The 64499-nt window shown below is 46.0% G+C and overlaps 4 protein-coding genes across 4 annotated transcripts; 1 reads left to right on the plus strand and 3 right to left on the minus strand.

The window, feature by feature from the left end:
- Nucleotides 1-9815: 9815 nt before the first annotated feature.
- On the plus strand, nucleotides 9816-15320 carry LOC134408351 (alpha-tectorin-like). Its single transcript, XM_063140604.1, has 6 exons — nucleotides 9816-9833; nucleotides 9928-10024; nucleotides 11359-11489; nucleotides 13038-13325; nucleotides 14651-14788; nucleotides 15156-15320. Exons 1-6 carry the CDS (start codon nucleotides 9816-9818, stop codon nucleotides 15318-15320), a joined length of 837 nt encoding a protein of 278 aa, XP_062996674.1.
- Nucleotides 15321-21971: 6651 nt separating this feature from the next.
- Nucleotides 21972-24194, minus strand: LOC134407726 (IgGFc-binding protein-like). Its single transcript, XM_063139647.1, has 3 exons — nucleotides 24001-24194; nucleotides 23488-23868; nucleotides 21972-22261 (listed from the first exon to the last, which is right to left on the minus strand). The coding sequence occupies exons 1-3, from the start codon at nucleotides 24067-24069 to the stop codon at nucleotides 21986-21988; spliced, it is 726 nt and encodes a 241-aa protein (XP_062995717.1). The 5' UTR covers nucleotides 24070-24194; the 3' UTR covers nucleotides 21972-21985.
- A 315-nt stretch (nucleotides 24195-24509) lies between these two features.
- On the minus strand, nucleotides 24510-41064 carry LOC134408352 (IgGFc-binding protein-like). Its single transcript, XM_063140605.1, has 4 exons — nucleotides 40441-41064; nucleotides 26422-26986; nucleotides 24624-24727; nucleotides 24510-24515 (listed from the first exon to the last, which is right to left on the minus strand). Exons 1-4 carry the CDS (start codon nucleotides 40954-40956, stop codon nucleotides 24510-24512), a joined length of 1191 nt encoding a protein of 396 aa, XP_062996675.1. The 5' UTR covers nucleotides 40957-41064.
- A 1767-nt stretch (nucleotides 41065-42831) lies between these two features.
- On the minus strand, nucleotides 42832-48749 carry LOC134408353 (IgGFc-binding protein-like). Its single transcript, XM_063140606.1, has 3 exons — nucleotides 48517-48749; nucleotides 44546-44599; nucleotides 42832-43337 (listed from the first exon to the last, which is right to left on the minus strand). Exons 1-3 carry the CDS (start codon nucleotides 48566-48568, stop codon nucleotides 42832-42834), a joined length of 612 nt encoding a protein of 203 aa, XP_062996676.1. The 5' UTR covers nucleotides 48569-48749.
- Between the last annotated feature and the right edge of the window lie 15750 nt (nucleotides 48750-64499).

Raw genomic sequence — 64499 nt, forward strand, 5'->3', positions numbered from 1 at the left:
GAATGCCTCTTCATAGCCTTTCCCTCATAACCTTGTTTGCATGGCACACAGCAGGAGCAGCTGAGAAGTGTTGCAAGGCACCCTTGACCCCAGAAGATCTGCCTTGGATTCCCAAAGGAGAATGAGAAGGAAAAGGCAGCCTGGTCACCCTTTCTCTTTCCAACTCCTTCTTCCCCTTTGGAGGAGAAAAAGGTCAAAGCCTTATTTACAATGAACTTCCATGGAATCTCTCAGTCGCAAAGAACAGGGTATATTGGCAGGGCAAATGCAAGACATATTGAGCCTGTCTCTCACAAGTTATCAGTCCCTAGAGAAATATGACTGCCTGTTTTGCATTGACCACAAAGTTTGGTGTTGACGGCTGTGAGCGGATTTGAGTTCTGGCCCTGCCTGGCCATCAGCCAAGTTTTTTTTAATATATATATTGTTGTTTCCCAAATTTATTTCACTGCCAAAATTGGCAGAAGAAAACACAATCAGCATGGCACCAAAGAGGCAGGTCTCTAACCATTATCACTGGATTATTAGAATCGATCTAGCTATGTTAGAGACAACCAGAAGGCACTAAGACTTCATTCATTACCTATTGCACTGCAATAGGCCTCTGTCTCATTCTCTAACCCTTTCTTTTTGCCTCTCCTTCCCTTCCTTGTTGCCCAAAATATTGGAAAATGTAGTTTTCCCAGGAGCACTTCACATTGACACCTGACAATAAGTTATCAGATACATATTAAAATAAGTTGTTAAAATGTAGTTTTCTTTCAAAGCGTCAGTATATTGCCAAGCTTGCAAAGTGATGCATGGAACAAAGACACACACACACACACACACAGAGTTCAACAGCAAGTGTACATATGGAAAATGTGCATGAAAAAAATGGTTACTTTTTTGGTGGGGGGAATCACACAAATATGCTTTGATCAATGGGAGAAGAATGGGTACATTTAAAAAGTGCACACAATCAATGTGTACATTTGGAGAAATGCAAACAAAAATACACATCAGGTTTTTTGCGGGGGGAGGGGAATGCTCACAATTGATATGGACTTAAGTCAGAACAAGAATTTGGAGAATTTCAGCAAGCTCAGGTTTTGCTGCTCCAATCAGGTATAAAGGGGGACGTTGCTATTTTTTTGAAGCTGATGTGGTGCACAGGTGAGAGCAAATGAACTCCTACCTCTTCATACTTTCTCCCACCTCCCAAATGATTTTCAGCCAGCCGGCCATATTTCTGGCCTGAGCCCCAAACTGACATTGGGACAGAGGCTGCAGAACCAAGGCAGTAAGTTGAGTTGAGCACAGTTGCAGAGCTGTTTTGCTCTAAAATAAATTGCCATGGCTTAGGGCAGTTGCAATGAAATCAGCTTTCACCGGTGGCTATTTCTGTCTTTGTAGACTTCTTGGAGAGTGTCTCTGAGCATGCATGGAGCATTTTCCCTTATCAAAGTGTTACTTTAGACAAACATCTGTGCCAAGTCAGATGGGCCAGGTCCTGGCTTGGGAAATGCTGGCAACCCTCATTCTAATTCTTCTCCATGTCAGGAAGTACATCAAGCAAAACAGTTTGAAGGACTTTTCCCCCAAAACCTTCTGTTCTGCAAATGTGACATCTATGCAATATTGACACTGAAGAAGTTAGTAACATAGGAAATTGCCTTATACTGCATCAGACCCTGGGTCCTTCTAGCCCAGTATTGTCAGCACTGATTGGCAGCAGCTCTCCTGAGTTTTGGGGTAGGATTCCTTCCTAGTTGTACCAGGAGATGCCAAGAATTGAATTTGGGGCTTTCTGCATACGCTCTTATCACTGAGCTGCTATCCCTCCCTACCATAAGCAGCAAGCTGTCTCCGTGAGTGCAGTTAACCAACAGAGATTTCTAAGGGATGGACAGAAAGAGGCCAAAGGATTCTTGGCTTCATTTGTCATCTGGAAGAGAAATGGACATGCTTTGGATCCACTTCACTTACAGGCATATTTATTAGCAAGTTCCGAAGAATTACGCTGTTGGAATTGTTCCTTTTTTAAAAAAGTGTGATTGGTCTCAGATTTCTCCTGCCATTGGCCTGAGATCTCCCTAAGGGATGTCCAACTCCAAGGCCATGAAAGCACCCAGTAGGCGGTGGAGGCTGGTGGCTCCAATGTCAGTGGGGCTGTGAATCCGCTCTGGGGTTCAGCCAGAACCAGTCAGAACTCTATAGGAGCTATCCAAGGTGCTGAACCTATTTTGAGGCTTGGTTCAGCACCCTGGATAGCTTCTTTCGAGTTCTAACTGGTTCTGGCTGAACCCCAGAGTGGATTTACATCCCGGCTGACATCGTATTTTGGAATTTTTTTTAAAAAATAAATCTGCAGCTTCGCTTAGCACAGGGAGCAATCAACCCTATCCAGGGCTGCTCCCCACCCAAACTTTTATAACCGAAGTCAGCAATTTCTCCTGGAATAGAGAAGATGGACCCTCATAGCTTTTGATGAGTTGACTTCATCTATTTTGGTATTTGGCTTTTGCATCTGCCCAGCCAATAATCCAAGTACTTTGGGGCTGTGAGAACTTCCTTGGAAGTCGATTGGGAAAGAGGCTTTCATTCTTATCATTTTCTCTATAAAAGGAGAAGCTGCAGCTGAGAAATGTGGACAGTGGGCAGAGCTGTTCTTCTTCTCTGTCAAGCCAAGGAGGTCCACTGAAGGGGTGAAGGTAAGAGATTGTTTTGTAAAGTGCCTTGTGACACTGATCATCTGCTTTTTTCTGAAGCCAGTTGATTGAAAGCAGGCCATAGCTGAGCCAAACGAGGCTTCATCTAGAGACCAGCTTTCCCCAGTCTGGTGCCTTCCAGATGCTTTGGACTGCAACTCCCAGGATTCCTGACCATTGGGCATGCTGGCTGGGAGTGATGGGAGTTGAAGTCCAAAACATCTAGAGCAGTGTTTCTCAATCTGTGGGTTGGAACCCACCAGTGGGTCTCAGCCAACCTACAGGTGGTCTCAGTACTGTAAACTGGACAGTGCCTCCTTGCTCCTATGTCCAGTGGAATGGCAGTACCATACACACTTCATAGAGAGCTATGGCAGCAAGCATTAGTTAGAGAACAAGGATGATGATGATGATGATGATGATGATGATGATGATGATAATGATGATGGTGATAATTACAATAATAATAATTTTAAAACTGGGAATAAAAAGGAAGAGGATAAGAGAGGGGAGCTGTTATAGGAGAAAGTGAATCTAAATGCAGAAGGAGAGGCCAGGATGAAAGAAACTGGCAGTTAGGGTACAAGTTAAGAATTAAAGAAGAAGGGGAGAAGAAATTGCAGGAGATGGGTAAGAAAACTTCGAGAGGCATGTTGGAAGAGTAGAAACAATATAAAATTAAGTTTTCTCTGCTAAGATCTGGGGTCCCGAACCCTTTCTTGGGTCTGTGGACAAATTTGGGGTTCTGAGAGTGTCTTGGGTACTCCTCCAGGATCCCTGTCCAGAAGTCACTCCTTCTGAAAGATAATAAACATGTGCACCAGAGGGAATGATAACTCCTCAATACCATCTCCAAAAAAAAGTGTTATGCCCTCTTTGTATTCATTTCATTTATTACATTTTTCAGAACCCTATATTTGAAGCTCTCTGGGCAGTTTCCAAAAAACAAATCCATTAAAAACACATCTACAAAAACAAACACACAAAGAAAGGTATTTACATAAAACCACAGACAACATATATCTGAAAAGACAACCATCTGCCAAGACAACCCAAGATCTAATTTAGGCTCATTGTAAGCTGTGAAATGCCTGAGAGAAGAGGACAGTTTAAACCTGGTGCTGAAGAGATAACAACGTTGGTGCGAGGTGAGCCTCACCAGGGAGTTCATTTAATAACTGATGGGCCACCAAAAAGAAGGCCCTTAGGTTCTCAGCTTTAGGTCAGGTAAAAGTTTTTGGGTACAAGCTGTTCTTATGCATGCAAAGAAAAGAGGATCCATTTACTTATTCATTCATTCCTTGTTTTATAGCCATGGCAATGAGATGGATCCTGTTTCTTATGGCCAGTGTGATGCTATTAAGTGGTGAGTAAGCTGGGCTTGATGACACTCCAGCTGACCCTCCCTTTTCATTTTCAGGACTTCATTCATTAAATATGTGACTTCTTGGAGCACTGGCAGTGAGAAGAAATTATTACATTATCCTACTGCACAAAGGGGAGTAAAAATGGGATCCTGGTGTTAATCAATCAAAGAAACATCCTCAAAATACATTTTATTTTGAAATGAGATTGATAGGTAACCTTAATTAGCATTGATTTCCCTAGTCCAACTTTCCCTTTCCAATCCAAGAGAACGGGTGAAGCAATTCCAGGGGGAGGGGCTGGGGTTAAGAATTCTAGCATGTGGGATGGGGTGGTGGGTGGCTACCATCCTTCTTGGATGGCAACCAAAGCTCTACTATTGCTGCCAGTGCCATGTGGCCAGCAAAAGTTAATGGCTTAAAAAAAAACTGCAGACAAAGGAAAAAGAAAGGGATGAAAGGGAGGAAGCAAGTGAGGGGACCGCTAGTGTGGTATAGTGGCTAAAGTGTCAAACTGGGAGTTGGGAGATCCGGGTTCTAGTCCTCACTTGGCCATGGAACCCCACTGGGTGACTTTGGGCCAGTCACAAACTCTCAGCCCAACCCACCTCACAGGGTTGTTGTTTTGAGGATAAAAATGGAGAGGAGGAGGATTATGTACACCGCCTTGGGTTCCCTGGAGGAAGACAGGTGGGATATAAATGCAAAAATAAGTAAATAAATATAAGTATCCCCCTCCACATCAGAATGCTTAACCCTTTACCATTTGGGGGCTCTAGCTGCAACCCCTCAAATGTAACTGAGACAACTGCCCCTAATTCATCACCTCTAAGTGGGATGACGAATTGGAGACACACAGCATGAACAGCATTTCCCATGAGGTAGGGAGACCAATGCCATTGCAAGCCATTGTCACATCTTATGGTTGCAATTTCTGCAGTTGCATGCATGTTTGCACAGAAGTAAATTCCACTGTGTTCAGTGGAACGTATTTCCAGATATGCGTGCACAAGATTGCAGCCGAAGAGTAAAATCCTATGCATGTCTAGATGGGTGATTCTACTGATCAATTTGATGAACTAGCCTCCCCTACTTGCAATCTTGAGATGTACTAACCAGAATAGTACACAGTATTCCAAATGCGGCCACATCATGAAAGCATATAGTTTAATTATGATGCATGATGTGTAATTCTCAGGCTCTTTCAAAATAATTCACATTGAGTTTTTTATGCTTCCTTTTAGACTCTTGCGTAGCAAGATCTCGTGGGAAGGAATTTGTCACTGCGTTTTTGTTCAACATCAGGCAAAGCCAGCCCAATCCTAAGTTTGAGCTGCTTATTACTGGATATCATCCCGCCACCAGGGTCACAGTGACTGTGAACAAACCTAACTTCCAGAAAACCATTCATGTCAATGAAGGGCAAACGGTGTCGGTTGAGCTTCCAACCTCCCTTGAGATGGTGGGGACTGGCAAGTTTGATGGCACTGTGCTGGTCCAAGCTGACAAAGACATCTCTGTCTTCTCCCGCAACCACAAGGACTACTCAACTGGTGCCACAGTCGTGTACCCGGTCCAGCAGCTAGGCAAATTGTATTATGTGGTAACACCTCCCGGTGATCGAGAAAACACTTTCAAGGAATTTGCAGTCGTGGCCTATAAAACTCCTACGAGAGTTGACATTCACCTGAATGGGGCTGTGACATTCAAAGGTCATCTTTACGATGCAGGGAACAGGCTGGTTGCTGACCTCGAGGCCTTCCAGGCAATCCAGCTGCAAAGCGTCGATGATTTATCCGGCACTAAGGTTGAATCAAGAGCACCCGTGGCTGTCCTGAGTGGGCACAGCTGCGCTCAGCAGCGCACAGCCTGTGACCATGTGGTTGAACAGCTCTTGCCTGTTTCTCACTGGGGAACCACCTTTATTGTCCCCCCTCTGTCCTTCCAGACCATATTTGACATTGCTTATGTCATTGCTTCCAAAAACACGGTGATCAAATACCAATCTGGGGCCAAAGAACGTTCTCGTAAGGTGGTGACTGGTGAAGTTTTCCAGGTTCCCGTGAAGAACTCTCAGCCACTTTTCATCTCTGCCAACGCTGGAATTCAAGTCCTTTTCTTCTTCACTGGGGCCACGAATGGAAACAGAACCTACGACCAACTGGTGCCCTTTTCTGCTGATGCCCCTAAAGAAGGAAGAATCTACGACCCATTCCTCATCAATATTCCGGCCTTAGCAAGCTATTGCAGGCTGTACCACATTGACGGGATGGGACAGAGTGATAATTATGCTATCGTCATAGCTAATACTTCCGAATCCAGCCAGATCAAAACATCAAAGAGGACCATTGGAAACATCCAATGGAGACCAATTCCCGGCACAGAATATTCTTGGGCTGAACACCTCTTCGGCACAGAAGCTAGAGCTCTCTCTGTAGAACATCCCACCAGTTCTTTTGGCCTCTTAACCTTTGGAGGTTCATACCGTGATGGTTCTGGTTCCACGGCCCTTTGCTCCTGCAGTAAGTGGTCTCATTTTCTTGCAATGAAGCAATAGTTTGACAAAAAAGCAGTTGAGAGTTCTCTGGGATTTTCTGGGAAATTATTTTTAAATGCACTGGTCTACATCTGTTTTAAATTATCCCATCACTGCCCTTCCTCCTTGAGCACTGGCTGCCATTTCATAATATTACTACAGAAGACAGTGAAATGCAAGGCTTATTTGTATTTAATCATATCTAGAATGGAAATTGATTGCTTATTTCAACATTCATCAAGGTATATCATGGTCCTCCCCATGCTGGGAATAGCTGTATCTCTTGCATTTGGCTGGTGCACATGGGTGAGAAGTTCATTTCAGTTCATCCTAGATAAGAAGTTACCCATTTATTAGTCCACATCTAGATAAACACTGATTCAAGTTTGATTTTTGCAAGCCTGATTTCATATTGATTGGCAGTTGTGGTGGAAGCTGAATACACACTGTGCTTTGGGGTGCCTGGAATTGCCCTCATCTGAAACCTTCTTTCATCAAAATGATCAGGTGAATATGAGCCTTTGTACATGAGGCATTTATTGTGTGCTCGTGATTCCCTACTCATGGCTATTTACAGGTTCTTTAGATGATTTCATGATTCTCCAGTTTAGCTTCTCTTTTTTAAGAGCCACTTTCCAGTTTTTGTTTGTTTGTTTTGTAATTGTTGTTTGGACTATTGGCATTTTCATAACTGCAATAGCACAGAGTTATGTAGTGGAAAAGCTGGAAAGGAAAATCCCTTTCTGTAGAGCATGGATCTCAATTCTCTGACGATACTAAAAGGAGATACAGCAATTAACAACCTCGTGGAGAAAAGCTCTAAATGGGTAAATGTGTTACAAGTCTAATGGTCTCTCTCTTTGCTGCTTTTTAGGATCAGCAGCGCGTCCTTCTGTCCATAAGCCAAAAGGTAAGGTGTAAGCGGATTGAGACCAGAATTTGAACTGAAGAATTCTTCAGGCCTAAAACTGTGTCACACTCATAAGAAGTGGTGAACTCTATCTTGGAAAAGGCACAACTTCCAGGAACAAAGTATATTCCCACATGAGCTGTTTTATATTGACTGTACCAGAAAATGTCACATGAACACCTGGATCACAACTGAAGCCTAAACTTCATGTGACTTTTTCTGGTACAGCAAATATAAGCAACTCACTTGAGAATATATTTTCTTCACACTTCTGTATTTTGATGCTGCTTCCCCCATTTTATCCTCTGACAAAGTGAGGAGATTTTCTAGAACCAGAAGTAACCCCCTTGGCTAACTATGTTCACCTAAATTCTGCTGAGCTGGAAACTGTGATTCAGCCATTAGACACAATCATTTTATTGATATGGATTTGAGACGATACTGATTTGAGTCAAAATGAATTGTGAGATAGCTGATTGTGTGAGGAAGCTGATTGGTGGTAGATTCAGGACAAATAAAAAGAAGTTTTTCTTCACAAAGCACATAGTTAAATAATAGAATTCACTACCGCAAGATGTAGGGCCTTGCTAGACGAGGCCTTAGCGCACTTATGGTGCACCTTTTCTGCAGCCCCGGCCTGAGGCCGGGGCTGCGGAACATCTAGCAAGGTCCGTGGCTTTTTGCGGCTACTCGCTTACTTGCGAGTAGCCGGGAAAAGCCACGGAATGGGCACAGTGCTCAGTGCTGTGCCCATCGGGCCGGGGGGATCCCGGGGGGGGGGGAGATAGGGGGGAAGGCTGGACCGGCAGGAGAGGGGGGGAAGCCAGACATCGGGGATGGGATGGGGCCGAGGGACAGACAACCAGGGATGGGATGGGGGGAGGGACGGACAACTGGGGATGGGATGGGGCCGAGGGACAGACAACCAGGGATGGGATGGGGGAGGGATGGACAACCGGGGATGGGATGGGGCTGAGGGACAGATAATTTTAGGAAAAAAAACCCACTTACCTTCTCCGGAGTCTTCGGGGCGCACATGGCCCCTTTAACAACAACAACAACAAAAATGGCCAACGCTGCAGGGCTTCCATAGTCCCTGCGCATCGGCCGTCTAGGAGGCGGGACGGCGTGTGCTAAAGTTAGCGCCCCGTCGCCCCGCCTCCCTGCTGGCTTATCCGGCTGGGTCTAGCAAGGCCCGTAGTGATGGCCACCAATTTAGATGGCTTTAAAAGGGGGTTAGAAAAATTCCTGGAGGAGAAGGCTATCAATAGCTACTAGTCTTGATGGCTATGTGCTACTTCCAGTATCCAAGGCAGTAGGCCTGTGTGCACCAGTAGCTGGGGAACATGGGTGGATGGTGCTGTTACACCATGTCCTGCTTGTGGGTTCCTGGTAGACAGCTGGTCAGCCACTGTGTGAACAGGGTGCTGGACTAGATGGATCCTTGGTCTGATCCAGCATGGCACTTCTTGTGATCTTATTTGCTTGCTGAGTTGCATTTGATGACAACTAAAGCTGCTCTGTGATTCTTTGATTGTTGAACTCAATGGCCTCAATCTGTTTGCATGTAAATCTGGTACAGACTTGATAGGAGTCTCTTTATTGCTGCCTTTTAGGATCAAAACTTGTGCCACCTGTCCCGAAGCCAAAAGGTAAGATGTAGTTTGGTCAAGAGACTTAGATTTGGGCTGAGGAATTCTTTAGGATCAATGGATAGTGGCATCCTTACAAGATATGGGAGTGGGGGACAGGCACTGTATTCTAAGATAGCTCAGTCCCAGGAAATACTTAAGGCTTCTGGTTAGAGATGGGAAATAAACTGACATTTGCCTTGATTAACTGGGGAGAATGTGGCTAGGGAGACATCTCCCCCCCTTTCCCCTAATACTAGAACTCAATGGGTTCATCCTATGAAGCTAATTGATAGGGGATTTCAGACAGATAAAAAGAAGTACTTCTTCACACAGCACATAGTTAAGCTATGGAATTCATTACCACAAAACACAGTGATGGCCACCAAGGGGGGATCCCAGAGCGCTTCTATGCGACCCCAGTGCACCCCAAAAACGATCGTCTAACTTGCCTGTAAAAGAAACGAGAAAGAGACGGCCTTGCTGGTGAGGAGAGCTCGGCGAAAGAAGGCGGGGTGGAGAGGAAAGGAAAGAAAAAGAAAAGCACGCGCCGGCGAGAGAGCGAAGAGGGCACAGAAGAGCGGCTGATTTCCCGCTTGTTTCCCTTCCTCAAAGGACCAAAAGCTGCCAGTTCTCTTCCCCACCCCACCGCCGCCGCCCCCACCAAAGGCTGAGGGGGAAGGGATGACGGCAGTGGCTCAGGTTAGAAAAGAGACACGTCTCTCAAGGTGGAGACCCACACACCAACACACCGCTCGCCTCTCCCTTTCCTATTCCTTCTTCCTGTCTCCCGGAGCTGGCACCTTCCCCTCTGAAAGGGGCGCCGGAGCCGGCAGTGGAGTCATGCCCCCTCCGTCGAGCTCTCCTCTCCTCGCCGGCCGGCAAGGAGGGAGGTGGGTGGCGCCAGCGGTGCCCTCGCCGGCAAGGACATGTCTTCCTCGTTTCTTTTACAGCAAGTTAGACGATCATTTTCGGGGTGCACTGGGGTCGCATAGAAGCGCTCTGGGTATGACGTGCAGATCCCCCCCAATTCAGATGGCTTTAAAAGGTGGATAGATAAATTCCTGGAGGACAAGGCTATCAATGGCTACTGGTCATAATCATTATGTGCTACCTCCAGTATCAGAGCCAGTAAGCTTACACAAACCAGATGCTGGAGACCATGGGCAGGAGGGTGCTGTTGTCCTACTTGTGAGTTTCCCATCGACAGCTGGTTGGCCACTGTGTGAACACCAGATGGACCCTTGGTCTGATACAGCATGGCCCCAACTCCTACAATTCTTGACCATTGGCCATGCTGTCTTGGCCTTATGGCAGTTGTAGTCCAATACATTTGAAGGGTACCAGCTTACCTATCCCTGTTTATAGCTCTTCTTGTGTTCTTAACTCAGAAATTATCCAAAACTTCTGGGGAAAGACAGAGAGAGAGAGAGAGAGAGAGAGAGAGCTTTGCTAATTTGCCAAGCCAAGGACTCAAGAAAACCTCCACTGCCCTCTCCTGTCGAAAAAAGCCATTTCACCCAGCCCCCAACAAAGACTTCCCTTCCCTTCTCTTCACCTGAGTGACAGCAGTTGAGGGGCACAAGGGGAGAAGAGTGGAGGGAGCATATTTCCCCCCTCTTTTCCCTTCTGCCACCCCATTGTGCTGGCTATCCACATCCAATGGCAATGGAGAGGAAACAAGGAGAGGCAATCCCTTCACTCCCACCTTCCGCCCATGTGCTTGCACTGCTGCTTCCACCACGACCGAGCATGAAGGGAAGGGAAGGGGGGGACTGTGTCATGGCTCAGAACCTCCATGCCACACATTGCCACACATCTCCTTAGCATTTTATATATAGAAATCATTTTGGGTTTTTTTGTTAACCGATGAAAGGGTCAGAACCAGAGATCAATTGGCATACATGAGTCCCACCCATAAGAAACTGTTGGAAAATTTCTTTTCCCTTTGAAGCAATGGGATGGAATAGTCCCACCCAATTTCTCTGCCTATATATAAGGTGGAGAATTCTGAGCGGTCATTTGCACGCAGCTCTGGTGGAGGAAATGGTGCCTGTAGCAATAGGTCTTCCTAGCAGTTCCCTTTAAGATGGCAGGGGTGGGTGGGGGACAGTCTAGCCCGACGTATGGTATCTCCCCCTGCCCCAACTTAAGGTGACCTTTTGTAAAGCTAGTTCCTTACCAAGGCTCTATAAACATAATAACAAGGCCTTCTCTCCTGGTCTAGAATTGTTGCTGTATCCTTATGGGACAGACCAAGGTGACACAAAGAACCCCAAGACAGATGATGGAACATCTCCAGAGATCTTCATTAAAGTTCCTTTCTCCTTCTATGGCCATGATTACCACAGCCTCTACGTATGTAACACTTGGCCAACACATTTGGCCATCACTAAGCTTCTCTACCAAAAGATGTCCTACCAGAACACACAAGATGCATCATTTGGCATGGTTTGAGGTTTTCAGCATTGCTCTCCTTTGGTCACCCCCACCCTAAAATGGACAGACACTTGGGCCATAGCTAGACTGGACAATATCCCGAGGATCGCCCCAGGATTGTCCCTATGTGTTCACATGATGCACAGAGGTCCTGGGAGCAAGGAGAGGTGATCCCTCCCTTTCCCCAGGATATCAGCCTACACTTCTAGCCCATTCCCACCCCCCCATCTTGGGATGATCCCAAGACCACAGAACGTGTGGGCGGGCATCGCTGTTTGTCCCAGCTCCTCATGAGTAACCGCGAGGAGCCAGGAGCTGGGCATGGGGCACAGAGCTCCTCAGGAGCTCTGTGCCCATTGGGAGTGGGGGGGAAGAGGAGGGTTTTTTTTTTTTTAAAAAAAAAAAAACCTCACCATTTGCACACCAGCGCCCATGCGCTCCTTCTCCTTTAACAAAAAAAATGGTGGCTGCTATGTCACGCACCACATGTAAACCAGGGCGATGATCTCATGATCATAAAATAGCAAGATCGCCTCCCTCCGACCCTCTCGTCTGGCTGAGGCCTTGGTATATGAAGAGGAATAGTAACATTTCTTTCTGTTCACTACAGCAGCCTTGGCCATGCTGTTACTCTCCAGATGTTTTATGCTGCAACTCACAAATTATGGGTGCTGCAGCCCAACACATCTGGAGGACAACAGCTTGAGCAAGACTGCTCTATAGAATCCTCCCTCCCAGCAGGAATGGCAACAAATATGGACTACAAGCAATGGCAGGTTATTCAGCTATTTATCCCAGGTCCATGTAAATGATCAGAAGACACTATCAGGGCAGCCTGAAACAAAATCATAAGAACAGTATAAAATCACAATTAACATGACTGCAAAGCAGAACCAAGTACCATAATTCAGCGGGGAACCCTTTAAAAAAGAAAAAAAGAACCTACCTTCATCGTTGGTGCACTCCTGCACACATGACCCCTTTAAGAGAGAAAATAAAATGGCTGATGCGATGGGGCTTTCCTTCACCCCATCGCGTCAACGTGTAGACTAGGGCGACAGCCCACACTAGCTGCAGCGTGGGCTCACCCCTCCTCCCGACCGGACCTTCAGGTAGGACTAGCAAGGCCCGAAGTGTAGATCTGGCCCTTTCCTCTAACTGCTAAATCTCTTTTACTGTTGTCCTCCATTTCATCCCCAGCCATCTCAGTCCTGTACAGAAACTTATTGGGTGCAAGATAAACCTAGTTAGCCATGGCCCCACTCAGAGCTTGCAGTCTGTGTGTGGAATGTTTCTTACACCTACAGGGGACTAGACATATCTGATCAGGTCATTCTAAACAGCAGGCTTTGTTCGTGGCCTCTCTTCCCTTGGCAATTTATTTACAGCAACTCTGTTAAATTCACCCACTTGTCAGTCCATTTCTAGCTTCTGTCCATCACCTTTCCCTTTGTTCTTTTCCTGCAGGTAGACAACAATGGTTTGATCACCTTTGGTGTGGCAGTTCCAGAATTTGAAATCACTCCTGACCCTTTACCCTTGGATGGTGGACCACCTCTTGTTGCTCCATTTTGGGCTGATGTCTTCCCTCCTATAGGTGGGAATGTCTTCTGGCGGCAGACTCAGGACTCAACACTGCTCAGATGCTGCACTACAGACATCAATGAGTACTTTCCTGAAGCCCCCTTCACGGCTGTCTGGGCCTTCATTGCTACATGGGACCGTGTGGCCTATTATGGATCTAAATCAAAGAAAGTAAGTCTCTCATTGATGATGTGGTACCCTTTAATTGTTCTCCTAGCCACATGGGTTAGGCAGGGAGTTCCATAGGAAGGGAGCCACCACACCGAAGGCTCTTCTCCTGGTGGAGTCCAGTCAGGACATAGGTCCATGTGGAACCACCAGGAGCATGCCCTCGGATGACCTCATTGATTGGGTAGGTTGGTAATGGAGAAGATGCTCCCTAAGGCAGAGCTTTCCAAACTTTTCATGTTGGTGACACACTTTTTAGACATGCATCATTTCGTGACACAGTAATTCAGTTTTACTAGCAAACCGGAGGTTAAACTAACCCCTTATAAGAGATACGGACACATACATGAATTGTAATAATGAAATGTATGGCGAAACAACATATCTCATGAAAACCTTTCATTTATATTTTGAAAAATATATGATTTGCAAGATAATAACATACATTTCCAAGACTTTTCACATTGAACCAATTTTGTCAAGCTGCGATTGAGCGGCGGTTGAGACGGTGTTCTATCAAAAAAATGGACCATGGAATTTCTCGAATGTGTCACTTCAGGTGCAGCCGCGTCACCGGAAGTGATGCAGAATCAGCTGTTTCGACCCGATTATGCATACTGCGCATGTGCAGTACCTGTATGATCCCTCGACCGTGGTGTGCATACATGGATATGACGGAAGGGGAATATACTAATGCACCATACTAATTGGCACCTTTGCTGCGTAAAAATGCATGCAAGTTGGTATTGCTTATTTCACATAGACTCAAAGGTTTCTTGTTACGTTCGCGTGACACACCTACACACTGCAGTTGACACACTAATGTGTCGTGACACAGAGTTTGGAAAGCTCTGCTCTAAGATATCCTGGTCCTTCGTTGTTTAGGGTTTTGTACGCTATAGTACCAAAACTTTGAATCTGGTCCGGTAGCGAATAGGCAGGCAGTGCAGTTGATATGGATCAACATAGCTTCCTGAAATTTTGGATTCTTCTTGGGGGTGTGGCTATGGGGACCATCATGATGAGTGCCTGCACCTCAACCTTTACCAGTCCACAACTGCTGGGGGGGATTCTCTTGCTGAGGCTACCTGGGCAAAACTCCCTGACATTTTAATCTGATTACCCCAAAGTGCAATGTTCATTGTTGCGACTAGAGGACTGACTTGTCACCCCAGCATAGAAGAAAATATTTATTGATTGGTTTATTTATTTATTATATTTTTATACAGCCCAATAGCTGAAGCTCTCTGGCGGTTCACAAAAATTAAAACCATAATAAAACTGTAATAAAATACTCAGTTCTGCCTCCTGTTCTCCATGTGTTGCAGGTCAACACCTTTCAGACTGTCTTGACCACCAATGGGGAGTTATCCTTCATCATGTTGATCTATGGTGACATCCAGTGGACCACAGGGACAACAAATGGTGGAAATCCTAAGACGGGCCTTGGAGGAACTCCAGCACAGGTAGCTCTAGGTGGTATTTGCATGGTGCAACAGCAAATGTTATACTGGAAAGTTCTGCACCAAGAGATCAAAGTAACAAAGACTATGTTAAACACTACCACCAAAACACACATACAAAAATGTGTATGCATTTCTGTGCAATTTTCTCAATATAATGCATTTTAATTGCATTTCAATCTTATTTTCAGTAATACATGCATTTTTGTATGCACTTTCCTCTAATATACGGATGTTTGAATACATTTATTTGGGGGTGTAATTGGTTCAAAAGTGCAAAATTGGGTGCATTCACATCAAAATGCAATCCAAATGAATGCCTCTTTCATCCCTATAGTATATGAATCTTCCCCTTTTCTCTCTGCCCCAGGCTGGATTTGACAGTGGAGACAAAATAAATTATCACGTCATGCCCGGTTCCCGCACCCTTGATATTCTCCATCTTGCCGAAACCAGCAATGTGAATGACCCAGGTCGCTGGGTGTTCCAAGTCGATCAATATGTGACAGGTATCATCACAGATTGCTTCTTGTAAGTAGTGGGAGCACTGGGCCAGCTCCTCCCTCTGGCCTCTAACAAAATCCTCCAGGCTTCGTTGAAAGCAATGTGAATGAATGTTGTTTGTTTATTTCGGTCATAGACCAGCACATCAGAAAACATCATCACAATAATATTTAAAACCCCAATTCATTCATTCATTCATTCATTCATTCATTCACATTCAATGTGTATTTTTTGTACCTTCTGAACAGAAATATTCAATGTCTCTTTTTTAAACATCCTTCCATCCTTTTATTTCCAGTAAACCAAACCCAAACATACTGTAGTTAACTTGAAGCATATGCATCTTGAAGTCAATGTATTCTCTCATTCTACAGAAATCTGCTAGCAATGATCCCTGTGCAAACCCACTGGAATGAATGAGCCATTTTCAAGAATACTCTTTCATAGCGTTAGTTCATTTCAGATTTGTAATTTTGTCCAGTTCAGGCAATAATCAATTCCTCCATTGAAATGCAGAAGCAAACCTGAGGAAAGCAAGTTTGCCGGGTAAATCAGAAGTGCCAATCTTCCCCTTGCTGTCTCACTTTTATTCCTTTAGGATGCAATCCTATGAGTTGCGCCCTTGATGAGTGCAAGCCCTTGAACACAGAGGCTTATGAACATCCTTTGCAGGGGAGGAGGCACATCAGAAGCAATCTTTACCTCCCATCCTCTCACTCTGCATTTTTTGCTAGATGGGCTTTTTGCCTGTCTAGCAAATGTTTTTTAGAAGAGGAGGAAAGGAGGCTGGAGAGGCCTCAGGATAGTTCATATCCTGTCTTCTCTGGTCTCATTCCTTCCCCACCCACTAAAGCACCCCCTTTTGCCCTCTCTGAGGTCAAGTTCTCAATCTTGGAGGGCAGCTAACACAAATCTATCTGTGCCAGCTGCAAGGGGTTGGAGGAAGGTGCTCACATCTCCAATTCCACCCTTTGAGCTAAGAGCACTTCCTCTGCCCTCAGATCAGGGAATCTGAACCTTCTTATGGTTGCTCAGATGCTGTCTAGGGCCCTCATGATTGATCTGACTCCCTCTCACAAAGAACATGAAAGACAGAAGAAATTTCACTCCAGACTTTACCAAAGCATAATCTCTTGGGGTAATGGTACTTGTCTCCCAGTAATACATTTGCAGAATTGTTTGCACCCTCAAGAGCTGCTTCCTGTGAAGACAGGAAGCTGCTACATAGTTGTAGCCATACTTGGTGATGGATTTCCATGGGGACTAAGCCATTTTAGGTTCAAGTCCTCTGTGATTTTAAGAGCCTCACTGGCTGTGAGCTGGGATCTTTCTTGAGGAGGCAGATGTCCTTCCTTCATTAAGGTAGGCTTTACTGAGTCATCTCTGGTGAGTAAGATTCACTTTCAGGCGACCAAACTGGAAGAGAATTGGTACTTATCTTATTTCAAGCTGTCAATGTATAACAAATGACTTTTAGATTGGTATGATTATATTATCTACTAAAGATGTTTGTGAGCTAGTAAACACCCCTAGGGATCTTCCTTCTTGAGTAAATTTCCTCTCTCTCTCTCTCTCTCTCTCTCTCTCTCTCTCTCTCTTTTGTTTTTTACTAGGTGAGATCTCCTCTGACTCAGAAAGCTTTCTCATCCAACAGCATAAAATCAGGATGTACCCAAATGCCTCAAATGATCTGTCTGATGCCCCCCCTATAGGCAGAGATCCCATTGTTTATTTATTTACTTTATTCTCAAAATTTATATTCTGCTTTCCAGAGGGTAGGTTTCTGCAACACTAAATGCACTGTTGCCAATGTTCCTGAGCTGAAACTCAGGCACAAGTAGCGCCATCAGAAGTGCTTCCTCTGAAGTTGGTTGTACTGCAGCAATAAAGAATTGTTCTCACAGAGCTACTCTATTATTATTATTATTATTATTATTATTAAATGACTGATCTCTTCCAGCAGGCCTACCCAGTTGAATTTTAAGATGCCTTTTAATAATGTGCTGCTTTTAATAATGTATTAGTTTTAAATGTTTTAATTATATGTATTTTATGGCATTTGCATTTATGATGTACCCCACCTTGATCTGAAGGGAGAGGCGGGTAACAAATAAATTATTATTATTATTATTATTATTATTATTATTATTCGTTTGTCTCTACTTTCATTTTGGAATTGGTCAGGCTGTCTTACAAAGGAAGGCAATAGCTGCTAAATGTATGTGCAATGGTGAATTAATGGGCATTAATTTAAAAGCTACATCTGGAAAGTCCACAAGCAGGGCATGAAGGAAATAATGCTCTCCTCGGGGGGATCTACACTATTGCTTTTAAAGCACTTTAAAGCACTTTGAAAACATTTTGAAACCTGTATATGCAGTGTGTCCTGGGCCCCAACAGTTGTCAAAACTGTTATAAAGCGCTTTAAAGCGCTTTAAAGCAGTAGTGTAGATCCCCCCCCCTCTTGTCATTCCCCAGCAGCTAGTAATTAGGAGGCATCGTAACTCTGAACCTGGAGTTTCCATATAGCCGTCTAGTAGCCATTGACAACTTAGGGTGCAACTCTAAGCATTTAGAGACAGCAAAAAGTCCTACAATTCCCAGCATCCCCCAGCCAACTTGTTGGGCTGAGGCATCCTGGGAGCTGTAGGACTTTTTTCTGCCTCAGTATGCCCTTACCCTGCTTCTGTGTGTGAATCTCCTGTTGAGCAGGAAGTTTCTCTCTAACAGGATGTGCCTTCACTGCAGTTTTTGGATTCCCTGGTCCACAATGCGGGTACTCTGTGTACACATTATAGCAGAAGGATTTGGTGGCTCCAGAGCAGTTCCTTTACCTGACCCTTTTAGACATCACCAAACACTGAATATCCCCTGGTTTAAAAACAAAAGCAAAAAACGGGAAGTAGGTAGCAGGTGTGATGGAAAAAAACTTCTGCCTCAGATTCTGGAGAGTCTCTGCTAGATTAGACATTATTGGGTTAGGTAGGCCAAATACTCTGACCTGTTGCATAAGGCAGCTTCCATAAGAACATAGGAACATAAGAAGAGCAATACTGGATCAGCCCAAGGCCTTAGCTGGACCTAAGGTTTATCCCGGGGTCATCCCTGCCTGCTCCTGGGATCCCCTGTGTGTCATTTACATGAACATGGATGATCCCGGGCTGATCCTGGGAAAAACCTTAGGTCTAGCTAAGGCCCAAGAGTCCATCTAGCCCAGCATTCTGTTCACAAAGTGGCCAACCAGCAGTCCATTGGAAGCCCTCAAGCAAGACATGAGGGCAACAGCAACTGGTTTGTATAGGCATACTGTCTCTGATACAGGAGGTAGAACATAGCCATTAGGACTAGTAGCCACTAATAGACTTCTCCGCCAGGAATTTGCCTGACTCCCTTTTAAAACCATCCAAATGGGTGGCCGTTACTACATCTTGTAGTAGTAAATTCCATAGTTTCATTATGTGCTGTGTGAAGAAGTCGTTCCTTTTGTCTGTCCTGAATCTCCCATTAGTCAGCTTCATGGGATTGCTGCAGGTCCTAGTGTTATGAGAGTGGGAGAAAAAATGTCTCCCTATCCATGTTCTCCATACCATGCATAATGTATCTCCTTACTATTCCTGTCGTCTGTCCTTTGCCAATAGCTCTGATTAACACTCTGAGGTACCTTCACTAACATTATCACTCAAGAAGCAACTGAGGTTCTCAGAAAATGGATCCATCTCCTCACCTGTCCCCCCAAAGTCCTCCCTGCCAGTCCTCAAAACACATCCCCCCTTTCTTTTAAAATGAGGGCAGAAACCCTGAGCTGCGGAGCCTCCAGAAAATCCCTGGGGTGTGTGTGTTGTGGGGAGGTGGGAACTGTATTCTTCAAAACACAAGTTGTCAGGTTAAGCGCACATCTTTACAAACTTGAATAACATAGCACATATTTTGGCTCTTCATATTTAAAGATGTCCACATCGTCTTCACCTAGCCACCTTGGATTCTAGGTCCATGGGATGGTCGTGGCCTTGGAACTCAGAGAAGGCCTGACTTCCAGGGCAACAACCTGAGGTTGTTGCCTATTGACCTGTCAAGTGGACGGGAAGAAATTGTCTAAGCCCTCCTCGACTGACAGGTTGAGGCACTGTAGTTTGATGGGTTCTGATTTATGTCAAGTAGGTTTGCCAGGTCCTTGGCTGGAAATTGTGGCTATGTTAGATATGAAGCAGTGTCCAAAGAACTGTTGACTTTGCTTGTTGCTTGGATGAGACCCCAGTATTTTTTTTGATTTTTTTTTTTGATCATACAGACAAATTGATAATGAGTTCCAGAGAAACAGAAAGTCAAACACACATCTAATCCATTGGCCAAAATCCAGAGAACTTATTTAGGACTCAGTGGGACTTGTCAGTTTTTCCTCTTTGAATGTTAACCTCCTTCCCAATTTCACAGTCTACCTTTGAACCTTCCCCTTTTATTTTTTGCGTTTTCCACTTTCCTCGTGGTTTTGTCTGATAGGAAAGAGCTGAAGTTTCTTTGACATCCTACTTTCTGTTATAAATATAAAAATCCTAAATGTCAAATTCTAGACCTTGCTGCACAATTTGTCAGTGACGGGATCCAAAAGGTACTGTATCAGTCTTCTCTAATGTGGTACCCTTCAGATATGTTGGACTACAACACCTATCATCCCCAGTCATTATGATTGGTGTGGTAGTCCAACACACCTTGGGGACACTACGTTGGGGAAGGCTGTGACTTAGTAACTAACAAGCCAGACCAACTGTTTTGATCACATCGGAGGCCAGTATCATGTTTCTCAGAAAATTGCTTTCAATGGGAGGCAAATGATGAGGCTTGCTAAGTAATCTTCAAAGCTTTACTAAGCAACAAATGTCTCTTCTACCTGAATAGAGTCTAACCTCTTGGAAACATCCCCACTAGGCAAAACTATACAAACTAAGCAAGACAATTGTCCACTCAAGAATAGGAAGCCACTTCCCAAATGCCCATAACTTCAGAGAGCCTGGTGTGGAGGCAGGTTCTGGCTTAATTGAACCAACTTTCTCATGCCTTCCTTTCACCCCGTGCGTTTGAGCTTCCGGTGGACCCTAGCATCAGCTAGCTTGTCAGGACACTCAGCTCCGGAAGAAGGCTCACTTCCCACTGAGTACATAGGATTTGGTCTTGAGGAGATAAGCTCTGGAGAGGGCTGACTCCCAGTTGGGGAATCGCCCATGACAGCTTCCTCCCCCACTGGTACAGGCTGGCTGGTGTCTGGTGCTGCATCTTCTAGTTCTGCATCTGATTCTGATTGATTACCTGAAACATCTTCTCCCAAAACAGGGACAGTAGGGTCAGACATGACAGCCAGACTACATACTATATTAAAGATAAAGCATGCAACTTATCTCCACTTTTTTTTCCCTTTTGACTTGATGCAAGCATGGGTTCCTCAATAAGAAATACATTTCCATTCAAGAGGTCACTGGGAAAGAACCATTGGGGGTGAAGGGAGAATCTCATTTATTTAAAATATGTATCTATTGTCTTCCTACAAATTTGGTTTCTGAAAGATTTTTAAAATTAAGATCTCAAGTCAAAGAATTAAAAATAATTGACAGATAAAATTCAAGAGATAGCTCATATAGTGTGCTGAGGGGCATCAAGTGAAGAACATGCATATATGAGCAATTCACTAGCTTACTTTGGAATGGAATGAGCTCAGTTCTGATAGATGTCTATTTTTAAAATGGAATTCTTATAGGTGAATTCATGCAGGAGATGACAAGAGCCCTGTCATGCATTCCATCTGACCGTTTACATGTACAGCACTTTCTGTAATTACTCTAGCTCTGCTATTCTAAATTCTGATCTTCACTGTCAAGGCATTTCAAAATAACATTACAGAGTGGGGATTTGTTACTCTTTATTCAAGATGCTAGGGTGTGATCCAAAGGAAAGCTTTTGGTTACTTTTTAGCAGAATTGTAAGTCCTTGGCTATGGTTTTGTTGTCATTTTAGGGTTTGCTAAGAATGATCCAAAATCACTTTGAAGGCACTCCAGTTACTACAGAAGAACACAGACTTGCCTTTCCACTCATTTCCTTTAGATAAAAAACACACCCTTGGAAACAGATTCTTTCTTTTCACATGCATACATTTTAAACTTTTATTAGGGTCACCATCACTGCCGTTTTGCTGTTCTTGGCTCCTCTGAGCTTTTTACTAGCTGAGGCTTCTCTGGGAGGAATCTACAATATCATTAACAAACTGCTTGGTGACAGTTTACAAGTCGTGAGGCTTAGTTTTCTCACACTCACGGTCCAACTGATGAGGGTCCTGTAAGCAAAACTGCTTTTCACAAAAAGTGCCTCATAAACACTCAACAATGAATTGCATTGTGCACTGAGATTTGGCAGCGTGGAACGATAGAGCTGGAGAAGCAATGATGAAACCATGTGTTTCCATAAAAGTCATATGTGCTTTTGAATGAGGTTGCCTTTGGTGTGAGCTGGGTTAAAACTCAAGGCCACACATGACCTCCAGAACACCCCCCCCCAAAAAAATGTGGATCTGTAGTCGCTGAGCTGCAATGTTTGTCAGAAAAATCAGCTGTTATTATTATTATTATTATTATTATTATTATTTATTTATTTATATAGCACCATCAATGTACATGGTGCTGTACAGATAACAGAGAGAGATTTACTGATGCTAGAAGTCTTCAGCCTTCCAGGCCTGGAGTACATCAGCAGTGTTCTCAGCCTTCCCACTGGGAAGCTTCAGGTCATCTGTGCTGTCTCCATTGAAGTTTCCACATGGGGCACAGAGCTTCTCTGCAAAGGTCTTCTTGGCTTTCACTGTCACTTCTCCATTAGGATAAAGATGAACTTCCACCTGAGAAGCCTGGTCAATGACAATCCCATCCCAAACTTGGCTCACGGACACAGCATTTTTGTTGTATGGCAGCTTTACTGAGCGCCCATTTACCTGGAATACAAAAAAAAAAAAAAAAAAAAAATGGGTTAGGGGATGAAATGGGGGCTTGCTCTGGAGCCACACATTACTAAAAATCAGATAGCACTGTGAACTTTTCTACATGAGGCATTTATTGTGCGTTCATCATTTTCTACTCACAGTTGTTCATGGGCTCTGGCATCTCTAAAAGAGCAATTTATAGCACACTCATAATAAGCCACTCACAGAAGTTTGTGGGTCTATTACATGACTTCATCAACAGCCAGGACTTCTCCCATGGTTCCGCCCCCCATAATCCAATTTTTAAAACACACACAGAGATGATGGAGTATCTAATTTATCACAGGATTTATTCTGACACTAGATGGCACTGTTTCATTTAAAGGAATTACATTTTCCAGAGGGGAAGTTTTCAATACAAAATCACATGGTCACTGCCCGAAGGAGCCGGTAGTGAATGCAAAAAGTCTTGAGAAAAAGAAAGTCTGGTAAGGGTACAACATTTTTTCTTAATGTAGAGATGCCCAAAGATCATTGCTTTTAAAGAGCACTTTCACCGAGTTCTTTTGTTTTAGAACCAGAAAAATATTAATTGTGAATGCAAAAGAAAATGCCTTTTCCACTTGTGTTGTTTTGCTTTTCTACTATACCACAGTGTCACCTATGTAGCAGAATGCGTATTTGTGTGGCAGAAAAGCAGGAAACCAAATGCTCTTCATGTAGTGCTCAATCCTACGATGAAACCAAAAGCAAAAACAGCAGTTTAACAGTCTCATGTAGAAAACCTCTGTGACAGATCTAGGCTGAACCAAACAAAACTAAGGACGGACAAATGAGCACTGTTCGAGTTTGCCTAAATTCTCAGCTCGCTGCTCGCCTCTCCTCGATTCACCCTCACGTTTGCGATCACTGTTTGTTCTGTGCAAATGGGGAAATTGTGCAAAGTGAACCGCTATCAGATGTGAAAGCTGCACAAACAATTCACAAATTTGTGCACATTTCCCCCATGGACCAAAGCATGGCTGGTTTAAAATGTGTAGTTGGCACCACTGAACAGAGGCACCACTGAACATACGGACAAGAATTATTAAAGAGTTTAGCGATTTTCAACAGCACCAGAGTTAGTCTCTTATTCATTATCTGATTTAAAATGTGCACATGTTGAGGAAGCTGAGCGTTTTGAGGAAGTTGCGCGTTTTGAGGAAGCTTTGCTACTGGCTCTCCTGTCCTCTACTTACCCATGTCCTATTGTTCTTTTTCACAGCGATGAATGCATCTGGGAAGAAAACATAGATGGCCTCCACCGCTACCAGTCCATTGTCACTGTCCGTTCCAATGCTCACTAACACCCTGAACCAAGACAGGGCACTTTCATCACAAACAAAAGCCAAATTGTAGATCCCACTGTAAAGGTACTTCCCTGTGGCACCATCAAAGGAAGTGAGCAGAGCTTCTGGGCTGACTTTGCATTGGGCTTCCTTGAGCTCACAGCTATGTACACCATCTATAAGCGTGCAGGTCTCTCCAGACCGGCAGCTGCTTTCCGCACAGGTGAGCTGGCTGGAGGTACTACAGGTACATTTCTCTGTGCAGCTGCTTGAGAAGATGGTCTCTCCAGCCTATTTGGGTAATAGAGAGAGAAAGAGAGAGAGAATATAGTTATGAGAAATGGCACGGGGAGTGAAGCACCAAATGACACTCATCCCAGCTCATCTAAACGGCAACCTCATAACTGGGATACAAAGACTTACCAGGAGGTAGCGTCCATCATGCGCACAACCGCATTGGTCTGTAGGCACACAGACATCTCCATTGAACATGTAGCCGTCGTTGCACTGGCAACCTTCAAAGCAATTTGTTGTGCACTGGACTGGAGTGTATAAGCTTACGCAACTAACATCACAAAGTCTGGTGCATATCTGATAGTGGCTGTTGGTTGGACAGGTGAGGGCTACAAAGGGAGAAAGCAGAAAGGGTGGTATCTAGCAAACATTTTCCTTTTCACAGAATCAGATGGATTAAAAAAATAAACAAGCACAGAATTGTTTTCAACCAGTTGGTCTGTATTGTATGTTTGTGGTGCTGAAGTGTCTGACACTAACTGAATGAGCTGGAGTGTTCACAAATATTCCAACTACTCAGAGAACAAAGATACTGGATAGAGCAGCCCAGGCTGCATGAGAGAGGGAGTTTGCTCACTCCAGGATGGGATTAAACTCCTGTACCTGCCCTAAAGAATGGAAAAGCTTTCTGATGCATGCTAAGCCTGGGGAAGAACTTATGAGAGACAGGGCATTTTAGAAGTTGGGAACTCATAGGAAAATAGTTCAAACGGCTTTTCTTTAGGTGAAACCTTTATTTTATTTTGAAATACAGGACATGGAGCCTCGCACATTTTTGGAGTGGAGGGGCTGTGGCATGTGGCAGGGCAGCCTGTTCCGCAGGGTTCATAGTGGGAGTTACGTGGACAGAGAAGGCCTGGAAGGGAAGAATGAGAAGAATGTGATTGATGCTTGCAATAGAATTTAGGGGACTGTATAGTGCGAAGAGTTCCTTCCTCTGAACTCCCCCTTCCCTAAAAAATCCCTTGAAATTGGCTCGCTGTTCACAGGCATAGAAGTAAGTCAGTAGCACAGCACCAGAAGATAGGGAGAGTTGCCTGGTTGCCTAGGCGACCGGGTCTCTTGCACTCTCTTTCTATGCAGTGCTGCAGTGAGAAAAACATGGAAGATACCTAATGCAGTAGTTCCATGTCTAAAACAAAACCTGATAATTTAGAACTCTCAGATCTGGGGAGGATATCAGACGATGAAAACATCAGGAGAATCCTTATAACATGTTTATGGTCATGTGTGGCCCAGGGGGCAAAAGAAACATGCAAACTTTCCCCTCTAACTCATAGTAATTCATACTCCATGTGTTCTCCTGCCATAATGGATTCACTGGTTCTTTGTTGATTTAAGAACAGACGGAAAGCCATGCTGGATCAGACTAAGGGTCCATCTTGTCCAGCATTCTGTTCACATATTGGCCAACCAGCTGCCCATGGAAAACCCACAAGCAGACTATGAATGCAACAGCTCCCTCCTGCCCATGTTCCCCAGCAACTGGTGTACGTAGGCAGTACATCAGTTGCTGATAATGGAAGTAGCATATAGCCATCAAGACTAGTAGCCATTGATAACCTTCTACTCCAGGAATTTGTCTAACTTCCCTTCTAAAGCCAACCAAATTGGTGCCCATCACTAATTCCTGTGGTAGCAAAATTCCATAGGTTAACTATGTGCTGTGTAAAGAAGTACGTCCTTTTATCTGTTGTGAATCTCTCACCGATCATCTGCCCGACAAGACAGGGAAAGAATCCTATAACAAACTGTGGGTTCTTTCTCTGGCCTGACACTAACCAAATCATAGAATCATAGAATCATATATCTGGAAGGGGCCTGTAAGGCCATTGAGTCTACCCACCCCCTGCTCAGTGCAGGAATCCAGCTTAAAGCATAACTTACAGATGGAAAGAAAGACTGTGGTTTGTTTAGCCACTCCCACTTGCAGCTCATTCACTATAACCCAGAATTGTTTTTAAACATCTGGGATATTCTGACTTGTGAATCAGACCTAAAACCCATACAAATATTCAACTAAGATGCCTTTTAACCCATTGACAAGAGTTATTAAAGTGGCTTTGGAGTCACATAGACCCTTGTTAGGGCATGGAGAAAAAAAATGAAAATACTCAAAGGCAAAGGGGGAGTTTCTAAGTGACCCCAGAGTGCTCATTTAACAATGCAACACCGACTTTATGTTCAGTTCAGATAATGAGGTGTGCATTGTTCAGGGTTGATGTTTTTTAAAGTCATATCACCATGAGAACTAAATGTACATGAGTACATTTAAATGAACTAAAAATGTACATGAACTAAATGTACATGAGTAAAGGTATGTGAAATACCATAGGAATTAAGCAGTGGGGGTCATTAAACTCCAATTGCTTTCCCAGTACATTTGTATCCCTATAAATAACAATTCTAATGTTGTATTGCATGTAACACATTGGAATCTTCTTCAAATACAATTCATTAAAACACACACATACACACACACCAGGATTCCATTGGGGGTCAATTTCTTCCTATAGTTAATTAAACTCAGATTCTGAAAGTAGCACTTACTGCAGAAGGCAGGCGATCTCCATTGGCCAATCTGGATGCCCTGAGCTTGGCAAGCGGTCATGTAGGCAACGATGCCACTGCAGACAATGTTATGGAGGCCCTTGTACTGGCAGGTGTCAAAGACACAGTCATCAAAGTAGGATGTCGGGTCAATGGCCTCATGGCACTGCCTGAATGGCCCATCCTTTCTGATGAGAATCCCACAGTGACTGTCACCCTTGTAGGCTTCTTTCTCTTCATTACTGCACAGTGGGCAGTCAGTGGTACATCTTGCTGAGCACCCTGGGACTTCCTTCAATTTCCAGCTGTCTGCAAATTGGATTTCATCAGTTGTCTCTGTTCCATCCTTCCTGATGAAGTCATCACTGTGATCCTGATTGGCATTGCCACAGAGTCCACAGGTGGCATTGGCGTAAGATTCAGGAATAATGACCCTGGCATAGCTGCACCAGTCAAAGCTGACTGTCACGTCAAAGTCCGTCCTGATGAAGCCATGGACTCCACTGATGTGGCCCTTCAGTTTATTTTCATAGGAGAATGGCAAGTCGACAAAGACGCCGTTGACCTGGAGCACACACATATGGCAAGGATTTTGGTGAATTCAGTAAAAAAGAATTTGGTTTGATCACTGGCTGTTGAACAACATTTTCACAATTTATGCTATATTGCAGGAATGGGAATCCATGGCCTTCCAGATGATGCTGGAATAAAACTCCCATAATCCCTTACCATTGGCCATGGCAGTTGGGGCTGATAGGAGTTGGAGTCCATCAACATCTGGAGGGCCACATGTTCCCTATTCTTGCTATATGGGTTTTATTAACCTCTGCTGCTGGCCCAAACTAGTGAAGGAGATTGCTTGCCACATGACACTCTTCAATGCCTAGGGGCATGAAAGTCATTTCTGACATTGGTAGTGTTGTTCATTATCAATCTACATTCCATGAGCTTTCGGGAGGATTTGGCTACCTCTTGGAAGACATTCTCTAATGTGTTCCATCCCACTTTCTATAGATACCTGGACAAATAATAATCTCACTTCAGATTGATTTAAAAGGTTAGATGCAATTGCAAGACAGCATGTGATAATCTAATTATTGTGAACTTCCACCAGAGGGCAGCTGTTATCAATGCAGTCTTCTAATCTCATGCAAGTAACGCGCATTGCTCAGGCAGAAAGTCCACCTTCAAGAAATCTCTCAAATTACAACTTCCGTATGAACTACTCATATAATTTAAGAATTTCTACAAGGGAGGGCATAACTCCCAGAGATGCTGGTTGGCATATTTGAGAAGTTTCTTGCTCATGAACACTTATCTCCCCCACACATACAGCTTCTTCACCCTCATGGCATCTTTAGGATTGCTGTACCACAATGCTCTAGCAACAGAAGAAGCAAAAAAAAACTTGATTAATTCCCTTTTTATGCAATTCCTAACATTACAAAAGCCATGTTGGTCCTAGAATCCTAGCAAGCCCATGCCCCCCTTACACCTTTAGTTCATAGTCACAAGCATTCTCCTTGGTTCCTCATTTTGTCAAAGTTATACCTCTACCATTCATCCTAGCCACAGGTCCATACTTTGCATCCCACTAAACACCACTCTCCATTTTCCCTAGCATTCCTGCCTCCCTTCCCTGAGGACATAGATGTTCCTAACTAGGGGTGTGCACGGACCCCCCGCTCCGCTTCACTTGCAGATCCGCCATTTTTCGGAGCGGGTCGCTCCGCCCCGCCCCCGCTCCGCCCACTTCCGCTCCGCTCCGCTCGGAGCTCCGGATCGGATCCGGAGCTCCGTTTTTGCCCCCCCATAGGCTTGCATTGAAAGCTAAAAAAGTAAACAACTTTTTTTCCGTTGAAGTTAGAAACCTCACGTTTGGCACCATGACACCTCATGGGCGTATACACACACACGCCAAGTTTCAAGGCAATCCCATCATCCCCTGATTTTTGGCGAATTTTTGAAAATCGGGCACCCCATTCACACCCCTTGGGATAGCTCCGTCAATTTGCATGTTACAAACCTCAAACTCGGCACCAGGGCAGCTTATCCATGTGTCCACATGCACGCCAAGTTGCAAGCAAATCCCATCATCCCCTGATTTTTGGCGCGGCTCTACCCTCTAACGCACCTCCCATAACCCTAATTCACACCCCTTTAGATAGCTCCGTCAATTTGCACGTTAGAAACCTCAAACTCAGCACCATGATAGCTTATCCACGTGTCCACATGCACGCCAAGTTTCAAGGCAATCCCATCATCCCCTGATTTTTGGGGAATTTATGAAAATCGGGCACCCCATTCACACCCCTTGGGATAGCTCCGTCAATTTGCATGTTAGAAACCTCAAACTCGGCACCAGGGCAGCTTATCCATGTGTCCACATGCACGCCAAGTTGCAAGCAAATCCCATCATCCCCTGATTTTTGGCATGGCTTAACTCACCCCAAATTGTCCCATTCTACAACTACGTCAATTTGCACGTTAGAAACCTCAAACTCAGCACCATGATAGCTTATCCACGTGTCCACATGCACGCCAAGTTTCAAGGCAATCCCATCATCCCCTGATTTTTGGGGAATTTATGAAAATCGGGCACCCCATTCACACCCCTTGGGATAGCTCCGTCAATTTGCATGTTAGAAACCTCAAACTCGGCACCAGGGCAGCTTATCCATGTGTCCACATGCACGTCAAGTTGCAAGCAAATCCCATCATCCCCTGATTTTTGGCGCGGCTTAAACTTTTTAACTCACCCCAAATCAAGTCCCATTCTACAACTACGTCAATTTGCACGTTAGAAACCTATCCTTTGGTCCCATGACAGCTTACCCATGTGTCCCCATGGACACCAAGTTTCAAGGCAATCCCATCATCCCCTGATGTTAGGGGAACTTTTGAAATTTGAACACTCCAGTATGTCAGGGATTTAAAGTTGCAATTGCAGACAGCTCAATGGGGCCAGTTCCAAGGCAATCCCAACATGCCACGAGATAACCCTAAATCTTCTGGCACATTTGAAAAAGGGATTATTGAATTTGATAAAGTCTAAGTGAGCGCAGGAAGGACTTCTCCCCTTAGTCAAAGCAAGACACATACACCATCGCTGCAAGGCGGGAAGGGGAGAAGGGAGGGAAAGCAGGCAGGCAGCATGCATTGTAGTGCCGCAAGGATGGCTTGAGCACTAACGCATAGCAAACCAACCCATAAGTGGGCGCAAAGTGAGGCAAAGATGGCTGGTTGTTTCTTTCTAAGCCAGCAGTTACGCCTTGAGGGGCACAGAGGAGGACGACTGGGAGCAAGCGTGCCGGAGGGTGCTGGCCACGAACCGCAAAGCCCATCTCCCAGGCACCAGGCGGGCAGAGCAGGCGAGGAGTCAGTCCTGGCAGATGCCCCACCACAGCAGCACCCCGGGGGAGGCGGGCAGACAGGCAGGCAGGCATGGGTTGGCGGGCCCAGAAAAGCTGGTACCTTGCACAAGTAAGCCATAGATCTGTGGGGGAGTCAGTCCCAGCAGATCCAGCTACCTCACAAGGATGGCTCCCAGGCAGGCGGGCAGGCGCCTCCACTGTAGTGGCTGTGCTCAACTCGGCGGGCGCACTACAAGACGAGTTGAAGTGAGAGCTCACTTCTCAGGAAATGTAGTGGCTGTGCTACGGGAGATCGGTGGACTGCTGGAGCTTAGCTTTTTCTCTGAGGGGAAGTCCATGAGTTGAAGTGACAGCTTGCTTCTCAAAGACAGGGTTACAGCGGAAGAGGGGTGGGACGAGACCGGGGAGACAAGCTCGACCAGTGACTACTACTAATCCCCACATCCTGGAGGACCACAGCATCCCACACAAAGTGGCTGTGGTGAAGTCAATGGCTGTCATGAGTCGAAGTGAGTGCTGACTTCTCAGGAGGAAACTTAAACTGTCCCTAGTATGCACTAAGTGGCTGTGCTATGGGAGTTCGGTGGACTGTTGGAGTACCAGCCACAATTGGGGAAGTGAATGAGTTTCAGTGAAAGGTTGCTTCTCAAAATCAGCACACAGATCAAGGACTCCATTTGATCCCCGAGCTATCTAAAGGGTGACCCGTGGACTGCTGGAGTTTTCCTCCGGTTCCCGGTGGCTGGGATGGGTCTCGGCTTCTCAAAGCCATGGCACTGCTGCATATGCAGTGCAGCTTCTCGAAAGAGAGCTGTCCCACGGAAAAACGGTGCATTACTGGAGCTTAGCTTTTTCTCAAAGGGGAAGTCAATGAGTTGAAGTGAAAGGTTGCTTCGGAAGTCTATGGCTTTCATGAGTTTCAGTGACAGCTTGCTTCTCAAAGAGGGCGTTACAGCGGAAGAGGGGTGGGACGAGACCAGGGAGAGGAGCTCGACCAGCTGCTGCGACTAATCCTCACCCACATCCTGGAGGACCACAGCATCCGCAGTAGTGGCTGTGGTGAAGTCAATGGCTGTCATGAGTTGAAGTGAGTGCTCACTTCTCAGGAAAATTAAACTGTCCGTACACACTAAGTGGCTGTTCTATGGGCGATCGGTGGACACCTGGAGTACCACCCGCACATAGGGGAAGTCCATGAGTTGAAGTGACAGCTTGCTTCTCAAAGATAGGGTTACAGCGGAAGAGGGGTGGGACGAGACCGGGGAGAGAAGCTCGACCAGTGGCTACTACTAATCCCCACATCCTGGAGGACCACAGCATCCCACACAAAGTGGCTGTGGTGAAGTCAACGGCTGTCATGAGTCGAAGTGAGTGCTCACTTCTCAGGAGGAAACTTAAACTGTCCCTGTGCAGTCAGTGGTTGGGGAGAGAGGCACGGCCAGCTGTGCCTCCACCGTAGGGGCTGTGCTCAAGTGTCTGAACTTGGAGTCGAAGTGAGAGCTCAAAATTGCTCCATATGAGACTGGGGAGAGAAGCTCGACCAGCTTCTGCTACTAATCCTCACCCACATCCTGGTGGAACAAAGCATCCACCGAGAAGTGGCTGTGGTGAAGTCAATGGCTGTCATGAGTTGAAGTGAGTGCTGACTTCTCAGGAGGAAACTTAAACTGTCCCTACGCACTAAGTGGCTGTGCTATGGGCGATCGGTCGACTACTGGAGTACCACCCGCACATAGGGGAAGTCCATGAGTTGAAGTGACAGCTTGCTTCTCAAAGATAGGGTTACAGCGGAAGAGGGGTGGGACGAGACCGGGGAGAGAAGCTCGACCAGTGGCTACTACTAATCCCCACATCCTGGAGGACCACAGCATCCCACACAAAGTGGCTGTGGTGAAGTCAACGGCTGTCATGAGTCGAAGTGAGTGCTCACTTCTCAGGAGGAAACTTAAACTGTCCCTGTGCAGTCAGTGGTTGGGGAGAGAGGCACGGCCAGCTGTGCCTCCACCGTAGGGGCTGTGCTCAAGTGTCTGAACTTGGAGTCGAAGTGAGAGCTCAAAATTGCTCCATATGAGACCAGGGAGAGGAGCTCGACCAGCTGCTGCGACTAATCCTCACCCACATCCTGGAGGACCACAGCATCCGCAGTAGTGGCTGTGGTGAAGTCAATGGCTGTCATGAGTTGAAGTGAGTGCTCACTTCTCAGGAGGAAACTTAAACTGTCCCTATGCACTAAGTGGCTGTGCTATGGGAGTTCGGTGGACTACTGGAGTACCAGCCGCAATTGGGGAAGTGAATGAGTTTCAGTGAAAGGTTGCTTCTCAAAATCAGCACACTGATCGGGTCACCCAGAGGTCCACAGCCTCTACGTAGTGGCTGTGCTGAAGTCAATGACTTCCATGAGTTTAAGTGAAAGGTTGCTTCTCAAAGGCGAGGACTTGCCTGTTTCATTTTCGCAGCGAGACAGGCAGCTGCAGTAACACTCACAACCACACACACAAGGACAGCTTTTGCACAGAGGCTCATGAGTTCAAGTGACAGCTTACTTCTCAAAACCATACTTCGGGATCAGGGAGTACGTCTTCCACTCCCAGGGCACTCCAAAGGGCGACCCGTGGACTGCTGGACTTTACCTCCCTCAGTTGGGGAAGTGAATGATGAGTTTAAGTGAAAGCTTGCTTCTCAAAGACGGGTTACAGCAGAAGGGGAAGAGGAAGAGGATGAGACTGAGGAGAGAGAGGTTGCATCGGAAGTCTATGGCTTTCATGAGTTTCATGAGTTGAAGTGAGTGCTCACTTCTCAGGAAAATTAAACTGTCCGTACACACTAAGTGGCTGTTCTATGGGCGATCGGTCGACTGCTGGAGTACCTCCCACACATAGGGGAAGTCCATGAGTCGAAGTGAAAGCTCACTTCTCAGATAACTTGAATTGCGAGACTGGGGAGAGACGCTCGGCCAGCTGCTGCAACTAATCCTCCTCACCCACATCCTGGTGGAACAAAGCATCCACCGAGAAGTGGCTGTGGTGAAGTCAATGGCTGTCATGAGTCGAAGTGAAAGCTCACTTCTCAGGAGGAAACTTAAACTGTCCCTATGCACTAAGTGGCTGTGATATGGGCGTTCGGTGGACTGTTGGAGTACCAGCCGCAATTGGGGAAGTCCATGAGTTGAAGTGAGTGCTCACTTCTCAGGAAAATTAAACTGTCCGTACACACAAAGTGGCTGTGGTATGGGCGATCGGTGGACACCTGGAGTACCACCCGCACATAGGGGAAGTCCATGAGTTGAAGTGACAGCTTGCTTCTCAGGAGGAAACTTAAACTGTCCCTACGCACTAAGTGGCTGTGCTATGGGCGATCGGTCGACTACTGGAGTACCACCCGCACATAGGGGAAGTCCATGAGTTGAAGTGACAGCTTGCTTCTCAAAGACAGGGTTACAGCGGAAGAGGGGTGGGACGAGACCGGGGAGAGAAGCTCGACCAGCGACTGCTACTTATCCCCACATCCTGGAGGACCACAGCATCCACAGTAGTGGCTGTGGTGAAGTCAATGGCTGTCATGAGTTGAAGTGAGTGCTCACTTCTCAGGAGGAAACTTAAACTGTCCCTGTGCAGTCAGTGGTTGGGGAGAGAGGCACGGCCAGCTGTGCCTCCACCGTAGGGGCTGTGCTCAAGTGTCTGAACTTGAAGTCGAAGTGAGAGCTCAAAATTGCTCCATATGAGACTGGGGAGAGAAGCTCGACCAGCGACTGCTACTTATCCCCACATCCTGGAGGACCACAGCATCCGCAGTAGTGGCTGTGGTGAAGTCAATGGCTGTCATGAGTTGAAGTGAGTGCTCACTTCTCAGGAGGAAACTTAAACTGTCCCTGTGCAGTCAGTGGTTGGGGAGAGAGGCACGGCCAGCTGTGCCTCCACCGTAGGGGCTGTGCTCAAGTGTCTGAACTTGAAGTCGAAGTGAGAGCTCAAAATTGCTCCATATGAGACTGGGGAGAGAAGCTCGACCAGCGACTGCTACTTATCCCCACATCCTGGAGGACCACAGCATCCGCAGTAGTGGCTGTGGTGAAGTCAATGGCTGTCATGAGTTGAAGTGAGTGCTCACTTCTCAGGAGGAAACTTAAACTGTCCCTGTGCAGTCAGTGGTTGGGGAGAGAGGCACGGCCAGCTGTGCCTCCACCGTAGGGGCTGTGCTCAAGTGTCTGAACTTGAAGTCGAAGTGAGAGCTCAAAATTGCTCCATATGAGACTGGGGAGAGAAGCTCGACCAGCGACTGCTACTTATCCCCACATCCTGGAGGACCACAGCATCCGCAGTAGTGGCTGTGGTGAAGTCAATGGCTGTCATGAGTTGAAGTGAGTGCTCACTTCTCAGGAGGAAACTTAAACTGTCCCTATGCACTAAGTGGCTGTGCTATGGGCGTTCGGTGGACTGTTGGAGTACCAGCCGCAATTGGGGAAGTGAATGAGTTTCAGTGAAAGGTTGCTTCTCAAAATCAGCACACAGATCAAGGACTCCATTTGATCCCCGAGCTATCTAAAGGGCGACCCGTGGACTGCTGGAGTGTAACCTCCCTCACCCTCAATTGGGGAAGTGAATGAGTTTCAGTGAAAGGTTGCTTCTCAAAATCAGCACACTGATGGAGTCACCCAGAGGTCCACAGCCTCTATGTAGTGGCTGTGCTGAAGTCAATGACTTCCATGAGTTCAAGTGAAAGGTTGCTTCTCAAAGGCGAGGACTCGCCTGTTTGCTTCTCAAAAAACCATACTTCTGGATCAGGGAGTACGTCTTCCACTCCCAGGGCACTCCAAAGGGCGACCCGTGGACTGCTGGAGAGAGGCAGCCTGGCTAGTGGTGGTGGTGGTGCCAGGCATTGCCTTGCCCCCTGCTTGCACCTCACCTAAACGTGCAGTCAATCATGGACAAACGGTTGTAAACCGCCCAGAGAGCTTTGGCTGTGGGGCGGTATATAAATGTAATTAATTAAATAAATAAATAAATAAATAAATAAATAAATGGAGTCTTTTGGAACTGGGTGGAAAACTATCCGGATGAGTTGACTAAGCTGTACCGGACGCCACAGAAATGAAATGAACTCAAGTGCGGTGCTTTGCCCTCACAGTCAGTCACACACACGCACGGTGACAAACTCTGCCTAGTGCCTACAGAGAAAAAACCAGCCTGCCTGAACTGTAGTGTGCCTGCCAACCCAAGGAGGGGTGGAATTAAAGGGAGCCTGCCTGTCACTCCCACGAGGGCTTGAGGGTGGGGTATCCCAGCAGGGGGAGATTGCCCTTCAGAAAGACCAGCTGCTCCACCAAGTCCGGCTCCAAGCGAGAGCGGTGAGGGGTCACTATGTCGCCCGCCATAGAGAACACCCTCTCGCTTGGAACACTGGTGGGTGGGCAGCTGAGTCGATCCATGGCCACCCGCGCCAGGTCCGGCCAAATCTGAAAACGGGATGACCAGTAGGCCAGGGGGTCCATGGAGGAGTCCTCGATGGGCTCTGACAGGTAACGCTGCACGGTGGTTGCAGCGTCATCCTGGCTGGTGGCTGGGGAGGGTCTCTGCCCAAACACGGTGTGCAGAGCCTCTTCCCAATACCCCTCGCCTGTGCTGCTGCTGGGAGGGATGCAGGTGAGGCTGCTGCTGGTGCTGCTGGTGCTGCTGCGGGGAGGGGTGGCCTGCTCCTCTGCCTCACTCTGCCCCACCCTCTTGGCCCATGCCGCCCGCACTTCGCCCACCAGCGTTTCCACCCAGTGCTGCCTGCTATTTGGCCCACAAAGCCCATCCTTCACACGAGGGTCGCACATGGCTGCCAACATGTGGACCCTGTCGGTTTGGATGGGCTCCAGCCTCCGCGTCAGGCCGTCCCTCAGCCTAGTCACCGCTTCGCGGACCTCGGGCTCGAAGCGCCTGCCGGTGACGGGATCCCTGTACTCCAGAAAGTCGCCCATCTGTTTCTGGAGATGCCTGCATACAGGGATCACCTGGCTGAGGAGGGCAGAGCTTTTGCTCAGGGTCTCGGTGGCGTTCAGGAACGGCTTGAGGACCGCCACCAGCTGGGACATGGCGTCCCACTGCTGCTTGCCCAGGTGGTGGACGCCCATGTCCCTGACCCTGAACAAGTCGTGGATGGCACGCTGTTGCTCCACCATCCGCTCCAGCATCAGGTAGGTGGAGTTCCAGCGTGTCACCACATCCTGCACTAGCCTGTGCTGCGGGAGATTCAACTCCTCCTGCTTCTCCCGCAGCAAGCGACTGCCCTTGACGCTGTGGTGGAAATGGCCTGCCACCTTTCTGCAGCTCTCCAGGAGGTTACGGATCCCGGACAGGGGACCGAGGTTGGGCTTGCTGCTGCCCATCCCAAGGCCATCCCTCACCACCAGGTTCAAGACGTGCGCGATGCAGCGGACGCCCTCGAATCCGCCGTCGCGCACCGCCTTCACCATGTTGGCTCCCCCGTCCGTGACCATGTAACCGCGGGTGACCTTCTGCCCAGCTAGCCACCCATCCACCATGCGGTTCATGGCCTCCGTAATCTCCCCTGCCGTGTGGGACTGGTCCATCACTTGCGTGTGGAGGAGGGCCCAGCAGTAGCCCTCCTTGCCAGTCCCTGTAGTGCTGGATCCTTCCTGCCCCACGGCTGCCCACCAGTGTGCCGTCAGGGACAGGTAAGCGTGCACTCCGCCCTCGCTGGACCAAATGTCCGAGGTGAAGTGCACCATCCGTGCCTCTGCCTGGCACAGACGACCCAGCACTAACTCCCTGCAGGAACGGTACAGGGAAGGCACCACCCGCCTGCTCAGGGTGGTGCGACACGGCAGCTTGTAGTATGGCACCACAAGCGCCATCAGCCTCTTGAAGCCTGCGTTGTCGACGAGGCTGAATGGCTGGTCGTCCAACGCCACCATCTCACCGATTGACGTGGTGATCTGGGAGGGCGTTGGAAAACGCCATCTTGTGGTTCCATACTTCCCCCACCCCATTTCCGGCAGGGTTGCCTGCCTAACCCTTGTGGGGATGGGAGATGGAGAGCTGAGACTGGAAGTGCCAGCAGCAGCAGCAGCAGCAGCAGCAGCAGCAGCAGCCGCCGCCTTCGGCTTTCCCCTGGAACCAGTCGCCTTGCCCGCCTCTTTCCCCAGCAAGACCGACTGGTGCTGCCTCTTAAGATGCATCTTCATGCTGCTGGTTCCATAATGCCCTGTCGATGAACCCCTGCTTAGGCTGAGTTTGCAGTGGCGACAGACAGCAAAGCGGGGATCCGCTCCCAACTCAAAGTGGTCCCACACGATGCTTGTCTTTCGTTTCCGTGGTGACACCACCAATTGCCCGCCTGAGCTCTCTGGTGTTGCCACAGAAACAGGGGTGTGGGATGAGACTGGGGAGAGAGCCTCGGCCTGCTGCTGCTCCTCCTCAGCCCCCACATCCTGGAGGCCCACCGCCTCCTCCTCCTCCTCCCCCCCCTCCACTGTGCTGAGGACCTCGTCTAGGTCCATCATCGGGCTCGTGGGCTGAAAGGAGAATGAAGGAGTTGGGGATACTCCTCCTCCTCTAATGGCACTGCTGCCACGTGCCTCTTGCAAACGGGCACTTTTCCCATTCCCACCCTCAAAAAGAGAACGCCGGGCACAAGTTGCAGAAGAGAGTGGCTCTGCCTGCTGCTTGTCCTGCTTCTGTTTTGGAGCAGTCAGCCAAGGAGTTGCCCGTTTGAGTTTCACAGGAGGAGAGGAAGCCTGCTTACTGCTGGCAGACTGAGCCTTGCTGCTTTCAGCACGCCTGCTTCCTCTTTTCATGATGACTAACAAAATATTAATACTACTAATACTATGTATAAGGTACTACTAAGAATATGTATAAGAAGATATAATATGTTTAAATGTAGGGAAATGGGACAAGAACAATAAAATATACTACTACTAATATGTATGAGAATATACTAATATATATATATATATCTACTACTAAGAATATCTACAAGAATATAATAATATGTTTAAGAATATTACTAATAAATGTAGGGAAATGGGACAAGAAATGGGACAACCACTACTATAACAAGAACAAAATATGAATACTACTACTACTAATATGTATGAGAATGTATACTAATAGACTACTAAGACTATGTCAAAGAATATAATATAATATGTTTAAGAATAGGGAAATGGTGTGCGTATGCTTTCCCCAAAATGCTCAATCTGTGGCTGCCTGTTGAACTTGACAAAAGCAGCCCACTCCGTCGAAGTTACACAGAGAAGAAAAAGAGAATCCAATTTTTTTGGTATATTTGGTATATAGAAGATAGAAGGAAACACAATCAGGATTTAAGAGAGGGGAGGGGGGAAAAGAACCAACCACTACTATAATATGTATGAGAATGTACTAATAGACTACTAAGACTATGTCAAAGAATATAATAATAATATGTTTAAGAATAGGGAAATGGTGTGCGTATGCTTTCCCCAAAATGCTCAATCTGTGGCTGCCTGTTGAACTTGACAAAAGCAGCCCACTCCGTCGAAGTTACACAGAGAAGAAAAAGAGAATCCAATTTTTTTGGTATATTTGGTATATAGAAGATAGAAGGAAACACAATCAGGATTTAAGAGAGGGGAGGGGGGAAAAGAACCAACCACTACTATAAGAAGAACAAAATATGAATACTAATATAATATGTATGAGAATATATACTAATGGACTATGTGAAAGAATATAATAAAATATGTTTAAGAATATAAATGTAGGGAAATGGGACAAAAACTGTGTGTATGCTTTCAAAAGAAAGCTTTCACAAAAGCAGAACAGTCAGGCTTTAATACAGGGAAGGGGGGGGGGGCAACCAACCCAACCAACCCAACCACACACTCCAAAATTCAAAAATAAAGTTTATATTAAATCAAAGTAAGGGGAAAACACAGGGCAAACTAAGCTACAAGTCAGAAAGAAGCAAACAAACACACACACACGCCAAACTAAACCTATCCTAATCTATCTCCAAAGTCCAAAGCAGGAGCACTAACTAACTAAGTGTTCCCTCCACGAACGCCAACCCACAAAGAGACACAAAACAGAAAGTTCTCAGGGTGGGTCTGCCTTAGTCCCCCCTCCAACGCTGGGATTGGAGGAGGATGCTTTCTGAGGAGATCAATTCTCATCAGGATTGGGAGTTGAATGTGCCTGTCATCGCTTCCAAAAAAATAAAAATAAAAAAATAAAAAAAACCCAAACCCCGATTTTTAAAAAAATATTGCACGTGAACCACAGCACGCAGAAAGTTGAGAGTGGTCTCAAAATGACCCCCATCCACGACTCTCTGTGCACAAGAATTTTCAGAACGATAGCTTAAACCCCCCCCAGTTATCCCCGATTCTTTCCCTCAATGCAATCCTATGGGCGAAAAGCCGAAACGGAGCCCCGCGGTTGACCCTATTTTTAAAAAAATATTGCACGTGAACCACAGCACGCAGAAAGTTGAGAGTGGTCTCAAAATGACCCCCATCCACGACTCTCTGTGCACAAGAATTTTCAGAACGATAGCTTAAACCCCCCCCCAGTTATCCCCGATTCTTTCCCTCAATGCAATCCTATGGGCGAAAAGCCGAAACGCAGTTTGAGCCCCGCGGTTGCCCCGATTTTTAAAAAAATATTGCACGTGAACCACAGCACGCAGAGAGGTGAGAGTGGTCTCAAAATGACCCCCATCCACGACTCTCTGTGCACAAGAATTTCCAGAACGATAGCTTCAAAAACAACGTAGTTATGCGCGATTATTTGCCGCAATGCAATCCTATGGCGAAATGTTTTCAAGATGGCGACCGGAGCGCTCCGCCTGAACTCGGAGCTCCGAAAAATGGTCGCTTCTCTTCGCCTTGCTTCTAGGGGGTCCGCGGTCCGCTCCTACTCCGCCTCTGGGTAAGGCGGAGCAGGCCAATCCGCTACTGCTTCTACGCTCCTAATCGGAGCGGAGCACATCCCTATTCCTAACCCTAAACCAGGGTTGAGCAACTTGTAACCTTCCATATATTTTGAGTTACAACTTCTGTAAGCCCTAGTGAGCAAAGTCAACAGTGAAGAATTATGGGAGTTGTCAGCCAAAACTTCTGGTGGGCCACAAATTGCCCATGAACTTGAGCAGGGACGTTTTTTTAAAAAAGGAACGTTGGGGTTGTGTTTGGGAAATGTGTATTTGGTGCTTTTTTTATTTAAAAAAGTGCACTTTTTGGTGGGGAAGATGCAGACTTTTGAAATATATGCACTGAAATGTACACTGTTTTTGTTTGAACAAGCAGAAAACCAGGTCAAAAATAGGGGAGGGGGAGTGTCTAAGTGATGGGGGGAGAACATAGTGAGCTTGAAAATTGCTGCTTCTTCCACTCCTACTGTGTCGCACCAAGTTTCCTTCTTCTTTATCTATCCTTCTCATGGTTCCTACATTGGAGCCCACTATTGAATCTATATCTTTTCTTCAACCACCTTGTCTCTTAGCTATACATCCCCTTAGCTTCTTGATTTCTCATCTCATGAAATCTTCCCAGTGTCCCTCACAGCCCTACACAGCTATTCTTGTTCTTAGGGGTTGTACTTGGCTGATCTACAGGCCAAGCACAACATCTGAAGCTCTCCCCAACCACCCCAAGAAGTACCTGAATCTTCTGTGGTTGCTCTTGCCTCAGACTGATGGTCATGTTGTAGACTTCCAAAGTCACCACTTTGGTGAAGGACACTGCCTTACTGCCTCGGTTGTTATTCTCCACCGTGACCAAAAATGGAGTGAGGGTGGGGTCCTTAGAGCAGACCCCTGCCATCTGATAAATGCAAGTTCCCATGAAATCATACTTCTTTCCATCGAAGGTTGTGTAGTGAGGGTCTCCAGATTTAGTGCAGGTGGAGTAATGGGTGGCATGACAGCCCCAAACACCATCAACCATGGCACATTTCTGGTTGGCCTTGCAAGAATCTTTTCTGCACTCAGCCTTGCCTAATTTGGAGTCACACTTGCAGCGAGTATGACAGCTTTCATCATCCCAGAACTCTTCCCCTGGCTTGTAGGTCATGCCTTTGTAAATGCAGTTGCAGCTCTCCACCGGGACACATGTTTCATCGTTGAGGATGTACCCCTCATCACACTGGCAGCTTGCCACACAGGTATCATCACACATTGAAGGAGCAGATCGATCTGAGCAGGTAGCTGGGCAGGCATTTCCACAGACCTCAAAGTGGCTGTTCTCGTGACAGGTCACTGGTGTTGGGACTGGGATGGGATCTGAATGAAACAATAACACAAATATTTTTGGTTAGCAGCATGATCAGACCACACTTGCCTTGGAGGAGAAGAGGATGGTAGCATCCCTATCTGAAGGGTGGGAGGAGGAAGAGGTAAAAGGTGGGGTGGACTTTATAAGAAGAGCTGTGCACAAGTGGACTCTCAAAATTCTCCACCTTATTTGTGGGTAGAGAAATTGGAGGGGTAATTTTACCATATTTCTCCAGGGGGAGGAGAAATTTTCTAACAATTTCTTACAGGTAGGCATTGCCATTGGCAAGGGTTGTAGAACAGCTTTCCCCCTCCCCCCACCCAAGGCTTCTCATAAGTAAGGTAAGCACAAGAAGTCTCAACCAAACTCATGAGATTTTCTCCAAAATTTCTTCTCCTTCGAATATCTTTTCGAAAGCAATTTTTGTTCTATCAAAATCATAGAATCATAGAATCATAGAATAGTAGAGTTGGAAGGGGCCTATAAGGCCATCGATCTAACCTCCTGCTCAATGCAGGAATCCACCCTAAAGCATCCCTGACAGATGGTTGTCCAGCTGCCTCTTGAAGGCCTCTAGTGTGGGAGAGCCCACCACCTCCCTAGGTCACTGGTTCTATTGTCGTACTGCTCTAACAGTCAGTAAGTTTTTCCTGATGTCCAGCCGGAATCTAGCTTCCTGTAACTTGAGCCCATTATTCCATGTCCTGCACTCTGGGAGGATCAAGAAGAGATCCTGGCCCTCCTCTGTGTGGTAACCTTTTAAGTATTTGAAGAGTGCTAGCATGTCTCTCCTCAATCTTCTCTTCTCCAGGCTAAACATGTCCAGTTGTTTCACTCTCTCTTCATAGGCCTTTGTTTCCAGACCCCTGATCATCCTGGTTGCCCTCCTCTGAACACGCTCCAGCTTCTCGGCATTCTTCTTGAATTGTGGGGCCCAGAACTGGATGCAATACTCTAGATGAGGCCTAACCAGGGCCGAATAGAGAGGAACCAGTACCTCACGCAATTTGGAAGCTAGACTTCTATTAATGCAATGGTCAAAAGACCAATCCCAGGCACAGATTATTCTCAGGTTGAATACAGGTTGGGCAATGAAGTTACAGCCCTCTCCCTAGAGCACCCCAGCACTCCCTTTGGAGTCTTTATCCTAGGAGCATCATCCCGAGATGGCTATGGCTCTGTGGGCCTTTCCTCTTCCAGTAAGTATTAAAATCCAAGCTTTGGAGGCTTGAATTCATAGTTTGCAATAATCTAAAGCAAAGACGGAAAGCAATGTTGGGGTGGGGGCAAATGGTACCCCCCACTTGGCCCTTCATGGGCTGGGAGCATCATCATAGTCATGCCCCTGATGTCATCTAATGCCTGGTCAAAATTCTGGGTGAAGCTCCAGTTAATACTTTAGCTGGGGAAGGGCTTTGAGGCATGTGAGCTTTCCCTGGTTGGGAAACACTTGTGCACAATGAAGCCACCTTGACCCAGGCCTCCAGCCATCTCCTTCATTGGGTGCCTTCATCCACACCACATCCTCCCCAGTGAGAGCTTTGTAATAGACACAAATATTACAAAATGCCAGTAATCCTCCTGTGACCTTCTTCGAAAGGAAACTAAACTCAGGTGAACATTGTCCCCTAGCAGAGGAGCAAGCATGCCAGTATTCATTGGTGGTATCCAGTTTTGATTTGTATCCACCAGGGGAACAAACTCTAGTAATATATCACCACCTCCCAACACACCAGGTGTTAAACCTGCTTGCCACTCACTGTTCACACCAAATTGGAGCTAGAAGAACGTAGGTGCATAGGAAGCTGCCTTGTACTGACTCAGACCATGGATCCGTCTAGCCCAGTATTGTCGACACTGACTAGTGGGAGTCTTATAAGGTACAACGGCAAACTCCTTGAAAGTATTTGCCATGTCTCCCTCTGGGGTCACCACATAATACAATGTGCCCAACTGCTCGACTGGGTATATGACTGTGGCACCAGTTGTGTCATCCTTCCGGCTGCGAGATAAGACCGAGATGTCTTTGTCTGCTGTGATCTGTACAGCCCCATCAAAGATATCAGTCCCCAACATCTCTATGGATGTTGGAAGCTGGAATGTTTCCCCTTCTCTGACGGTGACGCTATGCTGGTTGTTATCCCTGTATGTTTTCACTATGACTTTGGTAGCAGGGTGATATCTAGTGATGACCAGCTCAAAGTGAGAATTACGTTTGGATTGCTTGAGGTTGGTCATGAAAGCGGTGACAAATTCTTTCCCGCTGGAACTCGCGATACACGGTCCTGAAAGAAAGACAGGGGTATTAGGAAAGGGATTGAAAAGTAATCCAGTGAATATCTTCAAGATGTTCTATTTGCCTCTGATGTGTCCCCTGGTGTGAAATACTGTATACTGTTCTAAATATTCCATCTCAAAAAAGATTTCATAATTGGGGGTGGGTGGGGGCAAAATCAGGACCTGGACTAGAACACTTCAGCTATTCATGTACAATGACATGGAGAAAGTGGATAGCAAACTTTTTCTCCCTTTGCCAAAAGTACAAGGACTCAGAGTTGTCCAATGTAGCTGGTTTGTGGTAGGCTCAGGGCAGAAAAAAAGAAATTATTTCTTTATGGAATAGATGATTTACTTTGGGAATTTGCTATTTCAGGGGTGACCAAGCCAGTTTCAGTCTCAAAACTGATTCAGAAGACAAAATGCAACAGATATCGTGTGATCTAGGGAAATTTGGAGCTGGGCCATCAAAACATATTCAGCCTCGCTAAAAAATAATTTTTTAAAAAAATTAGCACATTGGAGACATTCAGATCTAAACAGGTTTGTCTTGTTTTTGTGGCACATATTTTGTGGCACATATTTTTGTGCCACTTGTGGTATCACCACCAGTAATAGCCAATACTGATTCTCCAAAATGCCCCAGACCAGTGCTAACTCTCCCCACTCTGGGGTGGAAAATGGTGTCCTCTAAGGGTAAATCCACATTATTGCTTTATAGCAATATTGAAGTGCACTGATAACTGTTGGGGCACAACCCACATTCCACATGCCCTCTTTTAAATCTGGTCACTCTAGTATAGCTCCTGCAGCTTTAACTGTGGTGATGAAGAGGGACTTTCACCAGGTGCTGCATGCATGCAAAGGACGCCTGCTGAAATTCCCTTTTCAATACAACAGTTAAAGATACAGGAGTGTTGTCCTCCTTTTCATAGGGTCACCCTGAATATCAATATTAAGGGTACAATCCTATGCATGTTTAGACAGGGGGGGGAAAGTCCTACAACTCCCAGCCTGCCCCACTGCAGGCTGGGAGTTGTAGGGCTTTTTTCTATCTAAACATGCCAAGGATTGCACCCTAAATGAAATAACTTTTGAGGAAGTGCCCCATATTGAATTAACATTGCATTACCCCTCCCCAGACTATACAAAATCACATGCTCACTGGATAGCTATAGCAAAGACAAAAGGCTGTTCTCCAACCCAGCTTACTCACCAGCCAAGAGAGTCAAACCAGCAAAGAGGAACAAAATCCTCCTCATTGTCAGAGCTGCAAAAAAATAAAGAGAAGAAACTGGTGTCTATTTTTGTTCCTAATGCACTTGCAAATACACATCCCCACAACAGCCTGCATTATCAGAAGTAGTAAGCCTGTATACACTAGATGCTGGGGAACATGGGGGTAGGGGGTAGGGTGACCATACGGAAAGGAGGACAGGGCTGCTGTATCTTTAGCAGTTGTATCAAAAAGCGAATTTCAGCAGGTGTCCTTTGCATGCATGCAGCACCTGGTGAAATTCCTTCTTCATTACAACAGTTAAAGCTGCAGGAGCCCTATCCTCTTTTGTATCGGGTCAAGAGGACAGGGCTCCTGCAGCTTTAACTGTTGTGATGAAGGGGGAATTTCACCAGGTGCTGCATGCATACAAATGACAGCTTCTGAAATTCCCTTTTTGATACAACTGCTAAAGATACAGGAGCCCTGTCCTCCTTTCCATATGGTCACCCTATGGGAGGGTTCTATGGTACCATGCCCTGCTTGTGGGTCCCTGGTTGACCACTGTGTGAACAGAGTGTTGGACTAGATGGACCCTTGGTCTGATCCAGCATGGCCCTTTTTATGTTCTTATAACAGGCTCTGTAACTAAGCTAGTATCTCCTCCAAATATATGTCAATGTTTTTGTTTGCATTTGTGTTATACCCAGCCTCAATCCGGAGGGAGATGTGGGTAAAATTATTATTATTATTATTATTATTATTATTATTATTATTATTATGCCAGCTCTGTGCCACAAAAAAAGCACGAAACCAGCAGGAAACTTTGGCATAGATTCAGAGCCAAGATGAGAATGTGGATTCCCCCCCCCCCCTTCACCAAGCCCCACTGAAGGGTGTGCCATTTTCACACTTTTGGTGGTGGCACAAAACTTGGGATTTGTGGCACAAAACAGCATACCACTAGCACAAAACATTGCACAGGATTGGAGGTGTTAGGATAATGGGAGTTTTTTTTCTGTGTGTTAACTACGAAACCCACATTGGGTGTGTCGGTACAACAGTTGCGAGCGGTGACACAAAACCTAAGATCTGTGGTACAAAACTGGCACGAAACTTTGGCATATTTTTAGAGGAGAAATTAGGCGTGGAGGGGGTCATCATTAACAGAGACCCATTAGCCGACCATAACGCGAAGCCTGAGTGGCTGATTTCTGAATCTCAGAAAAAGAGACAAGAGCAGACCAGGCTGTTTATTTTCTGAACAGTCGACAAGTCTATTTCTCAAGAACGGACTGTTCAGAGGCTGTGCAGAAATGGTGGTTAGCTCAAAATAAAGCCTCTATAGGCTGCTAATTGGAACTGTGGGATGGGAACACATTGTGCCTGTGCTTGTTTCTGGGCACAGTTGCAAGTGCTGGCAGTTGTCTTCAGTTTGCCAATACTTGCATTGGACTAAAACTATGATTCTGTGCAGGGGATGAATACTTTTGTTTAGATGGTGCATATGGATGTTGCAGGAAGTAGACGCATCGCCTGCTCTGGGAGAGTGAAAGACAAATGTCTCTGGTTCCTGCCAGCTGCATTTTTTTAATCATCGCTGCTGCAACAAAATATGCCTGACTTCGCCAAGCAGGGTCCCTCCAGTTGTGTTTGATCACAGCTCCCACCATCCCCATCTAGAAGGCACAAGTTTGGTGAAGGCTGAAAGGAATTCTGGTACTGAGTTATGACTGCAAGTATGCAGCCAGCATGGGGCTACTGAGAAAGAAAGGAAAAAGAGAGGGAGCATGCTCAGTGGAACCCCAAGGTTTGCTGACATAGAAAAAATATATGGAAGTAGAGGACAAGACACATGATGAACAGTGCTGGTGCTCAGTGGTTTTAGAAACCAGACAGGGGCTTGTGTACAATATCTGTTGTACTAGGGTTGTACTAGGGTGCCCCTGGAAGCACTACATTACGGTGACGATATGAAAAGGAAGACAGGGCTCCTGTATCTTTAACAGTTGTATAGAAAAGGGAATTTCAGCAGGTGTCCTTTGTATGCATGTCACACCTGGTGAAATTTCCTCTTCATCACAACAGTTAAAGCTGCAGGAGCTATACTGCAGCTATACTGTGACCAGATTTAAAAGAGGGCAGGGCACCTGCAGCTTTAACTGTTGTGATGAAGAGGAAATTTCCCCAGGATCTCCATATATACAAATGACACCTGCTGAAATTCCCTTTTCAATACAACTGTTAAAGATACAGGAGCCCTGTCCTCCTTTACATATGGTCACCCTAGTTGTACTTCAACACCAAACACCTTTCCACGTTTTACAGCTGCTTTTATATTCTTGATATATTTTAGAGTGTTTGCCAACCCTGATTTTTTTTTTAAAGTACTCTGAGCCTGTGGCCCCGTTCAGGCAACATGCTAAACCATGCTTCTTAACCACAAAATGGTTAACGGAACCGTTTTGTGGTTAAGCAGCATGGTTTAGCATGTTGTCTGAATGAGACCTAAGTAGTTAAACTTTTAATTAAAGTAGCTTTAATAATAATAATAATAATAATAATAATAATAATAATAATAATATATTTCTTACCCACCTCTCCAATTGGATCAAGGCGGGGAACAACAGCAAGCATAAAATACATAAAATACTGATTAAAAACATAGTATACACTATTAAAAACATCCTAAAAGCATACTAAAAGTATGCATTTTAAGCTCACTGAAATCACAGCACCAACTGGACTACAGGAACCAAATGGGGTTTGCTTCTGCGGCCTTGATGCCCTCATCACCAGCCGCTCTCGGAGTGATCAAGGGGTGGGGGGTTGAGCCGTAAGCCCCCAAGGTCCAGCCCTACTGCAGCACTGCGCATGAAGTGGGTTAAGTTGACGTTGCTGAGTGGGGATTAGGAAAGTCATGGGAAGGAGGCGCAGGGAGCGTGAATAAATTCATTATCTGACATGCGAAGTCAGAAAGGAACAGTATGGGGGAGATCAGAACTGTTTGATGAACTGTGATCCCAGGAAAACCCTGGGGTGCCTCAGAAACTCATCAAGGCGGTTCTCAATGAGTAAAATTAGCATAGTAGGTTAATTAACTTGCGAGGAGCCGAGGGCTATAAGGCACGTTCCTTAGAGCTATGAAGCTCCTAAATAGCTTAAGGTACAATCCTAGAACTTACTTCCCTGAATAGACATGCACATGGGGTCTGTACACACAGCATGCTAGCCCACAGTAGTTGAGTGTGGGTTATTGTTGAACTGTGGGTTGTTTGCTGAACCACGGGTTAGTGTGCCGCCCTGAGATCCTAGTGATATAAGGCGAGATACACATGTTTTAAATAAATAAAATTGTCTGAACCCAGGACATTTTCCACAAGGTGGCTTGTTGAGCACCCACCACAAACCAACAGCTAACCATTGGTTCTCAAGGTGGTGGTGTATTTGAGAAAAATAAGCCACACTGCACAGTTAGCAAGCCACCCTGCAGAAAATGTCCCCTGTTCAGACAATACACTAACCCGCACTTCAACAAACAGCCCATGGTTCAACAACAAACCACATTCAACCACTGAGTGTCGGTTAGCGTGCTGTGCGAGCCCAGCAACATTCATTCCTAGCAACATTATTTGAAAAGTCATGGTTCAAAAAGAAACCGAGCAGAAGAAAGTAGATTATTGCAGGAGCATCTACCCAACCCACTGTCTGCAGCCCCTCATAGAAGGATCATCTTCAGGACTAACTAGCATGAAAGGAAAAGGATTTGGACTAGATCCACCTTACTCAATCTGGTACCCTCCAGATGCATTAAACATGCTGGTTGGTTTTAGTCTAACATATCTGGAAGTCATCAAGTTGGGGAAAGCAGGCATTCTTGCTTAGCTCAGAAATCACTTGCCCTTGATTAACTGGCATCAGCAGCAGGAGCTGCGCAAGGTCACAACGTCCCTTTCAAAGCAGACTCTTACCTTTGGGAATCCCAACTTGACTTGATGAAGAAGAAAGAGGAGCTCGACCCATTTCCCTTCTCTCTCTATCACTCCTTCCCCTTTTATAAGGGAAAAGAGGCAAAGCCTATGTCCCAACGAACTGCTAGGAAAGATCCAGCAGTCCAAATGGGCTGGATTTACTGGCAGAACTCAAGAGAGATGAAATATGAAGGCAGCTGATCAAGAGCATGGATGTGTGCTCTCAGCCCCTCGGAAACATGCGAGTGGTTGGCTTTTGTCACATGCCTGCAAGACCAGCTTGCAAGTCCTTTTTTAAATAATTGTTTCAAAAACAGATTTCAACACAGCGATGGGTGGAACAAAACACAGTTCTTCAAAATAAGAGTGACGAGATTCCCCCCCCCCTCAACCTTATTGTAGCATTGATAGGCCCAATCTAGACATAATAAAAAGAACCAGGTAATGCTGTGAGATCTCTTATCACCTGTGGTTTCCAGGAGTCCTCAAAGGTGACATCTGAAGAGAAGCATTTAAAATGAGTCAGTTTAGCCATGTGTTTTAGTTTCCATAATTTTGGAGGGCACAGCTGCCCTTGGACAATTTGGGCATGATGGTGAACCATGGTGGACAGCATCAATGCTGAGGCTTGGGAAAAACACAGAGTCTAGACTGAGGCCACAGCTAGACCTAAGGTTTATCCTGGGATCATCTAGGGTTCACTCCTGCCTGAGCACTGGATCCCCTGTGTGCCACCTAGATGAACAGGTTTGACCCCTGGATGATCCAGGGATAAACCTTAGGTCTAGCTATGGCCTGAGACTCGGTCTACACACATGACCGCAGCAGCCCCCCTTCCTTGAAGAGAACTAGGCTTGGAAGAGATGTGTAAAGCAGAACTCCGCTGGTGCTTTCCTTCATCATTGTATCATAAAATCAAAGAATAGTAGAGTTGGTAGGGACCTATAAGGCCATCGAGTCCAACCCCCTGCTCAATATCATCTTAGCCCTGTGCTGATTCTCAATTTTGGGAGGAGAGGGAGTGGGGGGGATTCTCTCCATGAGTCTACTTTCTGACCAGCATTATCACCCACTCCTTCTCCTCCTCCTCCTCTTCCTCCTCCTCCTCCGCATTGTTGCCATCTACTTTCTTGCCAAACAGAGAACCAGTGAGCAAATATGCAGTGGGGCCTTCCTCCTCACTGACGGGTTTTTAATCACTGGATTATCAGTGATAGCAGAGTGCAACGGTCTTAACTATGAAACTAGTAGAAGACTCAATAAATTGTAAGGCAGAGAATTTAGGTTTGTATTGTACAAAAATAAATACTTTACTGGCAGTTCATTATGGCATAAACAATGTACAAATATACTCACACATGGTCAGATAGAAATACATCAGACAACCGTCTTCACAGGAACAGAGTGATTATTTTAGCTGGTTACAGAGATATCAAACACTCCTTATATACACTTTACTGTACAACTGATGCAATACATAATTCGCACTCATAGAACACACTATGTCACAGTCCAATTTAAAAATTAAGCACATCTGCAAACTTGACCTTTCCAGTAATTGTCTCTTGCTGACTCAAGGCTTTTATCCGGGTTTTGCAGATCAGTTCAGAAATATGGAAAAATAAAAAATCTGAGTCCAGTCCAAGGATCTCAACACTCACCACCTGAGACAGGTGAACAAACAGGTTGTTCAGAGACAGGTTGTTCACCTGTTCAGAGACAGGTTGTTCACCTGTTCAGAGACAGGTGAACAAACAGGTTCCAAAGGTGAAACGGAGGAGGAACTCCAGGGGGCTCTTGTCCGTGGGACCTTCTTGGGGTATGGACCCTTGATGCCCAACTATGCTGAGCCTTGCTGACAGCTCAGTCTTAGCCAATCCTCCATGCTTCTGGAGTCAGAGGAAACAAGCATAGGTCAAATGGGCTGGAATTTGCCATACTGAGCACTCTTCAAGTCAACATTCTAATTCTGCCTCTGATAGTGTATGGTTTTCAGTGACCAGCCACGAGTCAAGGCGTTCTGCTGAATGCTTTATTGCTTTAGTGTTTTATTGCCAATTACCCAGCCATAAATCTCTGGCCAAGAATGCAGGAGGGAACTGCTGCGTTTTAAGAAGAACACAGTCCTTTAAGTAAAGTACAATAGTTCTAGCCAGAGACAAGTTCTGAAGTGCAAGCCTACCGATCCGGGTCGAAGAACCAAACAGAGGGTGCTGGTGTCAAGAAGCCAAGAGCAAGCGAAGGTCAGGTCCAGTCCGATATCAAGAGCCAAGTCAGTCGTCCAAAATGCCAGGGATAAACGTCAAGCAGAGTCAATCAAGCCAGTCCAGGTCAGAAAACCAAAGTCACAGTCAAACGGTAAGGCGTAGGGCACAGTAGCAACCGGAGGAACGAAAGGTGTTTGCTACACCAGACCAGCGGTCAGGTTCTCCCTTTTCAAACCCTGCCAGCATGACCCCACCCAGATCCCAGCTGTGCCTCATTCCTTCACCTTTTGACCCAACCCCCTCCTACAGTTCAGCGTCTTTTCCCTGCCTGTTCTGCAGGCGCATACTTCGCCTCACCACCTGCATTTGTTCTGCCCTTCTCCTTCGTCTCCTTTCGCGGGGGCTGGGTGGTCGAACCACCTCCGTCTCTGACTCAGCCTCAGGAGCGACAGGCAGAGGAAGCAACTGACTGGCCCGTGGCTCCTCCACGGGACCTGCATTCTCTTCCATGGAATGACTCCCTACCAACTGTGCACTGGTCTCTGGTCCGGCTGTGGGGGAGGAAACACCCTCTACTTCTTGTAAGTTTGCCTCCTCCTCATCTGAGGAGGCTTCCTCGGGTGCAACTCTAACACTATTCCCCCCCTCAAGGTCCTCCCCCAAAAAACCATGGGGCTGCGGTTTCCTTGGGTACCGGCGATGAAACTGGCAGACTAAGTCTGGGGCATGAACCTGAGTAGCATTTTCCCAGGACCGCTCCTCTGGCCCATACCCTTTCCAGTCCACTAGGTACTGCAGACATCCCCTGCGACGTCTAGCATCCAGGATCCCTTCCACCTCGAATTCCTCTACCCCTTCCACCATCACCGGAGGTGGTGGCCTTGGTTGGATTCTAAGTGGGTGTCCTGGTACCACCGGTGCCAACAATGCACGATGAAACACAGGATGGATGCGCATTGATTGTGGAAGTTGCAGGCGAAATGCCACTGGATTGATCTGGGCAATGATCCGGTATGGACCAATAAACCGGGGTGCCAACTTCCGGCTGGGTTGTGATACTGGGAGGTGCCGGGTGGAGAGCCATGCTTGATCCCCTACTTTCAATACCGGCCCTTCCTGCCGCCTACTGTCCGCCCCTTGCTTATAAGCCTGCTTCGCCCGATCCAACTGTTCCCGCAACACGGCATGGACAGCTTGCAGCTCCTGTATGAAGTTATCAGCTGCTGGTACTGTGGAGGCGGCTACTGATGAGGGAAAGAATGAGGGGTGATACCCATAATTTGCAAAAAATGGCGTCTGCAGTGTGGATGCGTGGGGTGAATTATTGTATGCAAACTCCGCAAGTGGTAGAAGCCCTGCCCAATCGTCCTGCTGAAAATTCACATAACAGCGCAGATATTGCTCCAAGGTGGCATTAGTGTGCTCCGTTTGCCCATCTGACTGTGGGTGGAAAGCCGAGGAGAGGTGTAACTTCACCTCCAGTAGACTAAACAGGCTCTGCCAGAAACGGGACGTGAATTGAGACCCTCTATCCGACACTATTCCTTCCGGCAAACCATGCAAACAGAATATGTGCCGAATAAACAATTCTGCCACGGCCTTGGCTGTCGGGGTGCCCGTGCATGGGATAAAATGGGCCATTTTGGAGAACAGGTCCACCACCACCAGAATGGTGGTATGCCCCTCTGACGAGGGCAAGTCCGTAATAAAATCGAGGGACACAACCTTCCAGGGTCCCGATGGTGTGGGTAAGGGGTGCAACAGTCCCGCGGGCCTCCCAGTCTGATGCTTTGCCCTGCGGCATGTTGCACAGGACTGTACATACCGCTCCACATCTGCATGCACCCTCAGCCACCAAAACTCCCGGGTTAGGAGGTGAAGGGTTTTGTACAGCCCAAAGTGCCCCGCTGGCTTACTATCATGGCATTGGTGCAGGATCTGTGCCCGCAGCGGTCCTGGGGGTATATACATCTGGTTCCGGTGTATCAGGATGCCATCCCGCACTGAAAAAGGCAATGAGTGCTTTGCCCCTGCCCCGACCACTTCCCGTAGCCGCGCTTGAGCAAACTGATCTTGTCCCTGTTGTTGTTGCAGTTGAGGAAGCAGTGTAGGTGGCAATAGGGCTGCCAGGAAGTTTTCAGGCCGTAACACCGTTGAAGCGGGATCCTCCTGCCGGGAACCGGCATGCTCCAGTTTCCTAGAGAGAGCATCCGCCTGCCTATTCTGAGTGCTGGGGATATATGTCACCTTGAAGTGGAACCGTGAGAAAAAAAGAGCCCACCGGATCTGACGCTGATTCAGTTTCCATGATGTTTGTAAATGCTCCAGATTCCGGTGGTCTGTCCGCACTTCTACAGGGTACCGGGCCCCCTCCAGTAGATGACGCCAGGTTTCAAACGCGTCCTTGATGGCAAGCAGTTCCTTTTCCCAAATTGTGTATTTCTGCTCCGCCGGGGTCAGTTTGCGGGAATGAAATGCACAAGGTAAAAGGGTCTCCCCCTCCCCCACCGTCTGCAACAGAACTGCCCCAACAGCCACATCCGATGCATCTGCCTCTACCACAAATGGGGTCTGCTGATTCGGGTGCTGTAAGATGGGTTTTGCGGTGAACCGGCCCTTCAGGCATTGAAATGCTTGCTGAGCTTCTGGACCCCACTGGAACTTTCTTTTTCCGCGTAGCAAGTCCGTGATTGGGGCCGCCACCTGGGCAAACTCAGGAATGAAACGGCGGTAATAGTTGGCAAACCCCAAAAAACGCTGGACCTCCTTTACATTCCGAGGAGGTTGCCAGGACTCGATGGCCAACACCTTTGCAGAGTCCATCTCTACGCCTTTCGGCGATATCCGGTGCCCCAGAAAGTCCACCGTATCCAAATCAAAAGCACATTTTTCCAATTTGGCGTATAGATGGTGTTCCCGCAATCGTTGCAGCACTGCTCGCACATGAGATTCGTGAGCCCGGGGACTAACTGAATAGATCAAAATGTCATCAAGGTAGACAATGACAAAACGGTCTAGATAATCTCGGAATATATCGTTCATAAAGTGCTGAAATATTGCGGGCGCATTACACAACCCGAAGGGCATGACAGTATATTCAAATTGGCCATACCTGGTCTGAAACGAGGTCTTCCACTCATCCCCCGCTCGTACACGCACCAAATTATAAGCTCCCCGTAGATCTAGTTTGGTGTAGATGGTGGCGTGACGCAGCCGTTCCAGGAGTTCTGGGATGAGCGGCAGCGGGTAGCGGTTCTGGCAGGTAATCTGGTTAAGAGCTCTAAAGTCATTGCAGAGCCTCAATTCACCACACTTCTTCTTCACGAAGAGGACAGGTGCAGCTGCTGGGGCGGTAGACGGCCGAATGAACCCCCGTTTCAGGTTCTTCTCCAAGAAGTCTCGAAGGGTGGCCAACTCCGGTTCAGACAGGGCGTAAATCTGGCCCGCCGGTATCCGGGTCCCAGGAAGCAAGTCAATGGTGCAATCGTATGGCCGATGGGGTGGCAGGTGATCTGCTTCCTTTTTATCGAACACGTCTGCAAAGTCCCGGTACTTGGCCGGCAGCCCCTCAAGCGGGTCCTCCCGAGGTCCTTCGAGAACGGCACTCATTGTCCCCAGCCAACAATGACAACTGCAGTAGTCTGATGCAAAGACGACTTCCCCCCGGGGCCATGAAATGCGGGGGTCATGTAACGTTAACCATGTCATTCCAAGGACCACCGGAAAATGAGCTATGGCTGCCACCAGAAACCGAATCTGCTCCCGGTGTCCCTGGATCTCCACCCACAAGGGCTCGGTCTCATGCATCACCAAACCTGACACCAAAGGCCTCCCATCAATTGTCTCAATATTGAGGGGCGTGGCAAGTGGGTACACTTGAAACCCCTGCTGCTGCACAAACCCCATGTCCATGAATGTGCTGGAGGCCCCTGAATCCACCATGGCCATGGTCTGGACTGGGCATTGGTCTAGCTGACACACAGTCACTGGCAGAGCCAGTGGCTGACAGGAGTGGCGAGGTGGAGTCTCCGATGATGGGCCGCCTCCCTGCCCCAGTCCTAGGACTCCCTTTAGGGCTGGGGTTGCTGGTTTCCCGACACCATGGGGCGTGGCCCTTTGGCAGGTCAGGTTCGTGCAAAATGCCCCTCTTGGCCACAGTAGAGGCACAGGCCTCCCCGTCGCCGCCTCTCCTTTTCTTGCATCGAGAGGCGGGGTCGGGCTCCACCCAGCTGCATAGGCTCCTCTTCCCCAAACTGGGAACTTGGTGCAGGGGTGACTGCTGGTTGCCTATGACCTGCAGGGGTGGCTGCTCGGGGTGGGTGGGATTGTTTTGCCACCCTACGGCTTTCTAGGCGCCCATCAATGCGCAGACACAACTGGATAAGTGCCTTCAAAGTCCCAGGCCGATCCACTCTTGCCAGTTCATCCAGGACTTCCTCATGTAATCCTTCCTGAAATTGGTCCATCAAGGCTGCTTCATTCCAGGTGAGATCCTGGGCTAGCAACCTGAACGCATTGGCATAGGTGGCAACAGTATCCCGACCCTGGTGGAGGCGCCGGATTTTCCTATTGGCAGTTTCTGCCTTTTGCGGGTCCTCATATGCAGCCCAAAATTCCTTCACAAACTCCCTATAGTCTTGGAGTAGTGGGCTCTTCTGCAACAGCAGAGGAGTTGCCCATTTAGCTGCAGCATCCATCAGCAAGCTTATCACAAACCCCACCTGAACTTGAGCTGTAGGGAAGTCTTGGGGCCGCAGCTGCATGTACAGCTCACATTGTGCCAGAAAGGCTGCAAATTTGTCAGGTGAGCCATCAAACTTCTCTGGCGTGGCAATAGGACACTTACGAGAAGGTGCCAAAGCTGGAGGAGGTTGTTGCTGTAGCTGCGATAGCTGTGTTTGCAAAGCCATCACCACTGCAGCCAGCTGGGTAATTTGCTGCCTTAAGACTTGGTTTTCATCTGCAACTGCCCCCTCCATTTTTTGGGGGGGGGGTAGCAAACACTCTTTCAGTGACCAGCCACGAGTCAAGGCGTTCTGCTGAATGCTTTATTGCTTTAGTGTTTTATTGCCAATTACCCAGCCATAAATCTCTGGCCAAGAATGCAGGAGGGAACTGCTGCGTTTTAAGAAGAACACAGTCCTTTAAGTAAAGTACAATAGTTCTAGCCAGAGACAAGTTCTGAAGTGCAAGCCTACCGATCCGGGTCGAAGAACCAAACAGAGGGTGCTGGTGTCAAGAAGCCAAGAGCAAGCGAAGGTCAGGTCCAGTCCGATATCAAGAGCCAAGTCAGTCGTCCAAAATGCCAGGGATAAACGTCAAGCAGAGTCAATCAAGCCAGTCCAGGTCAGAAAACCAAAGTCACAGTCAAACGGTAAGGCGTAGGGCACAGTAGCAACCGGAGGAACGAAAGGTGTTTGCTACACCAGACCAGCGGTCAGGTTCTCCCTTTTCAAACCCTGCCAGCATGACCCCACCCAGATCCCAGCTGTGCCTCATTCCTTCACCTTTTGACCCAACCCCCTCCTACAGTTCAGCGTCTTTTCCCTGCCTGTTCTGCAGGCGCATACTTCACCTCACCACCTGCATTTGTTCTGCCCTTCTCCTTCGTCTCCTTTCGCGGGGGCTGGGTGGTCGAACCACCTCCGTCTCTGACTCAGCCTCAGGAGTGACAGGCAGAGGAAGCAACTGACTGGCCCGTGGCTCCTCCACAGGACCTGCATTCTCTTCCATGGAATGACTCCCTACCAACTGTGCACTGGTCTCTGGTCCGGCTGTGGGGGAGGAAACACCCTCTACTTCTTGTAAGTTTGCCTCCTCCTCATCTGAGGAGGCTTCCTCGGGTGCAACTCTAACAATGGTAATCCTTTAAGTAATCAAAACTAGGGGTGTGCACGGACCCCCTCTCCGCTTCACTTGCAGATCCGCCATTTTCCGGATCGGGCCGCTCCGCCCCGCCCCCGCCCCGCCCACTTCCGCTCCGCTCCACCCAGAGCTCCGGATCCGGATCCAGAGCTCCGTTTCCCCCCCCCCATAGGCTTGCATTGAAAGCTAAAAAATTATACAACTTTTTTTCTGTTCAAGTTAGAAACCTCATGTTTGGCACCATGACACCTCATGGGGATATACACACGCACGCCAAGTTTCAAAGCAATCCCATCATCCCCTGATTTTTGGCAAATTTTTGAAAATCGGGCACCCCACACACAACATCCCTGCGAGGTGGGCAGGGGAGGAGGGAGGGAAGGCAGGCAGGCATGCAGCTGGCATTTCTGGGGGCATAAGGAAGTGAGCCAAGGATAAGCCAGTAATGCATATAAAATGGAATAAATCAATCAATAAACCAAGGAGGGGTGGAATTAAAAGCAGCAGTGTTGCTCAATAAACAGCAAGAAGATTTTTTTTAAAAAGGCTATATCTGTCTTTTACCAGCAATAGGGGGACGTGCCTGGGGGAGGGGGAAGTAGCTGCCAGTTCAAGACACTGACAGCCACCAACAGCTCTGAGAAGAAGTAAAACGCTCACTTCGACTCATAACAGGCATTGCTCCACCACTGAAAAGTGACCATTCACTTCAACTCATGATAGGCATTGCTCCACCGTTTTACTCTCTTTGGAAGGCTCTAATGGCCTTCCAGTGCAGGAGAGAGTGGGGGCACGTCCACGATGAGATGCCCTAGGGGAGCTCATCCCCTTGCACCACATCGATTCAGTTGTTCACCAAGGTTAGGGTGGGGAGCAGTGCTGTGTTTCTATCTCTTATTCTTGGCTTAGTATATGATTTCAGGTTGTGTTTGTGCATTTGGTGGGGCTACTGTGTTAAAAAACATGGGGAAAAGCCCGTTCAGATGAAGAAAGAGAAGTTTCCCAGAATCCCAAGTTACCTGTTTTGCCTATGCCCTCCTCCAACTTTGGGATCATCATGACCGGGAGCTGACTCTGCCCCTCAGCCCTTTGAAAAAGGTATTTTTCCCGCCGATTTTTTAAAAACTTCTAGCCCGCGACCCGTACGATGCAGAAAGTTGAGAGTGGTCTCAAAATGACCCCCATCCATGACTCTCTGTGCACAAGAATTTTCAGAATGATAGCTTAAACCCCCCCCCAGTTATCCCCGATTCTTTCCCTCAATGCAATCCTATGGGCGAAATGCCGTTTGAGCCGCGCGGTTGACCCGATTTTCACAAAAATATAGCCCGCGACCCGTACGATGCAGAAAGTTGAGAGTGGTCTCAAAATGACCCCCATCCATGACTCTCTGTGCACAAGAATTTTCAGAATGATAGCTTAAACCCCCCCCAGTTATCCCCGATTCTTTCCCTCAATGCAATCCTATGGGCGAAAAGCCGAAAACGCCGTTTGAGCCGCGCGGTTGACCCGATTTTCACAAAAATATAGCACGCGACCCAGACAACGCAGAGAGGTGAGAGTGGTCTCAAAATGACCCCCATCCACGACTCTCTGTGCACAAGAATTTTCAGAATGATAGCTTCAAAAACAACGTAGTTATGCGCGATTATTTGCCGCAATGCAATCCTATGGCGAAATGTTTTCAAGATGGCGACCGGAGCGCTCCACCTGAACTAGGAGCTCCGAAAAATGGGCGCTTCTCTTCACCTTGCTTCTAGGGGGTCCGCGGTCCGCTCCTACTCTGCCTCTGGGTAAGGCGGAGCAGGCCAATCCGCTACTGCTTCTACGCTCCTAATCGGAGCGGAGCACATCCCTAATCAAAACATTCCTCTGTTCTGTAGCATCTTTGCACCAAAGAACTTGGCAAGCTTTTCCCCATTAGCGAAGTTAATCTGCAGAGGTTTCAAAAGAGTGGAAAGGAAGCTGAAGGATTTTTAGCTTTTCTTGTTGTTTGGATGAAACCCAAATGTGTTGTGGAACCCACAGGCAGGCTAATTTATCTTCAATTCCCTGCAGTTAATTTGACCTTTCGAATTTTTCTTTTCTTTTCTTTTTTTAACAGAAAACAGAAGGTGAAACTGGCTTCAAATCTCTCTGGTCACTCTCTTGAAAGTTGTTCTAGCTGTGCTGAAGGACCCAGTGAGATGCATTAGTTAGGGTGGTCAATGTCCTACTTTACAGAGGACAGTCCTCTATTTTGGAGGTCTGGCAGGGGACCGTCCTCTATTTGATGGGCTGTCCAGTCCAAGCCTGGTTCAAAGTCAAAAAGAAACATAAGGAAAGAGAGCAGCCAGAAGGGGCCTTGAAGTTGTCCATCAGCTGTTAGCACAAAGGTCAGTCCAAGCAGTCCAAGGTTAGACCAAGCAGGCACAAAGGTCAGTCTACGGTGTGTTGTCTTGTATTTCTATTTAAATTAGGCTTATTGTTTTAAAATGTGCACCTATAGATATACATCAGCGGGGGGGCGGAGCTGGCCGCCTGAGCAATGGCGGGTTTCTTCTGAGGCTCTAAGCGGCGTTTGCCGGAAAAAGCAATTATCTCTCTTCTAATGGGCATAAATCTTTGAGCAAACGACAGAAAATGATTATAAAAGTCACAGGAGCTGGAAAAGCTGAGAGATTTGAAGAAGGGAGGTGAGATGATTGATATTTAATACAATGTCTGTGTAAACGGCAACACTATCGAAACCGAAAGTAACACTGACGCAGTTTAAAAAGAAGGAATTTATGCTTGCTGGACATTGATTTGTGTTATAACCTTTCATTCTTATCTCACATGGGAAAGATTGAAATGCTGGCTTTGTAAGGTGGAAGTTGTTGATTGGATTTATTGGCGTGGTGAGAAGGGGGGGAGAGAAGGTGGAAGAAGCTGCATTCGGCATTCGGTGAGGGAGATGTGGGAAGCTGAGAGGCTGCGAATGATTGGACTGATCCCCTCTAGTGAATGCTGTTGTGAACTGGATATTCCCCCCCCTCATGAAGAAGGAAAAAGTGTTTGATATATAACAGAGAAGCCAGCATAAGTTGCTAAGGAAGTGAGTTACACTCTAAGATTTATGCCCTACCCAGAAGAGTCCCATGCCTAACGTTAAAAGAAAGATCAAAAGTTGGGCAAAGCTCAATATACAAAAAAAGAAAAAGAAAAAAAAAAGAAAAAAAAGAAGAAAAAAAAATAAGAAACCTTCAAATCATAAAAAAAGGAACTTTCAAATCATAATTTGGCATACCTCTCCCTCCTGGAAAGGACAGCCCCTGGAGTTGAGCAAGAGGAGGAAGATAAAGACCCAGTCCCTTTGGATACAATACCAAATAAAGAAAAAAATATGACTGAAGGAGGAGAAAGTGGTAGTAACCCTCCCTCGTTGATGGAGATCAGGCCCATTATAGCTGAAAATAACATTGTTATATTTTAAAAAAATGGATCAGCATATGAGTGAATTTAGACATCAATTGTGTATTTAGCGGATAAAAAGGCGGAAAATTCGGATAAGATCAAAAAGATAGAGGCTAAAGCGGATTTGGACCAGAAGAAATAAGAGGCTTTTGAGAAATCAACTAATATACAATTTAAAGAATGGGTACTGTGATCGATTGCCTTGGAAGATTAATCTAGTAGATCTACTTTTTGAATAAAGCAGCTAAAGGAGTCGCAGGGAGAAGATCTTAGAGAAATCATCGTGAACTGGTTCAAGGAGCTGATGCCTGATACATCAATAGATGGATTGGATCCGGATCGAGTCCATCGTGTGGGGGGGGCAAAACCACAAAGGGGCAAGAGACATTTTGGTGAAATTTGGTAATTATTATAAAAAAGAGCAAATTATGAAAGAATTGAGATTTAAGAATCAGATATAATATAAAGGCAAACCAGTGTAAATTTACAATGATCTTTCTCAACGTACATTAAATTGGAGACGTAGTCTTAAACCAATAACGGAAACATTAATGAAGAATAAAATTCCTTATGCATGGGGTTACCCGGTTTTTTTAAGATTTACATATGGGAGGAGGGAACATAGAGTAACCTCATTGGATCAAGGTAAAGATTTGCTGAAGAGGCTGGGTCTGGATGGGGAAGCAGATGGGGCTGGAGTGGGTGGGGGAGGGAATGAGGCTGGGACATCTGGAGAGTAAGAGAATTGTTAATTATGTTTGGAGATAATTGCAAATAAAAATGCTAATATAGAAACCTGCCGGCCAGGCACAGCACTGCCTCCCCCCTCCCCCTTTAAAGTAGATGGCTGGAGTACTAGACTCACGGGGATATGGGGGGGGATTAGAGTGGGGGGGTGGGGAGGGGGGGAAGGTAGGGGAGGAGGGATTGGGGTAGGAGGGTGGGGGTTTTATGTATGGAGTTTGTGTTTTTATGTAAGCAAGTTTGAACTGCTGAGCACAAGGGATCGGAAGAGATTTCAAAAGGGTGATTATGGATAAAAAGATAAAGGTATCAACACTCAATGTTAAAGGTTTAGGGGCAGTCGTGAAAAGGAAGAGAATAGAACAAATGCTTAATAAAGAGGGATCAGATATTATAATGATCCAAGAGACACACCAAGGCTCCGAGAATTCGAATATGATAAAATTAAAGTGGCTAGCCTATTATGAAAAGTCATTAGGGACATCAAAAAAAAATGGAGTGGCCACTTTGATTTCAAAAAAAAGTGGGTTTACATTAGAAGAGGTAAAAAAGGATGATAAGGGTAGATATCTTATGTTAAAAGGTAAAATTGAGGGAAAGGTCTATACTTTGATTAATGTTTATGCCCCAAATGAGAGGCATAGAGAGTTTTTTATAAAGTTGTTTAAAGAAATAGAAGAATTTAAGGAGGGGTATGCTATATTAGCTGGGGATTTTAATATGGTTATGGATAATAAAAGAGACAGGTCAAATCCCACTAATGCTGAAAAGAGGAACAATATGACTATATTGAATAAATTAGTAAAAGAAAATGATTATTTAGATTCGTGGCGCTTACTTAACGGGAATAGGCCTGGATTCTCATTCTTTTCCCCAGTTCATCATACATACTCCAGGATAGATCATATATTTGTTTCAAAAGACTTTGCAACGAGGATTTGTAAAATGGAAATGGGGGTAATAAAAGTAACTGATCATGCCTTGTTAAGTTTAGAATTTACAGTTAAGAAAGATTATAAAGAGGCATATAGATGGAAGTTGAACACAAAGATATTGAAATACAATAAAATAGTAGATAAAATTCGGAAGGAACTGTCGGAGTCATGGGAAATTAATGAAAAAGGAGGAACAGCTGGGTCAGTCATTTGGGACACCATGAAGGCTGTAGCAAGAGGAATCTGTATTAGAGAAACATGTAGTTTAAAAAGACAACAACGTGCAGAACAGGAAAAGTTAGAGATAGAAATTAAAAACTTGGAGGAAAGATATTGGCGAAGTAAAGATAAATATAAATTAGTGGAAATACAAGCTAAGAAGAAACAATTAGAAAATTTAAATATAGAAGAGATTCAAAAGAATTTAATGTATATGAAAAGGGAATATTTTGAAAACAGTGATAAGAACTCGAGGTTGCTTGCCAAGCTCACACAAAAAGAAAAAGGGAGGAATGGGATAGAAACGTTGAAAGATAGCCGAGGGAATTATTGTCATGCAATGAAAACTAAAATAAAAATTTTTCAGGAATTTTATCAGGAATTGTACAAGGGTAAAGAAATTCAACAAGAAAAGGTGGAGGAGTATATTGGAAGGTTTATAAAGAAGGAAATAAAATCAGAATATAAGGAGTTAATGGAGTCAGTAATAACTCAAAGAGAAGTTGAAGAGGTTATTGATAAGTTAAAAGTGGGTAAATCACCAGGAGCAGATGGTTTGGGTCCAGAATATTATAAGGTCTTCAAAGATTGTTTAGTTCCAAAATTAATGGAACTTTATAATAGGATATTATCAGGAGAGAAGATACCCGAATCATGGGAACATTCAGTGATAATTCTGATCCCAAAACCAGATAAAGATTTGACTAATCCCGATTCTTATAGACCTATTTCTTTAATAAATCAGGATGCTAAAATTTTTACATCTATTATGGCCAAACGACTAAATAAATTTTTGGCAGAATATATAGGAGCAGATCAATGCGGGTTTGTGGTAGGAAGACATATGCATAATTTAGTGGGTAGAGTTTTAAATGTAATAAATGTAATAAAAAAAGCAAATATTAAGGCAGGTATTATGGCATTAGATATTTTTAAAGCTTTTGATTGTGTGAGCTGGCAGGCACTAAAGAGTATTATAGATAAATTGGGATTTGGAAATAAATTTAAAAATGTAATAGAACAGCTATATTCCCAAAATACGGCGGTAGTGGTGGTAAATGACGGACTTACTGAAAAGATACGACTAGCCAGAGGAACAAGACAAGGATGTCCGCTCTCGCCGGTCCTTTTTGTAATGGTTATGGAAGTTTTGGCGAAGGCACTAAGGGAGGATAAAGAATTAGAAGGAATTGGAGAGGTAAGGGAAATAAAGCTAAACATGTTTGCGGATGATACTTTATTGACCATTAAGAATCCATTAAGAAAATTAGAAAGAATTAAATATCAGTTGAGGGAATTTGAGGAAATTACAGGGTTAAAAATAAATTGGTCTAAATCAGAGATGATGTTGTTTAACTATACTAAGAAGGAAGAAAAGGATTGGGAATTTAAGGGAATGGAATTGAAAGTTAAGAACGAGATTAAATATTTGGGAATTAAAATTACAAAAAATCTAGAGAATTTAGAAAGGGAAAATTTAACGAGGTTAAAGAAGGAGGTACTAGAGAAATTGGAAAAATATAAAAGATTAAATTTATCTTGGTTTGGGAGAATAGCTTTGATAAAAATGAAGATATTAGCTAAAATTAATTTTGTATTTAGGATGTTACCTATAAAAATATCAGAAACCGAGATAAAAAGTTGGCAAAATATTATTAATAAATATTGTAATGGAGAAAAGAGAGCAAGAGTGAATAAAAATAATTGGTACCTAAGCCAAAAAAAGGGGGGAATGGGTCTCCCAAACATAAAATTATACTACGTAGCAAATAGATTAAGACATGTTGTAGAAGCAATTATGGGAGTAGGAGATTTATATTGGATGGAAGAAAAAATCATAAGTAAGGTAGAGATGAATCTGGAGAATGTTTTTTTTAAAGATGGAGGAAGAAAGTGGGTTGGAAGTATAGATAATCCACTCCTGAGGACTCAATGGGAAATTTGGAGTAAATTTAAAGGGAAGCTGCTTCCGAGCAACTCTCCCTTAGCACCGATAATAATGTTAAAGAATTTCCCAGAGGATCTAAAGGGTAGATTATGTAAAATATTAAAAGAGAAAAATAAAATAAAATTAAAGGATTGGGTAAGAGATATTAAAACAAGAGAAGATATGGAAAATTTGTTAAAGGAGAAGAAGCTATCTTGGCTAGAATATGGTCAATTAGAACAATGGAATAAAAAGTGGATTAAAGATAATAGAATGTGCAGAAAGATGACGAGGTTTGAAGAATTAGTAGTAAGTAAGGAGAAAGGAAAAGGAAGTAGTATAGTTTCAAAAGGATTAATGAGTGAAATATATAAAATATTGTTAGAGAAGGAGTTTAGAGAGAATACAGAGAAAATGATTTGGGAATCAGATTTGAAGATACAAATAGGGCGACAGAGCTGGGAGGGACTATGGAAACAAAGAGTGTTGAGAAGTTTATCAGTAAGAATAAAGGAGAATTATTTTAAAATTTTATGGAGGTGGTACCTAACCCCGGTTAGATTGAATAAGATAAGTGATCAACATTCAGCAAATTGTTGGAGAGGATGTGGGGAAAAAGGAACGTATTTACATATGTGGTGGCAATGCAAA

Source organism: Elgaria multicarinata, chromosome 13, assembly GCF_023053635.1.
Source record: "Elgaria multicarinata webbii isolate HBS135686 ecotype San Diego chromosome 13, rElgMul1.1.pri, whole genome shotgun sequence".
Taxonomy (NCBI): Eukaryota; Metazoa; Chordata; class Lepidosauria; order Squamata; family Anguidae; genus Elgaria; species Elgaria multicarinata.

Bases quoted from the DNA above. Each gene is read 5' to 3' on its own strand.
- LOC134408351 (XM_063140604.1), top strand. The intron at 11,490-13,037 runs GTATGTAACACT...CTTTTCCTGCAG, and splicing joins ATGATTACCACAGCCTCTAC to GTAGACAACAATGGTTTGAT. The intron at 13,326-14,650 runs GTAAGTCTCTCA...CATGTGTTGCAG, and splicing joins ATGGATCTAAATCAAAGAAA to GTCAACACCTTTCAGACTGT.
- LOC134407726 (XM_063139647.1), bottom strand. From the start codon at position 24,069: ATGTTCAATGGAGATGTCTGTGTGCCTACAGACCAATGCGGTTGTGCG. The intron at 23,869-24,000 runs GTAAGTCTTTGT...TTACCCAAATAG, and splicing joins ATGATGGACGCTACCTCCTG to GCTGGAGAGACCATCTTCTC. The intron at 22,262-23,487 runs GTAAGTAGAGGA...TTTGTATTCCAG, and splicing joins AAAAGAACAATAGGACATGG to GTAAATGGGCGCTCAGTAAA.
- LOC134408352 (XM_063140605.1), bottom strand. From the start codon at position 40,956: ATGTGTGATGATACCTGTGTGGCAAGCTGCCAGTGTGATGAGGGGTAC. The intron at 26,987-40,440 runs GTACTTCTTGGG...TGTGTGCTCCAG, and splicing joins AGCAACCACAGAAGATTCAG to GTCAACGGCGTCTTTGTCGA. The intron at 24,728-26,421 runs GTAAGTGCTACT...CTTCCCTTCCAG, and splicing joins GAGATCGCCTGCCTTCTGCA to GCCTTCTCTGTCCACGTAAC.
- LOC134408353 (XM_063140606.1), bottom strand. From the start codon at position 48,568: ATGGGTCGAGCTCCTCTTTCTTCTTCATCAAGTCAAGTTGGGATTCCC. The intron at 44,600-48,516 runs GTAAGAGTCTGC...ATTTTTTTGCAG, and splicing joins TCAAGTTGGGATTCCCAAAG to CTCTGACAATGAGGAGGATT. The intron at 43,338-44,545 runs GTGAGTAAGCTG...TCTTTCTTTCAG, and splicing joins TGGTTTGACTCTCTTGGCTG to GACCGTGTATCGCGAGTTCC.